Raw genomic sequence first — 72,089 nt, 5'->3', positions numbered from 1 at the left:
ACAAGTTAGGATGTCACTCCATAAGCAACCTTCCAGTGGCAACATAATTTGCAGCATCGTATGTTATGACTTAGACAACATGTTTTGGATCCACCTCCTAAATGAACACATCTAACAAATCACATAATAATTGTGCACCTTTGATATGTGTAGATGCATCAACAAATTTCATAAACATCATTCCCTTTGGACAATTAACCAAGAAGTTAATAAGAGTTCTACCTTTTTGATCAGTCCAACCATCTAACATCACAACGCATCCCATTTGTGCCCATGATGCCCTGAACTCCTCCAATATTCTTATAGTGCATTCGACCTTTTCATTTTGAAGAATATACCATCTCAAGTCATCATAAGAAGGGGCTTGTACCCATAGAAAACAATAGCAATAGCATCAACCACGAGCTAGTAAAATTGATTGTTCATGGCAATGTCGAAGGGAACATCACTTCATAAAAGACACCTACCTAGTAGTTTGTCAGCTTCTTCAATCTCCTTTCTTTTAAGTGTTGACCTGATAGATGGTTGTGCACCAAGTATGGTTCTAGGAACAAAAATGATGAGGTAGCTATGGGGTTGACTGTAGAAACTGATGTTGAAGAGAAATAACTCCCACAGTCACGTCTCACAACTCTACCCCTCTCCATTTGATTCTTCAGAGCTTCCTTGCTTAGTTTGGATGTATCTATATTCTCCAATGGTTTGAGGGCTCTACAAATGCTTTCTGGAGTTTTATTTGTGCAAAGTCCTACCTCATGTCCTGGAATTTGTGCAAGGTGGAATTTCAATTGGTTTGCTCTTCCTATCATATGTTGCCCACATAACTTGCAATTCAAAATTGATTTATCAAACCCCCCATTAGGTTCACCATATTCCCACAGAGGGCCCAATTTTCTTGGCATGTTTGTTGAACTATTAATGTAAGGTTGAACCTAGGGCACAAGAAGAATTTAAAGTTAAACAAATCAAATTAACAATCAATATTTTGAATTTTTGACAATAAAAAAACTCCATTCAAATGCAACAATAATGGGAAAAAATAGGGGTGGCAGGAGGGGGAGGTATTCTTTGCAATCTTGACGGAATAATTGTCGAAAAGTATGCTTGGGGACCAGGTAGGAAGTACACTGATCAGGCAGAGGTTTATGGACTCTAGTTGGGTATTTTATTAGCCTAGCAAATGAGAAAAAAAGACATATTCATCATGGGAGACTCTTTTCTTGTTATCCAACACTTAAGAACTAACACTTCTCCAAAGGACAATGTGTTAATCTTGATGCTTCAATGCGTCAAAGGTATTATCCATTCCTTCTCTAGTTCCCATTCCTTCCAAATCCTTAGGAATATCAACGTTGATGCAGATCTAATGGCCAATAAAGATTTCCTATTAGATGAAGGCAAAACTAACATAAATAGGGCCATAGAATATGTCACTATCCCTTGATGTTAATCATGAATAGCACCAATTATCCACCTCCTTATTATTATGCCTATCCTAAATTAGAACGAAAGAAAAATCACTCCTTACTATTGTTAATGTGCTCATGCCCCACCTCCCATCCATATTCCTCCCTCTTGCAAATCAAGCCTCATGCCCCACCTCCAATCCATATTCCTCCCTCTTGCAAATCAAGCCTCGTACCAAAGTTAATCATTACTCCATAATGGATCTTCTCCTTATGATGGCGTTGAAGCCAAATCGTCATCTCAACATGACATCTCATCTGCTCAATTTGCATGCAAGCATGTTAATTTCAATTCCTTTCTCTCAGGCGCTCAAGGTTCACCTTATGCGAAATCAGATGTATCTTTTGTGACGTCCCTTAACCAGTTTGTTGCATTTACTAGCTTCGGTAAGGATTAGACTATTATCCATATGATGTTTAGGCCAAGCGAAGAAGGAATCTTGTCATGTTGTCAAACGATGATGGTGTTGCCTTGGAACCTAGTAGACATGCGAGTGTAATTAAGCCTCACATGCATTATCTGAGGGGTGAACATAATAAATTGGCATGGGGCTACATAATTCTCTCCATTCCTTACGGATTGGGAAGAGCCTGGTCTCAGAAAGAAGGGAATATGGTTTCGAGCAACCATGCTATCAACTGTGGAGCTCATCAGGGGGTTTGATTTCAGAGCGACCCATGAGCTTGTTCTCATAGGTGCTTTTTCTCATGGTACGCTTGGAACAGGGTAGGCCCGAAGGTAATTCTCTCAACTCTCACTCTTTTTTTTACAAGAAGAATTTGGAACAGTGCCAACTCTTCTAGAGTGTCAAGAAGCACTCTCGGGAACGACAAAGAAATTGGACTATCCTTTTGTATTGATTGTCCTCCTCTCCAGCGTACTTCGTTTATCATGGCATCAAGACTCTGGGGTCGTCATCAATGCTTAGGCCGAATGACAAGACGAGAATTCCAATGTATATTCCTCTTGTCTCAATTTTGTCGCGTATACACTACTAGGGAAATAAGAGTATTGTTGGACTTTGTAGTTTTTGATGTTATTTGGGCATTGATAGATAACTTTTATATATCAGTCACGAAGCCCAAAGTTTCATTTGTAATGTAAATTTCCCGAGTATTTTGTCGCGATTGGGTACGGATTTTATAAAAAAGTACACATTTTTGTTAAAAAAACACACTCAAACCCAAACAAAAGTTATGGAAAACTCTTAGGGCACAAAAAAATTTAAACAATTAAAATTAACAATCAACATTTTGAATTTTTTAGAAAAAACAAACCCTCTCCACTAAATGCAACAACAATAATTAAAAAAACACACTCAAACCCAATCAAAAATTATGGAAAATATACAAGTAACTGAAACCCAAGAAAAAACAAAGAAGAAAACAAAACAGAACAAAAAAAAGTCAAATTTAATGTCCATACCTGAAAGCCACACCTTGCTGAAAAAACTCTATCTAAATTCAAAATTTCTTTACTTAGAATCCTAGATTCCCTTTGTTTTCTCCTCATTTGTCTAAATTCAAAATTTCTTTACTTGAAATCCTAAATTCCCTTTGTTTTCTCCTCATTGTCTATGTACATTAGTTCTCCTCCTTAGCTCTCACCCTTACTGCAAAATGAAACCAAAAAAACCTAATTAAATCCTATAAAAAATCGTTCTTCCACGAGCTCACGATTTTTCGCGTCAAATCATAATTTTATTGCAAATTTCACAAACACTCATGAATATACGTTTATTTAAAAAAAAACTTATATATAAAATACATTTTCACATGAATATATATATATATATATATATATATATTAAAAACCCTATAAAACACAAAATAAATATTTTACATTAAAATGATGACACCTAGATGGAAAATCATTGCCTTTACTTTAAAAAATATTATTTATAAAATTAGAGTTCTTATATATTTTTAAATAGTTTGATTGTTTTAATAAATAAAAGACATTTTACCACATTTATGAAGTTAAAGTCTTTGCATTGAAATGAGGGAAAGGACAAACATTAAAGCTGGTAGTCTTTTGTCTTTGGTACATGTTTTGATGGTTGGGAAAAATAAAAGTGTAGTTTTATTAAATATATATTTTCATATAAAATTAAATTATTTTTAATTTAATATTATTTTAATAAAAATAATAATTATTTTTAATTTATATTGAATTTATATTTTAAAAAAATTGATAATAATAAATAAAATAAATTTTTAATATTGTTTAAAATTAAAATGGGTGGTATGAAGGGAGGGGTGTTTTATGGTTTTGAGGAAATTAAAGTTGTACAATATTTATAGGGTTTAGCGGGCATGACAAACAATCAAGCTCAGGCTTATGCTCTTTAATGGGGAATTCAGCTAGCCAAAGAAAAGCAAGTGGTTTCTTTCACTATTTTGGGAGACTCCATCCTTAATTTGGTGAAGGGCTCCCCTTTGAGGGACAAAACATTAGAAACTGTTATGAAAAGAATTAAAGAAAGTAGCGGAAAGATTCTCTTCAATAGCACATTTCCATGTTCTCTGTGATCTCAACAAAGTTGCGGACGTATGTGCTAATGAAGGGTGTAAATTAAGGTTGGAAGATTTAAAAATCAATGGTTGAAACAAGCTCTATCTTATACCTTAGAGCTAAATGGATTGGAATTGCAAAATTATGAAGTATTGCATTATCAATTAGTAATAGTATGACATATAAAAAATATTTTTCGGTGGGTCGGTTTTGTAAGGTATATACTTACAAAACCTTGTTTTTTGTTCATCAACTTTGGAGTCTCTATGAAAACAATTGTTTTTTTGTTGGATAAAAGAGCTTATAATTATTATTAAAATATAACTATATACTACTTGATGTATTTGATGTGATTTATGGATAGACTATTATATAAATATAATAATTTTTTTAAAATTTATTGTTTATCCTTTTCTAATATTTATTTTGATGATGTTATTCATAATATATATATGAAATAGATAACATTGTATTAATTTGGCTAGAAATAGGCCAACGCCTTTACATTCAAGAGATGGTATTCTTTAGAGGTATTCCAAAACTGTTGAAATTGCATCTTACCTATATTATGTCTTTTCTTACAAAAATTCTAACAACATTTAGCGTGTAGACTCTCCAAAAGACTCCATAATATAGTACAAAATTGCAAAACATTTACAAAACAAAAATTTGACATAGATGTTACCCATTGGCTTCATCCTCATTTCGAGATGTTCCTTCTTACACGTCATTGTTGACTGTCATCTGGAGAGGGGACTATGTTGCGCCTTCGTATTTATCATTTCACATATATTTTGGATGGCTAATACAAATGATGAATACTGACCATAGCTACAAAAATTCAACATCCCCTCTTAGCTAGGGAGATATTCATAATGACTTGCACAAAGATTCTCTTGTTGAAAAATTATTTATTCCAAGAAAAGGTTGAATGTGCTCAGTTGTGTTGATGAATCCATCCACCTCATGTTCAACACCAAAACCATGAGGAAAGCATCCTCACATCAACATCAAAGGAGAAACTAGTCACCCACTAGTCCTAGGGTCACCAACTCAACAAGTCGTCACTTGGAGACATGTCAAGAACCCCACCTGACCCATGGTGAAACTTGGGGCCCATTTACCATTTCCACCTGTCATCACATGTCATTGAATGGTAAATACCTTCCTAATGGTATAAGGCATAAGCTCAACCCACTAGCCAAACCCCATGGAAATATGGTCAGAACCCCACTGACCAGGGGAGAAATCTAGGCCTCAATGCTAATAGGGCCAATCTCTCCAACCATAAAACATGATTTCCCTAGTCAAACCCCATGACCTAAGAGAGAAATTGTTAGGTCCCTGTAATACTAGCATATCCCCCTTATTGTTTTTGCTAGTGTAGCCTCCTATTGTTATTGTTATGCCCATGTATGTCCCATATTGTTATTTTTGAGCCCTATAGAAGCCCACTATTGTTATTGTTGTTCCCTTACATTATTATTGTTATGTAGGCTCTGATTATATTATGACCCCTTAGACTCCTATATATATCAAGGAGGTATTATCATTTGTATCATCCAAGAATATTTCATTTATGTAATGTAAAGGGGGTTTCCCCCTCAAAGAGGCTAATTTTTAAGTCGTTGATCCATCATTTCTTCTATTTTGTGAGTTGGTTGCATAACATTTGGTATCAAAACTTGGGATTCTAGGGTTTCTCTTCTTCAAACAAACCATCTTGGAATTTTCACTATAACTTTTTTTCTACATGGATTCAGAAGCTAAAGTTGCAAGCACGGGAGCTGAAATTTTGGTGAACTTCATATACGAATTTCAGATCATGGTTCACCATATTTTCGGAGATAAGATCAGAGGAAGTTAGGGTTTTTGTAGGCTCCATAATTCCATCTCAAACAGGTGACCTAGGGAAAATAGTAATAACTTTCTCTTTGGGCATTAGATTTGAATTTCGTAAAAAGTAGTTGAAAATGAATGGAATTTGGTTTTTCATGTATCATTTTTAGGGATGAAATTAAAAAATGTGGCATGTGGAACTCCGTACAATTTCGCTCTACTGAGCTAGTCTATAATTAGGTCATCGTGGAAGATTGGACATAATTATTTCTTGAAGAATCCAATCTCGATATGACTTGTGGGGTTAGAAAGAAGACTCATAGGGCTACCACGAGGCACAATTTAAAGCCTTGGAGATTCGAAACTATAGATATAAAACAATTTTAATATCGAGTTCCTAAAAAGCAAGAAAAATGTATGTATGTTTTTTTGTTTTTTTTGTTTTTTTTTTTTTGTTTTTGTTTTTTTTTTTTACATTTGCATAAGTTTTGTTTGAAATCAGTTTGAAGTTATTCAAAGGGCATAGTGAAGTATAAATATAGTTTTTTTTATTCCAAAATGCCTTGAAGCAAAAAAATGGACACACCTAGTAAGCAACCAGAAATCTCTACTATGATGCATGAAGAAGAGGAAGAAATGCAACACGATATATTAAAATTACAAGACCAAGTGCAACAAATTTCGCTCTCGCAAAGTGTAACAAAAAATGAAATGGAAGTTTTGAAGAATGGTCTAAAAGAAAATATGGAATATTTGAAGGATGGCATGAATGTTAAGATGGAAGGTTTCAAGGAAGGTTTGACAAAGTTGCTACAAGAAATGCTTCCTAATGGTGACAAGATATTCCATGAAACTCATGATGAGAATAAAAGGAATGCTAATAATGACTTTAAAGACTCTAACTTTGGGTTGAAGACCAATCACATTCCAGATATCGATATGAGGAATTTTGGTGGCAAGGATCTAGTAACATGGATACTACATATGGAGCAATATTTTGATCTCCATGATGTCGAACACACACAAAAGGTACATATTACATCTTTATATTTAGAGCTCAATTAATTTGTATGGTATCAATGGCTTTGTTCCCATAAACCACTTGTCACTTGGTCAATTTTTACATAGGAAATGATATTATGAGGATACAAAGAGCAACACCTTCTTTAGCCAATTGATAAATCTCAAACAAAAGGGTTCAATGGCAGAGCACAATGAGGACTTCCAAAAATTGAATATCAGGGTAACTGATAATTGAGAGGAGCATAGGATTGATGTCTTCATAGGGACTTTAAAGGATAACATCCAACATGAGGTTCACCTTTGGGAACCTGGTTCATTAAAGAAGGCATTCAGGGTGGCAAGAAAAGTTGAAAGCAAAATTATGGCAACAAAGAATTCTATTACTCATAACTATAAAGATGGAAGTATTGTTGTTCCTAGCCTTCTACAACCTAGAAGGTTGAAACCACAACAATTGGAAGAAAAAAGAGTAAAAGGGCTTTGTTACAATTGTTATATAAAATACACTAAAGGTCACAAGTGTGCTAAGAAGAAATTATTTTATATATATTGTGAAGAGGAGGAATAAAAGGAACAAGAAACATAAAAAGAGGAGGATATACACTAGGTACCGATCCCATAGAAAGAAGGAATGAATCCGACCATATATTATAATGCATTGGAAAAAATTACCACTCCTCAAACTCTCAAGATAGAAGGATATATCAAGAAGAAAAAGGTAATAGTGTTGATTGATTCAGGTAGTACCCATAATTCTATTCATTGTAAGATATCCAAGGAATTGAATTGCTTTCTATACCCAACACCAGAGTGTCAAGTGATGGTTGCAAATGGAGGAACTATAAATTTCTTTGGAAAGTGTCATAATATCAATATAACCATGGGGGAATAATATGTATTGAATATTCTAATGCTTTCCATTCCAATGGGTGGTGCTGATGTTGTAATAGGAGTCTAATGGTTACAATCTTTGGGGATGATAACTTTTAATTTTCAAGAATTTTTCTTTAAATTTTTTGAGAAGGAAAGGAAGTTGAATTAAAGGATATCACAGGAAAACTAGGAAAGATAATCAACTCTAATGACATGACAAAGTTTCTGAATAAAGAACAACATGACATAATTGCACAATTATGCTCACTAGAGGTTCAAACATCGAAATCATCTATTTCTCCATATCTTCAAAAATTCTTAGGCAATCATTCCAAGGTATTTGAGACTCCTAAAGGCCTCCCACCTATTCGTAATCATAATCATGTTATTCATTTGATTCCAGGAAGTGTTTCTCCAACCATCAAGCCTTACAGATATCCCTATGCCCAAAAGAGTGAAATTGAACGTATGGCTGCAGAAATCCTAGAGGTCGATATAATTGAACCTAGTCAAAGTTTTTTCTCTGCTCTAGTAGTATTGGTACACGAGAAGGATGGATCATGGCATATGTGTTCGGATTATAGGGAGCTCAATAAGCTCACTATTAAAGATAATTTTTCCATTCTTGTCATTGATGAATTGTTGGATGAATTACATGGAGAAATTTACTTCACCAAGTTGGGATCTTCGTTCAGGATATCATCAAATTAGAATGAATAATGAAGACATTCTGAAAACAACATTAAAAACTCATGACGGTCATTATGAAATAATGGTTATGCCATTTGTACTTACTAATTCACCTTCCACATTTCAAGGTTTGATGAATTCCATTTTCAAACCCTTCCTTAGAAACATTGTGTTAGTATTTTTTGATGATATGCTAATCTACAACAAATCTTGAAGGATCATGTTAACAGGGTGCTCAAACTATTGGAGGAGAAACAATAATATGCAAAAACCTCCAAATGTTTCTTTGGAGTACATGAGGTGGAATATTTGGTTCATATTGTATCTCATGAAGGTGTTAAGGTAGACCAGAAACAAAATTAAAGCCATTAAGGAATGGAAAATCCCCACAACCATAAAGCATATTCAAGCATTTCTCGGGTTAACGGGGTATTATCGCAAGTTTGTTAAAATGGGAGAGTAGCAACACCTATAACAACATTAATGAAGAAATATGCATTTTCTTAGACTCGAGAAGCATATAAGGCCTCTGAACATCTTAAATAGACAATGTGTCAAGCACTGGTCTTAGATACTCTAGACTTCACAAAACCTTTATTATGGCATGTGATGCCTTAGGAAATGGAATTGTTGTTGTCTTAATGCATGAAGGAAGACACATTGCTTTTGAAAGTCATCCAATCAAAGGAAAGTATTTACACAAACCTATTTATGAGAAGGAAATGTTGGCAATTCTACATGCACTAAAGCAATGACGACCTTACCTAATGGGAAGACACTTCAAGGTTAAAAAAAATCATGATAGTCTTAAATACTTTCTATAACAAATATTATCTTCAGAAGAGAAACAAAAATGCATCACAAAGATGTTGGGTTATGCCTTTGAAATCATCTACCAAAAAGGGAAGCATAATGTTGTTGCAGATGCACTCTCAAGAAAGGATGAGGATGAGGAAGCATTTCTTTGTGACATTTCTATTATCCAACCTGATTGGATAAATGAAGCAAGGGATGAATAGAAGAATGACGAAGAGGTGTGGACGCTCATTCAAAAGTTGCAGCAAGATCCCAACACATCTGATACATTTAGCTGGAAAAATGATTTATTATGGTACAATGATCGCTTATATATTTGTAATAATTCCCAACTCAAACAAAATATTATTTTGGAATTGCACACCTTCCCCTTAGGAAGGAACTCAGAATTTTTAAAAATTTACCACAGGGTCAAGAAGGAATTTTTTTTGGATGGCCTTAAATATGATATTCAGAAGTTTGTGGAAGAACGTTTGGTTTGCCAACAAAATAAATTTGAGACAATTAAGACCTCGAGTTTTTTACAACCTTTAGTCATTCCAATTCAGCATTAGGAAGAGGTTTTAATGGATTTTATCACAGGTTTACTCAAGTCTGAAGGAAAAAGTGTCATCATGTTGGTAGTTGATAGAATTACCGAGTATGCACACTTTTGTGCATTATCCCATCCTTTTGAAGCCAATAAAGTTGCTACTACATTTATGGAAACAATTCAAAAGCACATGGAGACCCAAAGATTATTATAAGTGACAGAGATCCCATTTTCACTAGAAATTTTTAAACATAATTATTTTCTTGTCTAGGTACTCAATTAGCTCATAGCTCATCTTATCATCCTCAATTTAACGGGTAAACTGAGATAGTGAAAAAATGTTTGGAAGGATATCTTTGTTGCTTTGTATTTGATAAAAAAACACAGTGGGTCAAGTGGTTACCTCTAGCTGAATGGCATTATAACATTTCCTTCCATATTGCAGCAAAAATGACCCCATTTATGGCGCTTTATGGATATCATCCACCATCCATCACATCATCTTTAAGAGAAAATTCTAAGGTTCAAGCAGTGGAAGATCACACCGAGCATCAACAGCAAGTTCTCCAACTCTTAAAGTTTAAGCTCACTCTGGCGTAGAATCGAATGAAACAACGGGAAGATCAGCATCACAGTGAAAGAATTTTTGATGTAGGAGACTGGGTAATATTACGACTACAACCATATAAACAAAATGTCCCTCAAGCAAGCTAAGAAGGATAATAAATTATCACCCAAGTGCTATGGTCCTTATAAAGTGTTGCAAAATATTGGTACTATGGCATACAAATTGGAGTTGTCTTGTTAAAATTGGAAACTAGGGCCAAACTCCATGTGGGTCAGCTTATTTATGGCAGCTAATAAAAATATTGGATCCCTCTTGTCAAGAGGTGTAGGATTGATACAAAGATCATCCGATTCCGATAAGTATTTATGGAGATATGAATTTATTTCAATTATGTAATTATTATCAAGCCGACCAGCTCTTACTTAGGCTCAAGAAGCCCAAACGTCATGTCTATTCAACCTATATGTTTTTGGTATAAATAGGAGAGGATTTGGAGTCATTTACATACACACTCTTCATGTGATCTCCTCCTCACCACGTCTTGGGTTTTTGGTCAAGGAGAGACACACAAGAAGATACATTGGATGATGCCCTAGCAACGCACAAACATTCATATGATACAAGGGAAGTAGCACAATGTGGATGGAAATTCTAGTATATACACAGCAATATATATACGTTGTCATGCACAGCATAGCCACGCATATATATATATATATATATATATATATATATATATATATATATATATATATATATACTGTCAGCCGCAATAAGGGAAGGAACAAAGCGTGTGGAACGCAGTCATACCCTGTCAGCCGCAATAACATATATACGTTGTCATACCTTACCACGCAGTCATATATGCTATATAATACGTTGTCCAGATGCCCTATACGGAGGTCCTATTACACTGTCATGACTATATACACACCGCACTGAGTCGCAGTCATAAGGAGGGAAGCCGCAGGAGCCATAGTCACGAGTTTAAGGTGCAGTCACAACCTCATGGTGCATTGGATGGTGTCACTGCAGTGTGCTAGAGTCTTGACATTCTCGCATAAAGAATGGCAACAAAGAATGGTTGTAGTCTGGGCATTCTCTCCTAGCATATGACAGTATCGGCATACCAGTCATGGAGAAGATCTAGATGGTATCATTATAGTAGTCTCAGTGATAAGTACGATGGCTCAAGCACTTGTGGTTAAGTAGAAGTACTGTAATATGAAACCTCAGTAAGAACTATAACTTGAGGTCTCTCGAAGGTTATCATGATCCTAGAGACAATCCCAACATAAGAAGGAACATTACCACGGTCTTAGTGGACTTATGTTAAGTTATGGTATGTTCTATGCTTATAACAGTTTACTTCTTTTTCTTATTATATTCCACCGATTAGCAATCACATGTACATAAAGTAAAGTGCAGATAGAACATTAAACGATCGACAGAAAACAAGCCAAGACAAGAGACACAAGATGTGGCGGCTAGCCAGGGACAAACCCCACAATGTGTGGGGAAACCCTTTGATCAAACCTTCTTTTATCTTCAATAATTCAATAGAGAGAAATAGTACAATAAATCTGATTCATATCAGCAGTAGCAAACCCTAGATCAGTAGCATTAGCATTAGTGGCTTCATTATCAAACTAGGGCAGACCATATCTCACAAACCGACAGTCGAATTGACTTCATTCCACCACCAAAAGTTTCGGCTTCCAGAGGAGGTTCAGATGAACCTATAGCGCAGTTCAGATGAGGAGATCTTCAAGGCCACGCAAGTCAATCTTTACTTCTGCATTTGCAGCTTCAGTTTCAGCAGTTTCCGGCTTCAAACTAGGGCAGTCGATATCTTGCAAACCATTCGTCAGATTGACTTCATTCCACCACCAAAAGTTGCGGCTTTCAAAGGAGGTTTAGATGAACCTACAACACAGTTCCAAAGAGGAGATCTTCTAGGCCACGCAAGTCAATCTTTACTTCTGCAGTTGTAGCTTCAAATTCAACAGCTTCCGGCTTCACATGTGTGAGAGAGAGAGACCCATTTCAGCGCAGTAGAGAAGAGATTCATATCTACGCAGTAGAGAGAGAGAGATGTGATGAGATGAGTGAGTCTAAAATGAGGAAAATTCCTCTTATATTTATACACAACGTTGGTGGGTGAGTAGATGCGACTGTTGGGCTTCTGAGCCTACATGAGTTGTAGGTCGGCTTGATAATAATTCCATAATCAAAATAAATTCATATCTCCATGAATACTTATCGGAATTAGATGATCTTTATATCAATCCTACACCTCTCGACGAGAGGAATCTAATAAAAATATTATTAGCCATGAATAAGATGACCCACATGAAGTTTTGCCCTGGTTGCCAATTTTAACACTCCCTCTCAACCATGGAGAACTTCATCTGCAATCTGTCTATCGATCGTTACTATTCATCCATCAAATGCACTGCCTTGTACAGCCTGACCCTTGCCCTGCTCTGCTCTATTTTGCCTGTTCTGCTTTGTCTTGTTCTGCCCTGCACTGATCTGTACTGTTTTGTTTTGTTCTATTCTGCTCTTGCATTGTTCTATTCTACTCTGCTTTTGTCCGAATTATGAAGAAGAAGAAATGATCGAGGATGTATCATACTGACACAGTCTCAGAGTATGTACCACTGGTCCCAGACCAGTCTCAACCAACCCAAAGTCAGCGTCATAGTGAGTACAACTCCAATGGTCCCAGACCAATATCATCCTCCACTGACTCAAAGTCAGTCTCAGAGTATGTACCACTGATCCTAGACCAGTCTCAACCGACCCGAAGTCAGTGTCATAGTATGGTACAACTCCTACCACTGGTCCCAGACCAGTATTATTGATCCCAAATCAATGGAGGTCATCCTAGCGTAGGGAGTACGGTAGTTACAACGATGCGTCCATCGGTACTACTATGGTCCCTAACTTCATTTCCCTGCTCATTGATCAGATGAGAGGTACTTCCCATGAGTCCCAGACTGCATGGGTAGGATGCCTCGACAGGAGAACTAATCAATCCTGTCCTCACAGGAGAACACTGCTACAATTTCCATGGAGAACACATCAATCCAGGCCTCACAGGAGAACACATCAATCCTGCTACAATTGCCATGGAGAACACATCAATCCAGGCCGCCATGGAGAACACATCAATCCAGGCCTCACAGGAGAACACATCAATCCTGCTACAATCGCCATGGAGAACACATCAATCCAGGCCTCACAGGAGAACTAATCATCCTGCTACACAGGAGAGCGAATCATCCTGTTCCACAAGAGAGGGAATCATCTTGTCCCACAAGAGAGCGAATCATCTTGTTCCAGTGTACACCACCAGGGGAGGGTGAGTCACCCTGTGGTCGTATGTTGCTCCAGTAATAACCGCAAGCCCTTAGAGCTCCTAGAGCTCAATGTATGCAACATGCAGGACCCTTGTACAAGGGTTTCTTACCGACTCCAAGTCGTTTGGGAAAATCACAGATTAGATCTTTCCTCGGGGCTTTGACAAGGTGTATCAACCTGTACATCATCTTAATGCGATGGAGCCTCCTTGCTTACCATATCCAAGATGATGTCTATCTGCTGGAGCAATCGACGAATACGGGATTCCTTAATAATCGAATCCCACCTCTGGTTGTTATAGAGAATCACAGTGGTATCCAATGTAAATCCAAATAGCTCACTGAAGAGCTTTCGCAACCAGACTGCCTCACACGAGGTTATGCTAGCAACAATATATCCTGCTTCAGCAGTGCTCAAAGCCACCGACTTCTGCTTCCTGCTCATCCAGGATATCGAAGCAGATCCCAAGATGAAACAGTACCCGGAAGTGCTCTTACGGTCCACCACACTGCTTGCCCAATCAACATCAGTCTATCCAAGTAGTCTCACATCTCCGGCAGTGTATCTTAATCCATGAGAGATTGTGTCCTGAAGACATCTCAGAAGATTCCTGGCATCAATCCAGTGAAGCTCAACCAAATATGAGCTCACAATGCTAACTGCAAAACATATGTTCGGACGGAGGTTCACCAAGAACATCAATGCGAATGAGTTTTTGAAACTCAGAGGCATTTCCCAAGTCTGGTCCGACATCACTACCATATAACTTCTAAAAGTTAAGATCCTCGAGGTAGTCACAAGCTTGCAGTCCATCATACCGAATCTTTCCAATATATTTACCACATATTTTCCTTGAGATAGGAAAATTTCCCTTGGCTTCTACCACACTTCAAGTCCTTGGTCCTTCATTTCAAATTCAGAGGCCAGCTCCCTCTTACATTTGTGAATGAGAGGGTCTGCACCTACTAGAAAGAGGTCATCCACATACAATACCAGTATGAGAGGCTTGTCATCTTCAACCTTAAAGTAAAGGTTAGGATCGGCTTCACTCCTAGTGAATCCCAACTTCATCAAGTAGCTATCGATCCTCTCATACCATGCTCGGGGTGCTTGCTTCAGCCCATAGCGAGCTTTCTTCAACCTGCATACATGAGATTTTCGATCATAAATCTCAAATCCTTCGGGTTGCTCCACGTAGACCTCTTCTTTGATCGAGTCATGCAAGAACGCAGTCTTGACATCCATCTGATGTAGGATCCATCCTTGTGAAGCGGCAAGGGCTATGATCGAACGGATGGTCGTATATCTGGCTACACGTGCAAATATCTCATCATAGTCTATACCTTCCATTTGGGAGAAACCTCGAGCAACAAAACGAGCCTTATAATTTTCCGTGCTTCCATCTGCTGCATGCTTTATCTTGTAAAGCCATTTTGAAGTAACAATTGTCTTGTCCAAGGTCTGGGAACTACTTCCCAGACATCATTCTCCATAATAGACTCGTATTCTATGGTCATATCATCCTTCCATAGTTAATGCTTGATGACATCTGAGAATGATGAAGGTTCATTTTGTATGATCGTGCTCATGATGGTCAGATATCCTTGATACCTATGGGTTTCTTACTTTCACGAAAGGTTCCTCAGGGTGCAGCATGTCCTTCAGCATCATCAAGTAACCCCTTAAGCCATGAAGGCCTCTTCCTAGAAGAGGAAGGCTCATATGGAGGAGGATCAATCGGATCCATGGGTTCTTCTACATCAGGCATTGATTCATCATCCTTTTCTTTCGGTTCCCTGGTGTCGGCTTCTTGAGAGCTCCTCAAAGTCGGAAGATTGATCACCTTGCTGAGAGCCATATCTTCGTCAAAGGTGACATCATGACTAATTATGACTTCCCTTTGACCGGCTACATAAATTCTATAGCCTTTAGTATTTTCACCATAGCCCACGAAAATTCCCTTCTTTCCAGATGCTCCCAATTTATTTCTTTTCTCTTTCGGCACATGAAAGTATACAGGGCTTCCAAAAATTACCGGTGAATTTTTCTTCAGGAGTCTTGGAACCCAATGCTTGATGAGGGCATCAATTTTGTACATATACGACGGTGATTGTAGTTTCAGCCCATAGAAACATCAGAAGTCTTTGATCATGTAGCATGGCCCAGACAGCTTCCATCATCGTGCGGTTCTTCCTTCCCACCACACCATTCTGCTCAGGAGTATGTGGTGTAGAAGTCTCCCTCTTAATGCCAACCTCAGGTATGCCTGAGTGAACCAATTATAATATATCAGAGGTCTTGCTTTGGCTTGAGGGGAATGGTCCCCTTTTGAGCTTTCCTTCAGCACATCCTGGACATACACCTTCATTCTCTATTCAGAATTCGGGCATCCCTATCACCATTTGTCTTACACCGAGTATAGCTTTATAATGAAGGGGCAAAACCTCTAATGCCAAAGTTCGGACTGAAGAGATGTGTCATAAGACATGACACCTAGCAGACTTCCATCGACCTGATATAATGAATCAACACTAAACCCAAGAGTAAAGGCATCTTTAACATTATTTTTCCATATACATACCTTGCCATCGCTGAAGGTTACCTTGTAGCCTTTGTCTTCCGTTCCCGAGATGGACACTAGGTTCTTTTTGAGGTCAGGTGCATTTAATACATCCTGGAATTTCTGGCCTTCTTGAATGCTTGTCCTCTTCCTTGATTCCCAGCTCTCCTCTTACCTTTGCTGTTGAATTTGTCATTCCTTTGATTTCCATCAGAGGGATTTTGATCATCGTCCTAGAGTGAGTCCTTTCTATCAGGGCACTCCCTTGCATAGTGACTTGCTTTATTGCAAATGTAACATCGTCATTTTCTTAGGTCCAGCCTTTCCTTTTGATTTAGTACCGGAATTATTTCTTTTATGAAAAGAAAAGGCAGTAGGAGGACCTTTAGGCATGTGCATTTCTTACACTTCTTCCCTTGTTTCTTCTTGAATGCATCTAGCCATTAATTCCTCGAAACCAGGAATTACATTATAGTTCAGAAGAGTAGTCCTGAACACATACCATTCAGATGGTAATCCTTCAAGAGTTGCGAGTGCCATTTCTCTGTCAGTAATAGTTTCCCCAATAGATAGGATATCGTTCTTGATCTCGGTGATTCTTAAGAAGTATGCTTGCATACTTTCATCTTTACCCTTCTTGATTTTCCTCAGCCTATTTCTAAGAAACAAAACTTGATTTGCATCATTAATTTTAAATAAACTCACCAGTCTGTCGTAGATTTCCTTGGAGGTGTCTAGATCAGAGATGTAGGCCACCAAGCGCTTGTTGATAGAGTCCCAGATGATCTTCTTTGTTTTGACTTCTCCATTTTTCCATTTGTTCCAGGCAGCAGCAGATGCATTTGATGAAGGCTCAACAATATTGCCTTTTACATGGTCCAGCACTCCTTGATCTTAAAGGGTTAGATCGATAGACATCTTTCATCCGTGATAGTCGGCTTTCTCACGGAGCTTGTCTTCGGTAGGAAAGAGTGGTGAGGACCCCATAGTTCTTTTAGGATAGCCTTGCCAATCTTCTCTTCAATGATTGCTCTTGCTCTTGCTCGGGCTTTGTCTTCACCTCAGCTCTGATACCATGTTAAGTTATGGTATGTTCTATGCTTATAACAGTTTACTTCTTTTTCTTATTATATTCCACCGATTAGCAATCACATGTACATAAAGTAAAGTGCAGATAGAACATTAAATGATCGACAGAAAACAAGCCAAGACAAGAGACACAAGATGTGGCGGCGAGCCAGGGACAAACCCCACAATGTGTGGGGAAACCCTTTGATCAAATCTTCTTTTATCTTTAATAATTCAGTAGAGAGAAATAGTACAATAAATCTGATTCATATCAGCAGTAGCAAACCCTAGATCAATAGCATCAGCATTAGCGGCTTCATTATCAAACTAGGGCAGACCATATCTCACAAACCGACAGTCGGATTGACTTCATTCTACCACCAAAAGTTTCGGCTTCTAGAGGAGGTTCAGATGAACCTATAGCGCAGTTCAGATGAGGAGATCTTCTAGGCCACGCAAGTCAATCTTTACTTCTGCAGTTGCAGCTTCAGTTTCAGCAGTTTCCGGCCTCAAACTAGGGCAGTCGATATCTTGCAAACCGTTCGTCAAATTTACTTCATTCCACCACCAAAAGTTGCGGCTTTCAAAGGAGGTTCAGATGAACTTACAACACAGTTCCAAAGAGGAGATCTTCTAGGCCACGCAAGTCAATCTTTACTTCTGCAGTTGCAACTTCAAATTCAACAGCTTCCGGCTTCACATGTGTGAGAGAGAGAGAGATGTGATGAGATGAGTGAGTCTAAAATGAGGAAAATCCCTCTTATATTTATACACAACGTTGGTGGGTGAATAGATGCGACTGTTGGGCTTCTGAGCCTACATGAGTTGTAGGTCGGCTTGATAATAATTCCATAATCAAAATAAATTCATATCTCCATGAATACTTATTGGAATTGGATGATCTTTATATCAATCCTACACCTCTCGATGAGAGGAATCTAATAAAAATATTATTAGCCATGAATAAGATGACCCACATGAAGTTTTTCCCTGGTTGCCAATTTTAACAACTTATCTCTCAATAGTCCCTGTACATATATGATGAAAAGAAGCCCAGAACCCTCACTGTATCGGAATAAGGTTCCATTGTTACAATCACAGTTGATGTGATGATAATGTTAGTTAAAGTACACTAATGGAGATCAAACTTTCATGTAGATCTCATGGATATGATAAAGAAGCAGCAGTGAGGATCTCAGTGATGATGCAGCATGATGCAAGGGCAACATGATAATCATGATGATGCACATTAGCGGGGACAACATAATGATGATGATGCAGCATGATAATCATGATGATGCACATTAGCAGGGGTAGCATAATGATGATGATGCAACATGATAATCATGATGATGCACATTAGCAGGGGAAACATAATGATGATGATGCACATTAGCAAGGAGCTACATGATACTTGGACAGCAGCATGATAATAATCATGATTAGGGCAGCATGCTGCCATATGCAGTGGTGCAGCAAGTAGACCAGATGCATCACTACGATAGGTGAAGCCATCACCTTGGAGAATCAGTTGAAGCAGAATGTCTTCAACTGATCTCATCGTTATACGAAATGATCTATGATAGATCTAGATAAGTCAAAGTGTTGACTTCTGTAGTAAATGTACTATCTCTCTCTCTCTTTCTTTGCTGAACTTTGAAGAACATAAAAGAAGAATTTATCAAGGGTTTCCCCACATTGTGGGGTTTGTCCCTAGCTAGCGCCACATCTTGTGTCCTCTTGTCTTGGCTTATCTTCTGTGATTTATATTTATGTTCTATCTATAGTTTATCTTAATGCTGATGTGATTGCTAACTGTGAAAATTTAAATAAATTGCTCTAGCAGTGAACATACCTAAAATTAACATGGTATCAAAGCTGAGGTGAAGACAATTCCCAAGCAAGAGTGAAAGAGAAATCACCAAAGACAGTTGGGACAAGACAAAAGGATCAATGGGTTCCTCATAATTCACCTAGGGTGAAATCAAAGCAGAGAATATTATCAGACTAGCACAACGGAAATTTCTGATGGCCTACCTTAAGATCACTTCATTGGGAAGTTCGGATCTAAGGAGTGAAGGAAAGGCAGATGCCTTGGTTACAATAAGTTCGGCCCTTATGCAAAGGAGTGTCTGAATGGCAGAGAAGCAAGTCATCAAGGACATGGCCGTCTCTTCAAAGAAAGCATGGAAACCCCAAAATCACTTTTATGTACCTGATCGCAAGAAGAACCTGGTGTCCATCTCGAAAATGGAAGTCAAAGGTTTCAGGGTGGCACTCATCGATGGAAAGTTACGTGTTTGAAATAGAACTTTCAAAGATTCTTTTGAGTTCAGGGTTGTATCAAATTGCAGGAAGTCCACTGGGGACCATGTCCATTATCACATAACACCGAATGTCTATGAGTCAGATGGTGACAAGGATGCTTGAATTCAAAAGGATCATGAAAGTACATGTCTGAGATGTACCGAAGGAAAATCTTACAAGGGGACCATTCCCCTCATGTAGCAGGTCCACAGGTGTGGAAAAACACTAGGAGTTTGAGATTGATAATCAGGAATCTCACATATGTGGGTGGAAGAAAGCCCTCTATGGCTTGAAGCTAAACACCTCGGGCATAGTATGAGAGGATTGATAGGTGTCTGATAAAGCTGAGATTCACTAGGAGTGAAATGAATCCAAACCATCTGAAGGTTGTGGATGATGGACCTCTCATACCAGCACCTTACGAGGACCCTCTCACTTGCAGAAGTAAGAGGGAGATGGATTCTGGATGTGAAATGATAAACTACAAGACTGTGACTACCTCGAGGAAGTTATATAGTAGTGATGTCGGACTAGACTTGGGAAAGTTCTTTGTGAACTTCCGTCCAGACATATGTTTTGCAGTTAGCACGGGAGCTCATATTTGGTTGAGCCTCACTAGATTGGTGCCAAGAATCTTCTGAGATGTCTTCAGGGCACAATCTCTCATGGATTGAGATACACTGCCAGAAATATGAAACTGCATGTTATTCGAATGGTGATTGGGCAGGCAGTGTGGAGTTCGGACCAGACTTGGGAAAGTTCTTGGTGAACTTCTGTCCGGACATATGTTTTGTAGTTAGCATGGGAGCTCATATTTGGTTGAGCCTCACTAGATTGATGCCAAGAATCTTTTGAGATGTCTTCAGGGCACAATCTCTCATGGATTGAGATACACTGCCGGAAATATGAAACTGCATGATTATTTGAATGGTGATTGGGCAGGTGGTGTGGAGTATCACTGGAGCACTTCTTAGTGCTATTTCTCTTTGGATTCTGCTTCGATATCATGGATGAGCAGGAAGCAGAAGTCTATTGTTATAAGCACCGTCGAGACCGGATACATATCTACGAGTATGATCTCGTATGAAGCTACCTGGTTGGGGAAGCTGTTCAGTGAGTTGTTTGTACACATAATGAATACCACTGTGATTCTCGGTAACAACCAAAGGTGGGATTCGATTATTGAGGAATCCCATATTCGACGATTGCCCCAACAGATAGACATCAGATACTACCTTATCTGGGATATGGTAAGTCTATGAGCAAGGAAGCTCCATCACTATGAGATGATGTACAGGTCGCTACACTTTGTCTAAAGCCCTGGGGGAAATATCAAATCTGTGATTTTCCCGAATGACTTGGAGTCGTCAAGAGACCCTTGTACAAGGGTCCTCCATGTTGCATACATGGAGCTCTGGGGGCTTGCGGTTCTTACTGGAGCAACATATGACCACAGGGTGACTCACCCTCCCCTGGTGGTGCGCACTGGGATAGGATGATTCGCTCTCCTACAGACAGGATGATTCACTCTCCTGTGGACAAGACAATTTGCTCTCTTGTGGGACAGGATGATTCGCTCTCCTATGTAGCAGGATGATTAGTTCTCCTGTGAGGTATGGATGATGTGTTCTCCATGACAATTGTAGCAGGATGATTAGTTCTCCTGTGGGGACGGGATTGATTAAGTTCTCCTGTCGAGGCATCCTACCCATGCAGTCAGGGACTCATGGGAAGTACCTCTAATCTGATCAATGAGCAGGGAAATGAAGATAGGGACCATAGTAGTACTGATGGACGGATCATTGTATCTACCGTACTCCCTACGCTAGGATGACCTTCATTGATCTGGGATCAATGAATTGGTCTGGGACCAGTGGTAGGAGTTGTACCCCCTATGACATAGCATAAAAACCCTATTTGAGATCAAAAGTGAGGTTACTTACTTGATTGGAAAAGAAATGGCGCAATGATGGTGATTAGAGGTGAATTTTGAGGGTTTTGAAGTGTTACTGGCCAATGTGCAGTGCCTGTCTGGGACCAGTGGTTTTGATCTCAAATAGGGATCAAGAGTGAATGTAACAGTCATAGAGTAGGTGAAGAGTCATGAGGGTAGTTGAATGGTCACAAAGGGGAATGTCAAGGGTCAACCCACCCTTTGCTATAAATAGTCCCTCATAACTCATTGTATAGGCTTTTGGTCAGCCAAGCTTCTATTAAGACTATCTTGAAGAAGGCTTGGGCAGTATTGTAACGCGCCTTGGCTTCCCCACTGCACGGAGCTAGTACATTACTTTGGAGGAGCAGGCAGATGTGGTTGTAACGTTCCACTGTTGGGGCTAGCAGGTTTACATGGTGTATTGTATGATTGTGACTTACACTTTTAATAATAAGAGCCAACACATTTTCATGCTTATGTTGTTATTGTAGTTGGAGTGTTCTGGTTGCCTTAATGATATATGTTTTTTAACTTATGTACTTATATATGAACTGATTTTTATGTAATTATATGTATCTTGTTGTTAATGTGTTGCTTATGTTGTTAATGTTGTCACCGTCTGTGTCGACTGCTCTGCCAAACATTAGACAAAACTTTCTCATGAACCTTGCTATATCAACCATCACACTCGTCTCAGACTGATCTGTGAGTTTTGTTCGTGTTATCTTACCTTGTATGTTGTGACTGCTGCATCCGAGTGGATTGCTCCATCGAAAGTTGTGCATGTCCTTTGTGTGGTGTATTCCTAGCCGAGTTGGGACTGATCCCTTTCAACCTGGAACTCACCTTCACATTCCTCTCCCTTTTAAGTGTTGGAACCTCTCGTACACATTCCTTGACTCTCTGCATCAGTCACACCCTTGCTACTGACAAAGTTATCTTACTTGCCTCTGTGCGACATCGCGATCAAGGCATTACCTTATGACCCACTGCTGGGACTCCTACACCAAATGGTTTGAGGTCTAATTGGGACTTCTTACCGGGGAGATCCCCTTGACATGTTGGTGGGTCTAGCACCATCAACATTTCTGGTGCTAGAAGGAGGGCCTGATGACAAGCAATGTCCTCTCATCCAGTTTTGAACCTTTGCATATCTTTCATGGAGTCTTGCATTCTTCTTCCCCGAGGTGTTTTTCGAATCATGAAGATGTCTCCATCTCAGAGAATCTTTTCCATCTTTTGTCCACTCACATGTATGATGGTGAAGGCGAAGTGGCCTGGCCTGAGCACTTACATAACTTTATTTCCATGATTTATGAGGAATATGAGTTTACTGACGAACAAGCGAGTTTTCTGCGTGCATACACACTTTGCGAATCTCCATTTCGTTGGGTGCTCAGCCTACCGGCTGACACTGTGCACTCATGTGAGCACTTCTGTGATCTTATTGAAGACATGTTCCATCATTTTGATCCAGAACATCTTGACCAGAAACTATTACACCAACGGAAGGCTCCGAATGAATCTATTATTGATTTTGGCAGCGCTTCCGTGACTTATAATTTCAAGCTCCGAATAGCCAGATGAAGTTCACTTATCTCTGGGACCGGTTCGAGTACTACCTTAAGAACTCTGCCCTTCCCAAGAGAAAGCTTGATGTCAAGCCTCGCTCAACCTTATTCGTTGATGGAACCACGCAATCCCATGTGGGAGCACACACTGTCCCAATGAACTATCTGCCTCCCTCTCATTCAATAGTTCCACCATCGCCCAGTGATGCTGAGGATCATGTTCGCACATCTGTTCATCCTTCACACCCTCCCAACATCACTCCACTCAATTTTCGTGCAAAGTTGGTTGTGGTTCCTTCGAGTTCCCATATGCATTCTTTTCCTCGACCTCCATCTTCGCACTTAGGTGTTCCTTCGAATGATGCTACCTTTTGTTCGTCCATTCTAGACTCTTCACTTGTTGTGAACGAGGAATGACCCATTGACGGAGTGGGCATTGCACAACCAATATGCACTGTCATTCATGAAGAGTATGAGTGGGAGCTTGAACATCAACACTTGGCGAAGGATGACTCCCTTCCATCCGAGCCCCCTCCATTCTTTCCTAGATTATTTGGTGAACCTGCCATCCATGATTTTGCATGTGTGTCTTCATCCACGGATGCACCCATTGTTGATCACTCGCAAGACTCACCGGATGCTAGTCCATCAATCGACAACGGAAAGGATAAGTTATTCATTGAAGATCCACTTGATCCTTCATCTGTCTTTTACGAAAACACAGAGGATGAATTCGTTCGCTTTTCATCTACCCCTATATTTGATTCATCTGATTATGAGGATGTCGAAGAATTCATTGATTTTTCTGATCATGGCAGTCGTGATCCATTTGCTTCCATTTTTTATCATGATCATGAATCTATTGCAGTTGATCTTTCAAAGCCACCGGTTTATGATGATCTATCTGATGATGAAGTTGAGACACCCAAGATTGTCAAGGCACTTTAGCTCGAGCTGATGGTTATGTCAGGCCCTCGCTCTCTTGGGGTCAATCTCACTTCCAATAATGAAACTGTTCAATCATCCAAGGCTCCTCATCACTCGTCTATATGCATTGAAGATCCATGTCACACACAGATCACACTTCCTCCACTTGAACTGCACAATCCCATTGCTCATGCATTAGAGGCGTCTTACATTGCAAGCACTCGTTCACAATGCAAGTTATCTTTATTTATTTCGTTTGCTTGCATGTCTGATTCAAGAGTGTGCTTTTGCTTAAAAGTTGCACGTAGTGTCACACAGCACCATGATAAGTCCACAGACTGTCCGTCATGCACATGCACTCACTTATGTCCCCTGTGCACTTTGAAACATGAAGTGTGGTTGTATTCACTGTTATATCTTTCTTGTATGTTGGTTTGCACAACTGGGTTACTCGCGGAAAGAGCCTTCACCCACATGGGTCTACCAATGAGTCGGTGGATACATTTGGAAGTATCACTTCACGTGATCAAGCCCATGCACCGTTAGTGTAAGAGTAGGAGTAGTGTTTGCTTTCAGTTGTTTGCTTGCATGCTTGTTTACTCTCATGCTTTGTTTTCTTGTTTGTTTCCTTGCTTTGCTCTCATTTTTGCTTAGCTTTGTTGTTAGTTTGTTCGATTGTTTCGTTCCTAGGTTAGTTCACATCAAACCATGTGTGACTCATGAAACGAGTTGGGTAAAGTACAAGAGGGTTTCTACATCTATCGCTACTTTGTTATTTTTCATCTTGCCTCTGTATGATGAACTTGTTACTCTCAGTCCATGATACATCAAAGGAAAATGCGTACTCTTCGAAGTGAACCTTTTTGTAAACACAACGCTCGCGTGCTAACCAGTGTCACCTTTTCTAGTCGATTTTTTTTGGGTTAACCCTTGTCAGCTCAGTTAAGTAGAGTAAGGTGAGGGGGAAAACCTTAACAGACACGTAAGAGATATAATAAACTACTTCTCTGTTGGAACAACCTCCTCTACTCTCAATAAGTCGGCATCCCTCTTCCGCCTTTGAAATGAATAAGTGCTATGCATGGTGAAAATGAAAAATGAATAAGACGAAAGAAGAGAAAGGCTTCCTGCGTAAGGAGGTGATGCAAGTAACTCCGCCTGGATACTGACTAGGCTCGCTGGTAGTGGAGCCATGATTGTGTTCCTATGTGACTCCATCAGGGTACTGTCCAGGCCTGCTTGCAGTGGAGCAACACCAGAGATGAAACTAAGACTCTGACAACTATACTGCTTGTGCACCTATATCCCCCTCAACCCCAATCGAAACAAATGTGTTGCCTTGGCTTGGAATGTGTGTCAATCGACCAAGAGTCTGGCATAGGCTACATCTTACATCAAGCTAGCGTGAAGCCAAGATGAGCTAAGAACTGAACAACACTTCTGAAGCTGTTAGACTCATTTTTCATGAACAAGGTCCATTCAGAGAGCTAGAGTTCTACCAGTGTGTCGCCAAGTGTTGTAGCGGCTACATCCACCCTCCAAAATGTTTCCTTAGCATGTTTTGGAGCCTCCCCTTCCAACCTTACACATCACTTTGTCTTACTTTGTCAAGTACTCAAGTTTCATTGTTTTCCTCGCATAAAGGCAGCTTGTCGATCTCAGTCGATCCATTCCCCTCACAGGCTGCTTACCCGGACTTGGTCTAGCTACAGGCTGAGAAGCTTCCCCTTGAAAATTGCGCATTTTTGGAGGGAAAACAGCCTTCCCTCCAGGAATTGTGCAATTCCCTCTGACATCCTACTGGGCTCCAGGATTACGCAATCTTGCCAGCCAACACTCCCAGCATGATTTGCACAATTTTTCACATCAGCAGGTTGTTTAGCCTAGGATTTGCATAAATCTGGGCAGCATTCAGTTTTTGTGCCCAGAAATTGTGCAATCCCCTTAGGTAGTCAACTAAGCTTACAGTTCGAATGCGCATTTTTTCCAAGCAGTTGAGCACTAGCATGCATGGATAGTGTGGTTGACTAGTTCCACCCGGGACCGAGGAAACTTGACTTACATGCCTACATGTCTTGATCTTCCTAGAATAGCAAGAGACAACATGAAAAAGGCATCCCATGATTCACAGAGCTATTTTTAGCAGTCAAGGGTTACATGCAAAGTTGTTTTAGAAGTTTCCCTCCAAGTGTCGCTTTTTCCTAGATTTGTGGAATGCATGTCATAAGACCAAAATTATTTATTTGATGCATTAGAGCTCATTCATCCACATCAAGGATCTATGACATCCCACAACACATCCAGGACTCTTTGACACATCTGGCTCAGCTATTCACGGGTAAGTGGCCTCAACTTGTCTTTTTCAGCATTTTGTCGCTTTTTGTGTATTCGCTTGTGTGAGTGTTGTTTGCTTGATTTATTTGAGCGCCTGCTATCATTTACATATATTCTAGCTTGTCCTAGCTCTGTTTCAATTTTCATTGCTATCTCACTATTGTCGCATGCATGAAACTGTTTTGCATGGACGTTCGCCCAATCAGCAAACGACCTCACCCGCATGCATGTTGATCTATTTGTTGAATCTTCCATTCATGTCTTGCATGTACTATTTATCACTTCTGCTATCACTTAGTGTCACCATGCATTTCATTAACTTACTTGCTTTCATTTGCCTGCCAACGAGTCGGGCCAACCTTGGCCCAGGCTCTTCCCCCCACCAAGACTACATTGCGTAGTCTGGGGAAGGAAGGCTCACCTTCCTCTACAAATTTACACATTATTTCCTAGCATTGGCCTCCTAGACTGAATTTCACATTTCTGGAGGTCAGTGGCTGGTTGACCCAAAAATTTGCGCAAATTTGTCCGTGGGCCAACAGTCTTTCCCAGCTGGAATTACGCATTGCGCAATCCTAGCAGCCAGCTGCCCAACTGGATTATGCATTTCACAGATCCAACAACTAGTCCGACCTCCCAGAAAACCCATACTTCCTTTTGTACAGTTCTGGCAGCCAGTCACTCAACTTCCCAGTGAAATTTGCGCAATCTTTCCCATCAGTTTCCCAGGTATGTGTTGTTTCCTTCCTCGGATTTGCTTTGTTTTCACTGACATATTTCTTGCCATGCATGCTGCTTATTTCCAGATATTTTAGGTGTTCAACTATCTCAATGGCTTCCAAGAGAGCGGGATCCCAGGACACTGATGGTGTTGTAGTTGGAACAACAGTTGAACAAGTGTCCTCTAGCATGTCGATCCATGAAGATACGAAGTTGTATCTAGATAAGGACATTGAACTGAAGTGGCAAGAGGTGAATGAAACATTCACAAGTACTTTTGGGGAAGACCTTGAAGACCTTCAAGTGTATGTGAACATTCATGATTCTGGTTTGTACTGGATTGCATGCAGATACCCCGCGTTCCCATGTGCGGATATGATTCACTGGATTGTCTCTCACACTGACCCTGAGACAATGACCTTGAGCAGTGTGAGTGGGACAAAGCTTGCAACCTTCTAGGATTGAGACTACGATGAGATGTATCAGATGAATGAGCCCATGACTGTCATGAATCCTCCATTTAACTTTCCCAATAGTAGAGGCCACTCCAGAGACATTTTGAAGGATTGGGTAAAGGAGACAGCTCGTTTCAAGATGACCCCTAATTGGATCTATGAGACAAAGATATTAAGGAAGGCATACCAATACTTGGTCATATTTTCATGTCGACTGAGTGGTCAAGAAATCATTGAGACCTTCCCTCAGAGTTGGGTGGTCGCACTGAACCAATTGGCTAGAGAAGGAAGACCATGCAACTGGTCTGGCATACTGGCTCATCAACTGAAGGAGCAAGTCATGAAGGCTCGACAGTCACCTGAAGGAATGCATGGAGAGATTTACATGTCTGCCTACATTCTAGATGCAGTCTATGCCTGACATAAGTTCCCAGGCTTAGAGTGGGCATGGTCATCAGCGGAGACTGTTGTGAGAACATATTTCAAGTTATTGTCTGAGTGTAGCTTCAGAGGAGTGATCATACGGTTGTCTGACCATCTTGTCACCCTAGTGTATAGGTTGATATTCAAACAAGATCCACCCTGCATGTCAAAAGAAGCAATGAGGGAATTGTTAGGAATTTAGGATTGATATGCCTCACCAGACGGCACGTTCATCAGTGTTCAGTGCAGAGAAGCCTCTGCATGTTCTGCCAAAGTTTTCTATGGACGTGCTTGTCATGCAGGAAGTAGTGTATCATATCTCAACAAGATTAACTGCTAGACTACAGCAGAATAAGAAGCCACCTTGGTCCACTCTTTCGTTGTGGATTGGGTTATAAGAGATCCGAAGCATCAAGCAAGCGGATGTCGAAGCTGAATAGATGAAGAAGTACCTGTTTGACCTCTGAAGCTTCAACCCATATGACCCACATTACATTTTGAAGGATCAATGCATGAGATTTTAGTTCAATTGGATCCATTAGGCATGTCATTGGGCCAAGGAGGACTCATGTAGGTATTGCTTCAATTCCTCCAGACCCAATGAACAGGTTGGTTTCGCTATAGAGTGGTTAGCACAACAACGTGAAGCAACATCACAGATAACACCGGTAGTAGCAGCAGCAGAAGAAATAGTGGAGCCAAGCATACCTACACACGACAAAGGGAAGAGAAAGATTGTCAACCGCATGGAGGAGGAACAAAGCTGCAAGTTTCAAGCAGATCCACTTGTAGAACAAGTAGCTATGGCTATTCAACAGAAGAGGTAGCAGCGTGACAAGTAAATTGCACAAAGGCAGAGGGATAAGAAGAGAATGGAAGAAGCAGAGAAGGAGTTGCATGAGCTGAGGGAGCAACTTCGGAAAGAACAAGAGCTGCGCCAACATGAGAAGGAAGTGCAACAACAACAGATTTAGTAGGGGGCACATCACGTGTAGACAGACGAAGCAGCGCCCGTACAAGTAGTTGATTCTTCTAAACAACTGGCATCAGGTGAATAGGGTGAGCCCTCGCAGGGGCAAGACTTTTCTCATGAGATAGAATAGGCTCTTGAACAGTTGGATGCAGACATGGAGTAGCAAGAGTTGGAATAGGATACCGACCTCATGCCTCACCATAGAGAGGTCGACTCACCCGCTTCAATGCATCTAGATGATGAGAAAGTCTCGAATGACCAAGGAGGCATTGAGATCCTTGGTGGTCAGCTAGAAGTAGAGATGTGTAACAACTATTTTGATGAATCTCAACATAGAGTTGTGTAGCCTGACAGGGTACCAACTTCGAAGGACTGAACATCCCCCACGCAAGTTGAAGAACAAATGATTGTGACTGATGTGCACAAGGACCCAGCTACTTTAGCCGATGCAACTAGAGTGTATGCTGAAGCCACTAGCTCTAGTGTTCATTTTCTCGTATCTGAGAATGAGCGAATGGCAAAGTAACTACAAGTGGCCAAGCAGGGAGGAGACTTAGTGACAATGTCCGCCCGAGTGGAACTGAAGAAGGCAATACTAGATGAAGTATTTTCCTTGGAAACAAGCATGTGAGCATTATACTCCAAGTTCGGTACCATGCATCAAGCAATCGTTCATCTTCACGGATGGTAGCATCAATGTGTGAGAAGAGCTCGCATCTTAAAGAACATACATGGTGTCATTGACAACGTGCAACCATGGACGATGAAGTACAAGGGAGCCCCACAACTCATCACTGACATACAGGCTTCCCATGCATGAGTATTCAAGAGCATGGAGGTTGTGGTGCACACACATGCGATTCCATCACTTGGGACTCTCACCCAAGTGAAGACCAAGAAGCAGGTCCAATAGGAGCTTGACTCGTACTTCGACGAGTTGATGCGCGTCGCCACCAATCCAGACTTGCCTATCAGTGCAGACATCATGTGCAAGTATGTTGCTGGTCTAGCCACATTGAGGACAATGATGCGCATGCTTTCAGATGAGTTGGACAGAGGAGCTCAAGTAGTGTACCCGAATGCCATGGAGGAAAGGTTCAGGTTCTAGATGGATGTCATAGCGGAACACACGGACACTATCAGAGACTACCAATCTTGGCATAAATATGTTACTGTTGATCAACATGAGGATGTCGAGCAGTTGGACTTCTATAGTTGTCTAAGTCAGAGTGGTGTCCAGTTTTTCTTGTTCAAGCCATTATTCACATGGGTACCTATGCATTGTAATGTTGACTCATGTCAAGTGTAAGTCAAGTGTCAAGAGTGAATGTAACAGTCATAGAGTAGGTGAAGAGTCATGAGGGTAGTTGAACGGTCACAAAGGGGAATGTCAAGGGTCACCCCACCCTTTGCTATAAATATTCCCTCATAACTCATTGTATAGGCTTTTGGTCAGCCAAGCTTCTACTAAGACTATCTTGAAGAAGGCTTGGACAGTATTGTAACGTGCCTTGGCTTCTCCACTGCATGGAGCTAGTACATCTATTTGGAGGAGCAGGTGGATGTGGCTGTAACGTTCCACTATTGGGGCTAGCAGGTTTACATGGTGTATTGTATGATTGTGACTTACACTTCTTTAATAATAATAGCCAACACATTTTCATGCATATGTTGTTATTGTAGTTGGATTGTTTCAGTTGACTTAATGATATATGTTGTTTAACTTACGTACTTGTATATGAACTAATTTGTATGCGATTATATGAATCTTGTTGTTAATGTGTTGCATATGTTGTTAATGCTGTCACTGTCTATGTCGACTGCTCTACCAAACATTAGATAGACCTTTCTCATGAACCTTGCTATATCAAATGTCACACTCGTTTCAGACTGATCCGTGAGTGTTGTTCGTGTTATCTTACCTTGTATGTTGTGACTACCACATCCGAGTGGACTGCTCCATCGAATGTTGTGCATGTGCTTTGTGTGGTGTGTTCCTAGCCGAGTTGGGACTGATCCCTTTCAACCTATAACTCACCTTTACCTTCCTCTCCCTTCGAAGTGTTGGAACCTCTCATACACATTCCTTGACTCTCTGCATCAGTCGCACCCTTACTACTCACAGAGTTATCGTACTTGCCTCTGTGTGACATCGCGTCAAGGCATTACCTTACGACCCACTGTTGGGACTCCTACACCAAACAGTCTGAGGTCTAATTGGGACTTCTTAACGAGGAGATCCCCTTGAAATGTTGGCGGGTCAACCACCATCAACAGGTTCCATGTTTGTGTCCTCTAAAATGTGGTCTTCCTCTGCTTAAAAATGCTTGAAATATCCTCTAGTTGTGTCTGAATTATTGAGTTTTGGATTCTCCTTTTATTTTCTTCCTCATTCTGGCCATTTGAGATTGGTTCTTCTCAGTATTATTGTAGGGATTCATACTTTTTTTGGCTACTTGATATTGACCTTGTTTCCCTTGAGTCTTCCTGTTGTGCCTATTTTTAGGTCCCACTTTGGTGAAACCTTGTTCATCTGATTTCTTTTGGGCTTGAGTGTTGCTTTGTTGAGCCTTGTTCTGGGGGCATTCTATGAATAGGTGCTCGTGTTCATGGCACTTTCTGCATCTAAATGGTATATGCTCATAGTCAATATTTTGGAGCTAGGCCTCATCTTTGAAGACTAACTTGATTGCCTCTGGTAGGGCACCTGAGACATCCATGTAAACACAAATTCTTGCGTAGGAGACATAGTAACCATTTTTGGTTCCCTCTGACATTTTTATGTATTCCCCTAGCTCATCCCTGATTCCCTTTAGCACCGATGGTGACCAATAGTCCATTGGAAACAAGTAGAGCCTAACCCAGACAGGAACTCTAGTGAAGTCTTCCTTTTCAGGGGTGAAATTTTCCTTCCAATATCGCATGTAGAGCCCGATTGAGTTGAAGAAGTATGGGCCTCCTTCAAATATGTGGTCTTTGTCTTCTAGGAGGTCAAAAATGACTGTGAAGAATCCCTTCAATCCCAATTGTAACCTGATCTCTCCTTTAGGTCGCCATTTTGTTTGAATCCACTAGTTCAAAGATTTTTTAGTGGGCCAGATTCCCATGAATTTATAGATGATTGCATGCTCCTACATGTAGTCTCTGTAGGTTGCCACATATGGGTCCTGGATTTCCAGCACCAGGATATTTTTTTCCTTGGGGTTGCAGTTATTACTAGTTTTTGACTTGGTTCTTTGGGGCTTGTCTGAATGGGAATTGTCAGGTTCTGCTTCCATTATTTCTTGCGAAATTGAAGCTTCTTTTGGGACGCTTCCATTTGTAGACTTGTATTCTGCAACGTTTCCATTTGTTTTATTTTCCTCTCTTGCATATTTAGGAGTTCTAGAAGAGTGAAAGGCGTTGTAGGTAGTAAGCCTAGTAAATAATGAGATTTCAGGCTCCTTATTCTTTCATGTGACAATATCCTAAAAGGAGGGGGCCTTAGAGCCCCCTCCAGCCTCTGCCATGATCTAAACTGTGCAAGAAGTCATAAACCCTAGTTGTAGAGTTCAGAGAGCAGTTCGTTGATCCAAAAGTGAAGATTTATTGTATGTTATTCAAATTGAAGTTTTCGCAGGAATATAAAGTGAAATCAAAGTGAAGTAGTTATTGAGAATGAAATTTATAATTGTTGAAATTAATTTTTTTAGACTTATAGTAGCAACATATGTTATGCTCTTAACCTGCAAAGCGATACCCAAACATAGAATTTGCGAAGAAAAGATACCGAGAACATAGAATATGAGAAAAATTATACCCAGAGCACAGAATAGCAATGATTTTATTATTCAGAGAGAAATGTTCACAGGCCTCTTCGAGGGGGCAACCTCCAATAGAGCAGAGCTCGATTACAAAACAAGACACAATGCTCCTCGCAGGGAGTCTCTATCCTTTATATATGACTCATACATGCAATACCACAAGCCAATATCGTGGGTTTTATTAATACCATCTATCTAATACTACCGCCCATTTGCAACTAACTGTGGTCCCGTAATTAATTGCGGGTTAACCACTTACAAATATTAATATGGGCTTTATTGATTCTTGACTATGACGTGATCCCATGACATAAATAAGGGGGTTAGGGTGGGACCCTAACAACATAATTGAAAGTGACATGAGAAATGAACATGTGCCTCGAGTGAAATAATTCAAAACATGTGCAATTCAATATACTAGCACACTGCAAAAAAATTCCTTCAGATGCCTGCAATACATTCAAATAATTAAAATCAAACATAATTGAATAAAATCACACATTACCCAAGAATTTGGTCTCACCATAATGAGTGCTGAGTGATAGGTTGTTGTGAGTTCCTTCACTTGCGGTAGAGGTAGTTCTCTAAGAGACTAGAACATAGAAAGGCGAGATCTCTGTTGCTACCAAAGAATCTAAGAAAAATTATCCAATACTTGTACCAGTGATCCAATATGCATATATGGAAGATGCATTTACTCTCTCATACCAGTTTATCCAATGGCTCAAAGCAAGGAAAAGTTGGAAAGGCCAAAATCCTTGTAAGTAAAGCCATCCTTTCATATTTTTCACTTTCAATTATTTTGGAAGAAACACAAAATATGATTTATTTTTTTCACTTCTTGAGTGGAAATGTCAAAAAATATTATTTTCACATCTCCTCATTGAATTGGAAAAATCTCATTTTTCCTCTAGCTTTACTCATGAAGACAATTAGTAAAAGTTCCCATTCTACCATTAAAACTATTTGACTCCATTTCCATGTGATTAATTAATTAAATAAAAATTAAATTATTTAATTATTTCACAACTTATGACTTTGAAATCATAAACCTTGAAAATTTACCTAGAGATATAATTTAGATCCACGACAAGTGTTGGCTCAAGGCAGAAGTTAGTGACAAAGATGCTAGTAAACTCCTAATGTTTCCATGCAAAGGAAGCTTAGAACACCCCTTGGTTGCTAGTTAGGAAACATGACCAACAACTAAACCTTCCGAAGGTATAACCTACTAATTATATACATGCTTGAAAAGGTATCCTTCCTCCAAAAAGAAAAAAAGCACAAAAGTAGAGGAAAAAGTGTCATTCGAGCGAAAATTGTCTCGTTGGACTCACTTTTTCACTAGTATCAAGAAGAAGTAGTTAAATATGATGTTTGGGCCTTTGAAAGTTTGACTATCAAAAAAAAAAACTTCCCAAAATAGCAGTTTCCTAGAAATTGACGAAAATGAATATATAAGTTCCTCTAATATACAATTATACTATGAAGCATGTGGAAATAAACTATTGTGACTATGTCACACTAGAATTTAACCCTTTAGTAACAAGAAGTGATACTAGGTTAACAATACTCTAACATGGCATTAAAAAAAATCAACCCAACTTCATTATATCAGTAAGACTAAATAATAAAATAGTTTAGGGCTACCATACCAAGGATAATGGCCCTCATTCATGCACTAGTACAAGGTACAATAACTAAGTCTTGTTGTCATTCCATCAACCACCAATCTACCGATATAATATACGCTGACAATTTGCTTGATGTAGTGCACTTCTCTCATCTCCTTTCAATCGTATCATGTACTTTCCCAATCCTTCATCTCTTGATCTGCAACACTGCCTTTATCAATGATCTAAGTCCATCTAGCCACTAAACCTCGACTATCCAATATGCTCACTAGTTGTGCCTCAGTCCATCAAGGGAATAACACATCGAGTCTCTTGTCAGGTTGTTCACAACTCCTTTGGTAAATAGCTCTAATCTGCCCACTCCTGCTCCTCAACTACTCAAGGACTTCGGCCCACTATAGTCTTCCTGTGTTGCTCCAATGAATACTAACATAGGACTAGAAGGGCTACCACCTATCACTACAAGATTCCCATCTCTCACAATAAACATGGGATAGGAAGAATACCCATCTTTTGTTGTATATGTCCTTCTCCACACACAAGTCTTGGGTTGCTCAAACTGCTCCTGGATGACCATAGCCTTGAGCTCAACACTTTCCACTCTAACAACTACTTTTGTCCATCAAAGTGCTGCACATAGGGCTAGGACACTATCACACTATCCTGTAACATAACATAAATTCCTAATCCACTATCCACACTTGGTTCACTCCCACGCTACCATCCAACAAACCACAATTTTCCAATACATGGCCCTCTCCTAAGACACCATCCACCTGCAAATCACATCAACTCAAGAAGATGACCAACTGTCCTGCAACCATCTACTACCCTTCTTGGCACATACATACAACTGGTGTTGTAACTTCTCATAGGATGATCCAACTTTGTCCTCTTCTAGGACTAATCCACTAGCAATCAACCATCACCAAGGAGTCATCTACAAAAATTGTTGTTGCCTCCTTTCCTAGGGTTTTGTGCACCTGCAAGTATGGTTAGGGCACATCAACAACCATTAACCCCTGCACCAATCTCTGTGTTTCCCTGTCTATCTTTGTTGCCATTCTTTACTATATTTCTACCCTTCTTCCTACACATTATAGACCCCAAGGTTCCTCCTCTAGACTCGTACAACCTCAAGGAAAGCTAAAGCGAGGTCTCAACCTCCTTTAGATAGGGAAATCACCCCATTTAGGTTGTTGCATACTCCAGGTGACTGTGACTAGGACTGGAGCTTCCTTCTAGGCCTTACGACCCTCCAAATACCCTTACTACTCATTGTTGTAGTAGCTCCTTTCCTGCGGCCTGAATAGAGACATAGATACCACATAAAAATAGAACATAAACACACTTCATTTACATCTATTCTGCTGCTAGGTTCTACACCTTTGGTATGCTCCAAAACATATCAAAAACAAGTCCAAACTACTTTTGTTGGATGCTCCTAACCTGCAGTGCTGTAGCTCAGGGAAGTCACACCCTAAGCAGACCCAAAACAGTGCTTCATGCCTCCTTTCGTCCTCCCTTAGGCTTGTTGTATAATCATAGAGGTATTCTATGATTAGATTACTCCTTTGGTGTGTAGAATAACCTCACACAGCACCTTTATTTATACACTTCTCAAGGGCTCCAATGAGCTGCTCTTTGAGGGCTTTACAACTTGTCATTAGACCTCTAACAACTAGGCCAACTTGACCTCTCCTTATGCAAGCCCACACTCGTACTTCAAAAATTAATAACTCCATTTATATAATTCCAATTTGAGTGATTTTCATTGCGTCTGGTTTCTCTCAGAGTCCTCTATCAACTCAAATAATCACATGTAGAGATATTGTCACAATTTTGGCCCAATAAATTTTGGTGAAAAACCCCTGACTCGGGTTTCAAGTCCACAAGTCACTTTTGTGGTGCTCCAACCTCCAATCCCATTACCGTAGGGATTTCCCAAGCTACCAAAAATCAACATTCCCTCTTTGCGAGGGAGGTAATTCCAAAACTAGGAAGTCTCCATCATCATCATCATCTCCGGTGACAGTAGCCCATATGGAATCCATCACTGAAAAATACTTTGTAGAATGAACCTTGAAATCTCGAAAGTGCCTCCGCCTCATCACATTTGAACCTGAAGCTCCCATACCTCCATAATATTGCTCCCTCTGAAGCTAGACTCCCTCTGAGTCTACACGATCTCCATTGGCTCAATTCTGTAAACACTCGTCCTCCTATATCAAATATCACTCATGGAAATACCTCCAAGATCATATATGCAACATCATGATCTGATGAAGACTCTAACCTGCCAATATGCAGTCAATCACATAAAGCACTCTCGATCATAATGATCTCATCCAAGCCAAAGAAACCCTTGAGTTGTCCCAACCATCCATGACAAGTCATAGGAAATCCATGATCAACAATCTGTACTACAAAAAATTGTTGTTCCACAGGCTCTCCACCAATCCCCCAGAAATCCCAACCAATCTCACTGCCAAGCCAGTCAAGACCACATCTCCATGTCTTCAGTTGAACCCTTTGCTCCATGATCTAGACACCCACAACTCCTTCTGAGTTGCTTCATTGTGCACACTCTGATTCATTAGACCTTCAAAGTAGCTCAGACATGCTCTGATACCATGTTTGTTTCCATGATATTGGTGTCTAGGATAGGATCTTAAATCACTGACACTACCAAAAAAAGTATCGCAACATATTACAGGGGAATATAAACAACAATAAATCACATGTGCACAAATATAGACAATGTTTTACAAATTTTCAACCTAACTTCGTTATATTAATCAAACTGAATAATACAATAGCCTAGGGCTCCCGTACCAATAATAATGGCCCTCATACATCCACTAGTACAAGATATAATAACTAGGGCTTCATGTCAGTCCATCGACAATCAATCTTCCCATACAAGATACACTGACCATCTGGTTGATGTAGAGCACTTCTCTTAGCTCATCCTACACCTTCCTAGTCCTTCATCTCCTGACCTACAACATTACCTCTATTAATGATCCAAGTCCATGTTACCACTAAACCTCAACTATCCAATTTTCTCACTACTTTTTCCTTATTCCATCATGGGCACAGCACATCGAGACTCTTGTCAATTTTTTCACAACTCTCATTTGTCCACTCCTACTCCTTAGCTACTCAAGGACTTCTACCCACTATAGTCTTCCTCTATTGCTCCAATGAAGACTAACATAGGGCTCGGAGGGCTTCCACCTATCACTGCAAGATGACTATATCTCACAATGAACATAGGCTAGGAGGACTACCCATCTTCTACTATAGATATCCTTCTCCATACACAAGTCTAGGGCTACTCAAAATGCTCCTAGATTATCAAACCCTCGAGATCAACAACAACCACTCTAGGAGCTAATTTTTTCCATCAAAGTGCTACACACCAGGATATAACTTGGGAAATATCACATTTTCCTCCAATAGACCATAAATTCCCAATCCATTGTCCACACTTGTTTCACTCTCATGCTGCCCTCCAATAGATCACAAGTGTCCAATACATGGTGCTCACATAGGACACCATCCACCTGCAAATCACATCAACTCAAGAAGATGTCTAAGTGTCCTGCAACCATATTCTAACCTTCTTGACACATACATGAAACTGTTGATTTGGTTTCTCATAGGATGATCCGACTCTGTCTTCCTCTAGGACCCATCCACTAGTAATCAACCATCACCAAAAATTCATCTACAACAATTGTTGTTTCCTCCTTTCCTAGGGTTATGTGCACCTTGAAGTTTAGTTAGGGCACATCAACAAGCCTTAACCCCTGCACCAATCTCTATGTTTCCTTTTTTATATTTTTTCCCCTTATTTACTACCTTTCTACCCTTCTTCATGCATGTTATAGGCCCCAAGGTTCCTCCTCAAGACTCCTGCAACCTCACATAAATCTATAACAAGGTCCCAACCTCCTTTATACAGGTAAATTACCTCTGTTTAGGCTGCGACATTCCCCAGGTGACTGCGGCTAGGAGTGGAGCTCCCTTTTATGCCTTACGACCCTCCAAATAGCCCTCCTACTCATTTTTGTAGTAGCTCCTTTCCTATGGCCTAAATAGAGACATATATACCACATAAAACTAGCACAAAAACACCCTTCAATTACCTTTGTTCTGCGGCTAGGATCTGCACTTTTTGTCTACTCCAAAAAAAGTCAAAAACAAATCAAAACTACTTATGTTGGATGCTTGTGGCCCTTTAGCTTAGGGAAGTCGCACCTTAAGCATACCCAAAACAGCGCGCCATGCCTCCTTTCGTCCTCCCTTAGGCTTGTTGTACAATTGCATAGGTATTCGATGATTAGATTTCTCCTTTGATGGGTGGGATATTAACCTCACATGACACATTTATCACTTCTGAAGGGCTCCAATGAACTTCCCTCTGATGGCTTGACAACTTGTCATTAGACCTCTAACAACTTGGCCGGCTTGACCTCTCTTATGCAATCCCACACTCGTACTTCAAAAATTAATAATTGCATTTCTACAATTCTAATTTGAGTGATTTTCTTTGCATTCGGTTTCTCTTGAGTCCTCTATCAACTCAAATCATCACATGTAGAAATATCGTCACGTTTTGGCCCAACAACTTTTGGTGAAAAACCCCGGGCTTGGGTTTTTGTAATAACCCTAGTGAAAATTCCATGTAATAAAAGTTAATAAATGAAAAATAATAACCATGGGTCATGGGACACTTATTCCAAGTTGAATGGTGGGTAAGACATCCTAGTGTGGGTGTTCATTTCAGTTATTATGGTTAAAGGAAAATGGAAAAGGAAATGAAAAAGGCTTTGGAAAATAAAAATGGCATTTTGGCACATTTATTTATGAGAATAATGGAAATTAGGAGAAAATGAAGGTGAAAGGTCACATATTTGCATGAGAGGGAAATTGAAGGATAAAAAAGGTTGGCTTCTGAGGATCAGTTGGCAAGCTTTTTTCTCAAGCTTAGTCAATGTAACCTTTTGTCAATTCAATTTTGCGGCTCTCTCATTACTCTCTCTCTCTCTCTCACTCTTGGACATAGATTTTTCTTGGAGCACTTTGGCATTGGATCAAGAAAGGCAAAGAAGGAAAGAGGAGGGAAGGAGCAAAAAAGGAAGAGCGGGATCAAGAAGCTACAACAGGATTCTTTGCAGGTATCGATTTGCATGTGTGATTTCCTTGCTAGATTTGGCATGCATGGTATTGCATGTGGTTATTTTCTATTATGGCATGGGTTTTGCCAGGTGTGATAGTGGTTCCAGCCTAGCCTTGCCATTTGTGGATAGCCATGGTGTGATGGCGTTCTCAGGTTTTGGTTGAGCTAGATTACCGGATGGATTCGAAGCTAAGTGAGGTGGATCTCTAAACAAAAGAGCAGATGGCCTAGTAACCCCTAAACCAATCAGTGGGTTGTGGTAAAGCCAGATTTTGTCTTGCCTTAGTGGGCCTAGGAATCCTTGACTGGTGAAAGGCAGGATATATGGTAAATCCTAGAGGTGGTTGCTCTCCATCGGGCCTAGTAATCCCGAGATGGGATATACGGTAAATCCTAGAGAGTGGAGTCTTGGTTAGGGCCTAATGATTTAGTGTGGAATGTAGTAAAGCCCAAAGACTAGTGTCTTGGTTATGGCCCAGTGATCTGGTGTGGATTGTGGTAAAGCCTAGAGATGAGGAGACAAGAAAATTCCTCACGGTGTAGGTGGAGAAATCCGGTGGCATCCATGCTTGTTTTGGCCTAGTAATCTGGTGGATATCATGGTAAAGCTTGTTATTACATGTTTATTGTTTTGGCCTAGTGATTCAGTGTGGATTGCAGTAAAGCATGGTTTCTATTGATGAGGGTGAGATGGTTTAGCCTCGGCATGCACTGGTTGGTTCTTTTGGTTTGAATCCCACATTCATACTTTGAATATGGCATGGGGATGATTGGTTGAAGAGATATTTGGCTTAGCCAATCTATGGTCGGGTGGAACGTGGTAGTCCCATAATGGGTTGGCTTTTGCATTCATTAATAAGAGGTTCTCTCCTTGGTATCTTATGTGTAAATGTACTCGTTTATATGTGGATTCTATGGCTGATGTATCCTTGATATTTCTGTTGTTATTATGTTGGTATAAGAATGTATTATTACAGTGATGATGTATGGATCTCCTCATGTTTTGATTTTCAAATGAATGAACAATGTATCTATGACCTAATAGGTGATAATGCAACTAATGATATAAGAGAACAATGCTTCTTAGCGATTCTCATATAAGTACAATACCCCTATGCTCAGATATGTTATTTAAACTTGTAGATTACATATTTGTGACATGTTTGACGAAATGCATGTCGTGGATAGTAGGGGTCTAGTCTAGTCCTTGTCAATGTTTTTACAAATGTATCATTGTTTTGTTGTGTAAATTCATTTCTGAAGGTGTCATTGAGTTCTGGTTAGTGACCTGGGCTCTAGTCTTGAAAAAGTGGCACAAATCCTAGAGTCGCAGGCACATCACTAGGGGGAAAGTCCCTATACACTTGCTTTCCCTTATTGTGGGAGCATTTGGAGCCTCCTAGATGCACCCTTTCCCATATCAAGGGAGCATTCAGGCATTTGATGCACTAAAAATTCAGTTGGTCTCAAGGGCTAGTTACCTGAGTGGTTGGGATGGCTCTTGGGATTTGGGTTGCTGATGTGGAAGGTCTGTGTGGTGTGTTTCCATCGATTCCACTTTCTTAAGGTGACTTGGGAGGTTGAATCCCATTATAGTGGTCTCTCATCGCATATTTACCCCGGTTGGCCAGTTACTTGGTAGATGTGGGGTGAGGGTATTACAGTTTCAATCTCATATTTCACTTTTGTGGCGCTCCAACCTCCAATCCCTGAACCCTAGGGCTTGGAGTACCTGCCAAGCTACAAGAAATAAGCACTCCCTCTTAGCGAGGGGTGTACTTCCAAGACTAGGAAATCTGCATCATCATCATCTCCGGTGACACTAACCCATATGGAATCCATCACTACAGCATACTCTGTAGAATGAACCCTACAATCTCGTTAGTGGCTATGCCTCATCACATTTGAACCTGAAGATCCCAAGCCTCAATAGGGATACTCCCTCTGAAGCTAGACTCCATCTGAGTTTACACAATCTCCACTAGCTTAGTCCTATAGGAACTCATCCTCCTAGATCAAATAGCACTCGTGTAAATCCCTCCAATATCGTATATGCAACATCACAATCCAATAAAGACTCTATCCTGGTAATCTATAGTCCATCACATGAAGCACTCTCGATCATATTGATCTTGTCCAAGCCAAAGAAACCCTCGAGCTATCCTAACCATCCATGACAAGTCACAGGAATACCATGATCAACAACCTCTACTAAAACAAATTGTTGTTGCCCAGGCTCTCCACCAATCCACCAGAACTCCTAGCCAATCTCGTTGCCAAGCTAGTCAAGACCACATCTCCATGTCTTCAGCTGAACCCTCTGCTCCATGATATAGAAATGCACAACTCATTTTGAGTTGCTTCACTGTGCACACTCTTATTCACTAGCCCTTCAAAGTATATTAGACACACTCTAATACCATGTTTTTCCACGATACTAGTGTCTATGATAGAATCTTAAATCACTGACACTACCAAACCAAGTATCATAACCTATTATAGTGGAATATAAATAATAGTAAATCATAGGTGCACAAATATAAAATACTTTTTTACAAATTTTCAACCCAACTTTGTTATATTAATTAAAATTAATAATACAATAGTCTAGGGCTCCCGTACTAGGGATAATGGCCCTCATACATCCACTAGTACATGATATAATAACTAGGGCTTGTTGTCAGTACATCAACAACCAATATTCCCATACAAGATACACTAACCATTTGGATGATGTAGTTCCCTTTTCTCAACTCCTCTTGATTGTATACTATACCTACTCGTTCCTTTAGCTCCTGATCTACAACATTGCCTCTATCAACAATCCAAGTCCACCTCGCCATTGAACCTTGACTATCCAATATGTTCACTAGTTATGCCTTATTCCACCATGGGCACAACACATCAATACTCATGTCGATTTGTTCACAACTTCGTTTATGAACAAATCTCATTCTCCCACTGCTATTCCTCATCTACTTAGGGACTTCTTCCCATTATAGTCTTCCTTTGTTGCTTAAATGAAGACTAACATAGGGCTTGGGGGGTTGCCACCTATCACTATAAGATGCCCATCTCTCACAATGAGCACATGCTAGGAGGGACACCCATCTTCTGTTGTATATCCCCTTCTCCACACACAAGTTTAGGGCTGCTCAAACTTCTCTTGGTTGATCAAACCCTTGGGCTCAACAACTTCCACTCTAGCAACTACTTTTTTCGATCAAAGTGTTGCACATCAGGCTACAACTTGGGCATTATCACGCTATCCTCCAATAGACCATAAATTCCCAATCCATTGTCCACACTTGGTTCACTCTCACGCTACCCTCCAACAGACCACAAGTGTCTAATACACGGTCCTCTACTAGGACATGCCCCACTTGCAAATCACATCAACTCAAGATGATGACCAACTTTCCTATGACCATCTGTTGCCCTTCTTAACACATACATGCAGCTGTTGATGTAATTTCTCATAGGATGATCCAACTATGTCCTCTTCTAGGACCCATCCACTAGCAATCAACCATCACCAAGGAGTCATCTACAACAATTTTTGTGTCCTCCTTTCCTAGGGTTATGTACACCTGCAAGTCTGGTTACGATACATCAACAACCCTTATCCCCTGCACCAATCTTCACATTTCCTTGTCTATCTATGTTTCCCTTATGTACTTTCTTTCTGCCCTTCTTCCTACACATTGTAGGCCCTAAGGTTCCTCCTCAAGACTCCTCCAACCTCACATAAATCTAGAGTAAGGTCTTGACCTCCTTTAGACAGGGAAATCACCACTATTTAGGCTGCAACATACTCTAATTAATTGCGGCTAGGGCTGCAGCTTCCTTTTATGCATTACATTCCTCCAAATACCTGCCCTAGTTGCTTTTGTAGTAGCTCCTTTCATGTGGCCCAAAAAGATACATTTATACCACATAAAACTAGCACAAAACACCCTTCACTTACCTCTGTTTTGCATCTAGGATCTACACCTTTGGTCTACTCCAAAACAAGTCAAAAAAATATCCAAACTACTTCTATTGGTTGCTCCTGACCTACAACCCTATAGCTAAGGGAAATCGCGCCCTGAGAAGACCCAAAACAGTGTTCCATGCCTCCTTTCGTTCTCCCTTAGGCTTGTTGTCCAATCACAGATGTATTCTATGATTAGATTGATCCTTTTATGTGTAGAATAACCTCACACGTCACCTTTATTTATACACTTCTCAAGGGATCCAACGAACTGCCCTTTGAGGGCTCCACAACTTTTCATTCGACCTCTAACAACTAGGCCAACTTGACCTCTCCTTATGTAAGAACACTCGTAATTCAAAAATTAATAACTCCATTTCTACTACTCTGATTCAAGTGATTTTTGTTCCGTCTGGTTGCTCTCGGATTCCTCTATCAACTCAAATCATCACGTAGAAATCATGTCACAGTTTTGGCCCAACAACTTTGGGTGAAAAACCCCAAGCTTGGGTTTCAATCCCATAAGTCACTTTTGTGGTGCTCCAACCTCCAATCCCCGAACCGTAGGGCTTGGAGTACCTCCCAAGCTACCAAAATTCAACATCTAGCCCTATAAAGTTAGTCATTCTTGTTAAGATATCTTATTCTTGAAGAAATTAAGCTTCCTTAAGAAGCATTTTAATTTTTGAGATAATATTCTAACAAAGAAATTGCACCTTTAAATTTACTACCATTAATAGTTCTCAAGGTTTTCTATTAAAAACTTGAGTAGGGCTCACTTAAGAAGGATCAAGGGACCTTTGTAGTTATTATTTCATTTCCTTTACTTTCAAATTTGTTTAGTTAATTTTCCCATAGGTATGTTATGAATGATTTTATTAGTTCATTTCCTTTAGTTTGCACATTTTATAGTTCATTTTAATTGCATTATTTATTGAGCATGAATTTCTACATTTCTAGTAGCAACATTACAATCATTTGTAGTATCAATCCATTTCTTGTGGCATAGTTTATAACACATTGTTTTAGGTAGTTTTATGGTCTTTCTCCAAATTCATCCAAAGAGTTATGCTAACCATGGATTACTTCACCCTTATTTTAGAATGGATTAGTTTGTTTTCATATGCTTTATTTCATTTCTTGTAATATAATAGTGTACTATAAAATTAGTTATATTTTCTAGTAGAACAAATTAGGTAAAAAGTTAACTATTGTTTCAATAGGTTACTTCTCTATTTCATATTAGTAGCCTAAATTATATCGCCTATATTTGGTATTTCAATTGTTGCAATATTTCACCCTGTCTTTATTTGTCATCGAGATAAACAGGGATGGTTTAACAGGTTACATGATTCATTTAATTCTATTTTGTAGCCTTCCTTTCAAGGTATTTGTAGCTTTATCTCTAGTGTAATTTCATGTTTCCTTTCAATAGCATAGAATTGATTAATAGTCATTTTTCCCTTATGAAGTAACCCCTGTAGTCCTAGGTATAAAAATATCTCCTTTTCTCAAATAAGTGAATCTATATGGAGTTTTCACATATGGTGCACAATACCTCTAAACTTTATATGAATCCCAAATGACATTTAAAGTTGTAGGTTAAGGAGTACAACATTATTGTTGCTATGCTTTCACCCATCACCATGCTCTCTAGGCAACGGTAGGCTATTTATGTAATCATGGCACCTTGGCTTCAAACCTCATGTTGAAACTTTATCGATGTTTTATTGGGAGTTTGATTGTCAAATATGTCACTGGAACCTTGGATCCTTAACTCCCTTGAAGCTATTTATAATGATTTGGGGTAATTTATCAGTATTATTGAGGAGACCCATATCAAGGTGACCACTACCTTTTCTCAACTATGTATCTATGTAGAGTTTGGTACAAGTTGACAAAAAATGTTTTCTAGTGTTGTGGTGACAACAACTAGACTCATTGGTTTACTATGAACCTATATAATTTTGTTATGGGTTTTTTTTTTAGTATTGGAATTTAGTGGCCTCGTGCCTAAAGGAAAAAGGATCTAAGAAGGATAACCATCAACCTTCTTCGTGATTGAAGAAGTTAAAAAGGTGCCCAATAAAATAGAGCCCTCTATGCCTCCTATTGATAGCCATGATCAATTAGTTTTTGCCTCCTCTAATCCCCCTACTATAACTCCTTGAACATATCTCACCCTAGTTAATAAAGATGGCATTATTCTAGTCATTCTCAACATGCTTCTTTGACCATGGTGATGAAGGGTTCTTGTACTAGAGCCAAGAAGAGAAGGCATGATTCTAACTCCTTTATAAAGATGATGCTACTAATTCCTAGGGTCTTAAAGAAGATAGTTGATATTTGATGGTAATTAATTTCCATGATACAAGTAAGATAAATAGAGGTTGGAGATACATCTATAAGAGGATTGGGACCAAAGATAAGAAATCTAGTACATAATCTTTAGATGTCACAATTTTTTTGATATTTGTTTTTATATATAATGTATTAAATATATTGTTATTATGTTTTTTCATTGATTATTGTAGCTTGCATCACAATCAAGATTTTGGTACTCCCCACTCTACATAGCAAGTATTTTGGATATGCTCGTAGAAGTTAGTATAATGAACCTTGTGTTTGTATTAAAACATTTTACATTTTAATTATTAAAAAAAGTGTAAAAAAAGAAGAAGTTTTAATCAAATTCATTATTAAAACGGGGAAACAAAGAGTTTATTAAGAAGAAATAATCATAAAAATTGTTTGATTGAATAAATGTTGGTTACAAATTCCTAAGTTGTTTGTGCATTGTCTCACCATGAATGTGAGTTATTGTCATCTACTACAAGTGATTCAATAAAAATTTGGAAAAGTTTTTTTTTTTTTTTTTGTAAATTCCTCCAAGTGATTTCTATTAAAAAATAAGTATTAAATTGATGGCATACCAACGAGACCAATCCCTCATATCAATTTCACTCAAAAACTCAAAATTACATGTGGGCAGTAGGATATTCATATATCTTGATCAGAGACACATTTACATTGTTTTTCAGTTGTAGTCACCATAACATTCGGGAATTACACAACCAGGGACTATGAGAAAGAAACCCGTAGAACAAACTTCAAAACAAGTAGTGAAACCTAGGTAGGATTAGTGCCAAAAAGTGGCTACAATAGCTAAAAACAAAACTAGAGGCCTTTGAAGGCCTCAAGTAAGATCCAAGGGTGTGAGAGAAACCAAGGAAACCATACCATCGTGATTGCATCGCTGCAGGAGTAGACCATTCACTGGAGAGTATTCAGAGATGATAATCGGTGATAGTGGCAATGAATTTCCTTGTGGAGAGGTAGCTACTAGTGGTGCAACAATCAAAGGTGGGACATTAATAACAATAACGGCATCCTAGTCCTCAGCAGATTTAGTGTTTGATACGGGGACTACAAATTTCTCCACTCTTGCGAGTCTGGTCCCAATGTCATCAAGGCTGAATCAAAGGTTGCGAAGAATCATTTTGATGTCTTCCTGACCTACAAACAATTTTGGTGTGTTCCTGACTTACAAACAAGGTCTCCAGTTGTTGATGCAAAGTTATAAAGTATAGGAAATGTACACGACATTTCCTAAATCAACCGAGATCAGGGATCCTATTTAACCAATTTTCATTGACCTCTGAGTCAGAAAAATAGGAAATTTCACCAAATTATTTTGACTCTAGGAGGAAATCTTTCTCCTTACTTCCAGAGGGATAAAGTAAAAATAATTCACCACATATTCCCATTTGAAGAGATGGCATCGAGAGGATGGGAAACTTGAAATTCCTCCTCTGCGACTTGGAATATGTTGCCGAGGAGCCATGAGAGCCGAGGTGCAAATGAAAAATAGACTAGAGGAGAGACTCAAGATCAGATACAAGCCAAGACAAGGGTTACTACCAATAAGAGAAACAAAGACTAGAACCCGAAGTAAAAATATATCATTCAGTAAAATAAATGTAGTTGGGGGGGGGGGGGGGGTTAATTAATGACAGAGATATAAAAAAATACTAAGAGCAGAGGGGACCCCCTAAACTCAACACCTCCACAAACTGTACGAGTAACATGACTAGAATTTGAGAACTAAACTCTAAATACACGGTGGGAAAGGTTACTGTAATTTGGAAAAGCTTACTATAATTTGGAATTTAGCATTTTAATAATAGTCGTGGGAATTAATGCAACTTATATTTCTTGAGGTCGTTTAAATAAAACTATTTCTCATCCATTGTTGCAAGTTGTATTTTCTAGACAAATGCATTTTGATCATAATACACTAAATGATATATTGTGACCTATTTATCCTCTATTTTTAAGTAAGATCTCTGCAAATTTTCTTTCGAGATTAGATATTCTATATAGAAAGTTTGCAATGATTAATACATTGAAATATATAAATTTGATTTAATTGTTTTTAAATATATTACAAAATTAAGAGTGAAGTTATTTTTGAAAGATGTAAGGAATAAAATTATAAAATAGTAAAATTAAAACGAATGTAAAAAAATTGTATAATGAAATAATACAAAAGGAGATCAATATATGTGGTTCATCTAATTTGGACTACATCTATATAAATAAATAATCAATTCTTCCTTTTATTGCATCTAGAAAAACAAACTCCAACACATATGTTACAACCTCCTCTTATCCCTCTCAATTACAATGTTTTCTCAATAATACATAGCCTTAATACAATTCCCTCGTAAAATAAGGCTGCCTTCTAGGGAAAGAAACCTTAACATAACATCTACGGTCATATCTATGACCTAATGATGAACAATCCAAATTGAATATGAAGTCACAATATTTTTTAAGGCATAATTTCCAAAATTTTCTCTCCCTCACTAGAGGAGGCTCCAAATAATTATCGCCGCCACCCTCGAGTGACAATAGTAGGGGGGGAGACCTTCCTACACTCCACGTTAGGAATTAGGGTCCATGAACAACTAAAAAACAAGAATTTTAAATGAGGAAGACAATCAAGCTCCATAACCAATAAGTTGCCACTTGGACATTGATTACAACTAGTAGAGATCCATCTTAAACACATATCTAGCATGTGCTGAGAGGGATCAAATTTATTTAGTTGTAGATCTATTTTAGAGTGCAAAATTTGAAGGAAAATTTATATCCCTCTCATCCATTGATAAATTCTAATGAATTTAGAATGATTCTCTCTCTATACATATATAAAAAGTGTACTTTTTCATTATTTACATTGTATTTTTGAATGTTATATAGAGTACATAACTTAATCTTGTAAGTCCAAAAAATCTGTGTTGGATTTCAAGAAAATTGATTATATACATATAAGGACTAAAGTGTAAAATAGTGAGACTACTACAAATGTTTTAACCATAAAAACATATTTTTTTATATACATAAATATTTTTAAACAAAATATAACATATAGATATTTGACATTAAAACATTTTACATAACATGTGCATTAAGACATTTTATATATGGACAACAAGCCCCAAAAGTTAGCTCAATTGGTCGAGTTCCTGTTCCTAAAGAACTTCGCTAATAGCAGGTCACGAAGTCATTTCTCCTTGATGCCCTCGGGGTTAGGCTCTATAAATAAGCCGGCGAGATGTGATCCCTTCGAGTGGATCTGCCGAGAGATTTCCTCGAAATATATATATATATATATATATATATATATATATATATATATATATATATATATATATATATATATATATATGATGATGATGATGATGATGGTTAACGTCCACTGACACCAAAATTTGGTCTATCGGACCTAAAGAAAACGAAATTATTTAGTTTGATTTAAGATTTTATTCCTATTCTCAAAAATCTTGGAGAGAAGCCTCTCGAGCTCACTATAATTTTGACATTGAAGAAGGCTAGGAAGGTCAGTATTGCAACAAAGATTATAAAACTGAGATCTAATGTGGTTGTACGTGGGGCACTCTAAGAGGAAGTGATTTACATCCTCGATGTTCATATTCTCACAGAGATGGCAAATCTTTTCCATCCATGGTGTTTTAGGAACTACCCAACGACCCGTTTCACTATGGAGCTCATGAGAGTTCATTCTAATCTTGGCTATATTAATTTTCTTCTTTGCGCTAGTTAAAATCGAGAGATAATTTTGATCTTCCAGGGTGGGGTTGATGACTTCCTTAATATATATATATATATATATATATATATATATATATATATATATATATATATATATATATATATATATATATATATATATATATATATATATATATATAGATATATATCGACTACATTTTCAACATTAAAATAGTTTTTTTTGTTATTTACTTATTTTTAAGTATATGTCAATATTAATTAATCTTGAGCGAAAATATTTGATTGATTATTCACATCAATTTTTTTATTATTACGAATATTTCTATATGTCACATATTAATTTTATATTAAGAATTTAGTGTATTAGAGATCCCCTCTTAGTATCCTTATTAAGAAGTACTTGATATTTTATATTTTAATTTTTTTATCTTCAATTACTCTTTTCCTTTGGATATTGAATATTTTATTACGTGCAATATTAAAATATTTTCTCTTTATATATAGATAAATATGAAGTTGATATCCACATAAATTATTTAACATGGATCTTCAAATAGTTTATTTAAATCTAGTGTTGAAATATTTTTGAAAAATATAAGGTTTAGACATTTTACTCACTTTTTTTTACTTCTAATTATTTTATCTCTTGTTAAAGTTGATATGAAATTATATTATGTCATGTGGATGTCGAAATGGTTTTTTTTTACTAATATTGAGATTGAAATTATTGATATTTTATAATGTTTTTAATTAAAACTAACCAAACATGCATATCCATCTTTGTTTTTATTATAGCCGACATTGCTTTTCTATTATAGAGTTCAGGCTTCTGTGATCCATATCAAGTTTATGAGAGATTTTTCGGCGAAAATCACATGGAATACCATTTTTCGACGCGTTTCGAACCAACTAGTGTGGTTCATCGTCAGGGCAAGTTGAAGAAACAGATCCAGCTTAGCATGATAAATAGTCTGAGCAGAGTCTCCAACTGCTAAATTGACTAACGGCTAAATTGACTAACGGTCAAAATTAGTTGTTAGTCAATTTAGCCGTTGGAGACTCTGCTCAAACTATTTATCATGCTAAGCTAGATCTGTTTCTTCAACTTGTCCTGACGATGAACCACACTAGTTGGTTCGAAACGCGTCGACAAATGGTATTCCATGTGATTTTCGCCGAAAAATCTCTCATAAAATTGCTTTTCTATTTAGAGAATATTTTATTTTTATTTTGAGAGTGACACATGTCAACTCCACATTGAACATAGACATAATTACAGATCTCCCTCATACTGGGTTGGAGAAGGCGCCTCTCGGAACAACAACTCCATTGCTACTGCACTTTTTGGACTATGCTTCAAATTTGGACTTGGCTAATTTCTTGTTTTCATCATCATGCTTGAAGACCAACTGAAACTAAGCAAAAACTCAGTTTCTACTTAGTTACTTCTTTCAGTAACATGTTTGCAGGATTCTGGCTAGTATGTATTTTTTCCAACTTCAACTGTCCATCTTCCAAAATTGATTGTATGAATTGGTACATGAGTTTTATATGCCTAGTTTTAGAATGAAAGTATTTTCAATATGAATGGTACTTGTGATATCACTATGTTGGAAATAACACTGAGAGGCGGGGTGGGGGGTGTGAATCAGTATTATCAAATCAATATAACTTTTTCACTTCCATATTCAGATTCATATACGCTACTTAAGTTAAGGCAAACTGCGTGTATATGCAACTGTGTTTAAAGCAACAAGCGTATATCCAGTAAACTTATGATTCAGTTAGTTGATCCTTAAAGAGTGCATCAAAACATTATTTACCATATGAATAGTAAACAGGAGCAGTAAAACAGAATAGATCATCACACACAAGAAGCACACATGAACACCATGATATAAGGTGGAAACCCAATGTGGGTGAAAACCACCTGCTACAAGTTGTCTCTATCTTCTTTTAATAAGAAACTTCTTTTTACAATATTTCTGTACTGGTGCAGTCTTATACCAGTACACAGGCTTCTACCTGCAGAAGGCTACAACCTTCTCTCGTTTTCCAGCTGCTACTGGAAGGGAGCTACAACCCCCTTACCTCTTGTACTAGCCGATCCTTTTACTAGTACCTAGGTGCCGGCCTACTGAATGCTCCAACCTTCACTCGTTTTCCAACTGCTACTGGAAGGGAGCTACCACCCCCTTAGCTCTTGTACTAGCTGATGTACTAGTACGTAGGTGCCAACCTATAGAAGGCTACAACCTTCTCTTTCTTCCTCCAGGTACCACGTTTCATAAATTTTCAGACTGGATACTCCTGAAGCATAACACCATAATCTAAAAGGCCACGTTTCATCCAATTTTCATACTAGACCCATCAATATCATTGAAGCACGCAATCAATCAACACTAGCATCATCAATCTCTGAATCACCCAATACTGAACAATCAAACCTTGTCAACAAACTGCAATCACCCGAACACAGAGAAAAACACAGAACTCTGCAACAATGTTCAGATCTAACTGTATCATCAAAAATCATGCATCAGATTGCATACGCTACTTGGAAGAGCGGAACCAGCGTGTATATCCAACTTCACCAAAGTGTACCAGCGTATATGTCATTAATTACTTATTTATGTCTTCACTGCACTTCCTAACTTCACACATAACCCGATCATTACATATACAAGGATAATACGCATGCTAGCAACCAGATCTAGTCCATCAAATCAAATAAAGATAAATCATTGTGATCCTAATCCATTATAGATCTCATCCATCAATCATTGAAGCTAAACATAGTCAACCAATCTGAATACTGACACCAGTAAACAGTCACCAGAACTCACACTTTGCATCAACTACCAGAACCACCTGTAACTTCAAATATCATAGTGTATATGGTATACGCTACTTAGATGTATATAGCCTGTGTATGTATGCGATTTTATCAAAGTCAACCAGCGTATACATCTGTAAATATTTATTCATGAGTTGCAGCTATTTCAAACTTAAGTTATACCCAGATTAGAACATTACATAGATCTAGAATAAGCATAATCAAGCCATAGAGATGATTCATTTCAAACCATTTGATCCTGATCTATCCTTAGATCTTGTTCTCCATCAACTAGTGCGATTCCTCCTTAGCTCAGATCAAGCAAAGCATCATGAACCCATAACCTGCATACTAGATCTCATACTTCATCAGATATTCAAGACTTTCTTAATTGCCTTTTCCTAATGATCTTCTTCTCCTTTGATAGTCTTAGGCCTTACTCAATACCATGGTCCAAAACCATTTAGAACCAATACTAGGGACCCAATACCTAGGTTCAACACTTCGGACGCAATACCAAGGTCCAAAACCATAGGTCTAAATACCATGGACCCAAAAATAAGCTTTCTTACATGTACGCGCTTTTCCGTGCATGAAAGTGCGTGAATACGCATACGCGACTTTTGATCAGTAATCCCGCGTGTATACGTGCCTTTGGAAATAGTGAACCTGCGTGTATAACCTCCGTGTATACACTACTTGGTATCTAGCGAACCTGCGTATATATGCGACTTGGTATATAGTGAACCTGCATGTCTACACGACTTGGTATATAGTGAACCTGCGTATGTACTTTTCTTTCTTCATTCTTTGTAGTCTGATCATCAATTCTTTGCTACTGACCTGCTGCACTATGATCTGTCATCTGTGTGAGTTGCCATCAAGGACAACACTTGTATCATAATGCCAACAATCACCCCCTTTGAACTTGATGGCAAAGCTAACTTTTCATACTGAGAACTATCATCTTAATGAGTTGTCATTGTTCATTACATCTGAACTGATTCCTTTGAGCTATCCTGCATCCCATGTATTCTGTCACATCTGATATCTCTTTTGTAGATTCATCTAGTTATATATAAGTGAGTTGTTCTTCTACAAGTGGGTTTCCATCAAGTACAACACATGCATCATAATGCCAACAATCTCCCCCCATACCAAGTCACTCTCCCACTTTTACATCAAGGGCAAAGGGCAAACCAATATATTCTCTTCCTTGATATACATTCTGCTGTCCATACTCCCCCTGAGTACCTGCTGAAATCTTTGATTGAGCTCCCCCTTTGTATATGCCAAGGTGTACCAATCTGTCCATGCTCCCTCTGAGTACATGCTGAAATCTCTTCTCTACTGAAGTGTGTTGTTCATGCTCCCCCTGACTGTAAGCAAGGTCTGCAAAAAGATGTTCTACAAAAAGAACATGACTCTATACATCATAAATGACCTTCCTATCACCTAAGAATCATACATACATCCATCTCCCAACCAAGTGGGGATACACCAAAATTTTACACAAGATAAAACAAGAACATTACATCAACCATCCCAGGCATAGTGGGGATATCAAAGAAGGCCGTTACATGACCTTGATAAGAAAAGAAATACATGACATAGAGAAAAAATATCTTCAACAAGATTATGATAGTTATCAACAACTATCATCAGCAGCATCTGTCAATCATCATTCAGACCAGCAACCATGATCTCCCTCTGCATCTGTTCCACCTGAAACCAAAAACAACTGTGAAATTGAACCAAGATCTTCTAAGATAATGCCAACAATGCATTATTAGAAGAATATATGCTCCCCCTGAACCTGTGCCATCTTGCTTACTGTCATATCTAATCATGCATATATCAGCAAGAAGTATCAAGGCATCATCAACATTAATTTAGGATCAGAAGACTTTTAAACATCTTACAAGTGTCAAGACATTTCCACACATCATCAGCAGATTGTAACCATTATCAAACAGAGCAAATAATGGAGTGAATCATATCAGACCCTTTTCCTTGAGCCTGTCCCTACTGCTTTTCCTCAAACTAACATATACGCGAATGTGCAGTAACTAACTCGTGTATATACGTGACTTCCTTTTATGAAACTTGTGTATGAGATTTAGGACACTGAAGTTTTACACTTTCAGCTCCCTCTGAGTCTGTTATGTCTGTATATTGTGTTGTGCCACATCTTTCTAGTTGTACTTCCTTATTCTTCCATATCTTCAAGTGTGATGATGTTTTCTCCTTTGGGTATGGTGCTCGTACTTTGTTCCTGCATTCCTTTGTTGTATGTCCAAGCTTGTTACATGCATAACATCTTACATGTTTCATATTCCTTTTGTAGCAATCAACATCTTTGTGACCAAACATATTGCAATAAAACAATATCCCTTAAAGTACCTGGAATGTGATGATCTTTCTGTGTGATGGTCTTGAACCATTCTACTTCTGCATTTGGCTACAACATGTCCAAGATTATGACATACATAACATTCAACATTATTCATCGGAGGAGTAAAATATTTTCTTTGAAGAATTTCTTTCCTTGGTTGTTGATGGGATTGAATTCTCATCTCCTTGTTGAGTATTCCAGATTGTGCATTAGAGTTCCTTGTCATATTTTGTGAACTAGATTCACCTTCAACAGATTCATGAAAACCAAGACCAGTTTTGATAGTAGGAGACCTTTGATTACTAAGAATATCATCCAAGATCTTAGTACTATCTTGAAATCGTAAGAGCTTATCCTTTTCTTCTAAGTTGTATTTTAGAATATTTACCTCAACCTGATGTTGCTCTTCCTTTTCACGATACTGCTTCTTCATGTTTTCTTCAGCTTTTCTTCCTTCTTCCAATTTATGTCTTAATTCAAGAACTTCGTTTTCTTGTTTTTCAAGAGCTTGGAGTAGCTCTTTATTCTGCTTATTTGTTTCTTCAAGATCTTCTTTTAGCGAGAGGATCGTAGCTTCAAGACTTTCATAGTAATTGGATCTTTCTCTGAGTTTCTTGATTGTTGTGCTCCTTTCATTTACTTCATTTCTTAATGAAGTCACTTCATCCTACAAATTTTGACATTTTTCCTTGAATAACTTCCTTACCTTGTTTCCTTCCTCTAGTTGAGCTTTTAGTTTGGTAGCTTCTTCTTTGAAGGCACATTCCCTTTTGTTCAACAGATCTTCTTGATCTCTAATTTTGTCTGTAAGCCTTTTAAATTCTGCCTCTATTTGATATCTTTCTTGCTCACGCATAAGAGCAAATTGAGTTGTTTCGCTATCACTTTCATCATCTTCAAATGGATGGATAAATGTATCAGCAGAGGATAACAAATTCATACCTGATAGTTCTTTTGCTTGTTCATCTTCATTCCGAAGTGCTTCTTCCACATATTCCCCAATCGATTCTCCCACTGTCATAGTTTTTCTGAGATGTTTTCTTCTTATTAGGCGCTTTCTTCTTAAGCTTCTTTCCCATTGTTCTACAGATCTCCTTCAAGCGATCAAGCTTCTACCAAAGGACCTGCTCTCAATATAACTTTTTCATTTCCATATTCAGATTCATATACGCTACTTAAGTTAAGGCAAACCACATGTATACGAAACTGTGTTTAAAGCAACAAGTGTATATCCAGTAAACTTATGATTCAGTTAGTTGATCCTTAAAGAGTGCATCAGAACGTTATTAACCATATGAACAGTAAACAGGAGCAGTAAAATAGAACAGATCATCACACACAAGAAGCACACATGAACACCATGATATAAGGTGGAAACCCAATGTGGGTGAAAACCACCTGCTGCAAGTCATCTCTATCTTCTTTTAACAAGAAACTTCTTTTTACAATATTTATGTACTGGTGCAGTCTTATACCACTACACAGGCTTCTACCTGCAGAAGGCTACAACCTTCTCTAGTTTTCCAGCTGCTACTGGAAGGGAGCTACAACCCCCTTAGCTCTTGTACTAGCCGATCCTTTTACTAGTACGTAGGTGCCGGCCTAATGAATGCTCCAACCTTCACTCGTTTTCCAGCTGCTACTGGAAGGGAGCTACCACCCCCTTAGCTCTTGTACTAGCCAATGTACTAGTACATAGGTGCCGACCTACAAAATGCTACAGCCTTCTCTTTCTTCCTCTAGGTACCACATTTCATAAATTTTCAGACTGGATACTCCTGAAGCACAACACCATAATCTAAAAGGCCACGTTTCATCCAATTTTCATACTGGACCCATAAATATCATTGAAGCACGCAATCAATCAGCACTAGCATCATCAATCTCTGAATCATCGAATACTGAAACCTTGTCAACAAACTGCAATCACCCGAACACAGAGCAGAACACAAAAGTCTGCAACAATGTTCAGATCTAACTGTATCATCAAAAATCATGCATCAGATTGCATACGCTACTTGGAAGAGTGGAACCAGCGTGTATACACAACTTCACCAAAGTGAACCAGCGTATATGTCATTAATTACTTATTTATGTCTTCAATGCACTTCCTGACTTCACACATAACCAGATCATTACATATACAAGGATAATACGCATGTTAGCAACCAGATCTAGCCCATCAGATCACATAAAGATAAATCATTATGATCCTAATCCATTATATATCTCATCCATCAATAACTGAAGCTAAACATAGTCAACCAATCTGAATACTGACACCAGTGAATAGTCACCAGAACTCAGACTTTGCACCAACTACCAGAACCACCTGTAACTTCAAATATCATAATGTATATGGTATATGCTACTTAGATGTATATAGCCTGTGTATGTACGTGCTTTTATCAAAGTCAACCAGCGTATACATCTGTAAATATTTATTCATGAGTTGCAGCTATTTCAAACTTAAGTTATACCCAGATCAGAACATTACATAGATCTAGAATAAGCATAATCAAGCCATAGAGTTGATTCATTTCAAACCATTTGATGTTGATCTATCCTTAGAGCTTGTTCTCCATCAACCGGTGAGGTTCCTCCTTAGCTCAGATCAAGCAAAGCATCATGAACCCATAACCTGCATACTGGATCTCATACTTCATCAGATATTCAAGACTTTCTTAATTGCCTTTGCCTAATGATCTTCTTCTCCTTTTATAGTCTTAGGCCTTACTCAATACCATGGTCCAAAACCATTTAGAACCAATACTAGGGACCCAATACCTGGGTTCAACACTTCGAACGCAATACCAAGGTCCAAAACCATAGGTCTAAATACCATGGACCCAAAAATAAGCTTTCCCACATGTACGCACTTTTCCGTGCATGAAAGTGTGTGCATACGCATACGCGAATTTTGATCAGTAATCCCGCGTGTATACATGCCTTTGTATATAGTGAACCTACGTGTATAACCTGCATGTATACACTACTTGGTATATAGCGAACTTGCGTATATACACGACCTGGTATATAGTGAACCTGCATGTGTACACGACTTGGTATATAGTGAACCTGCGTATATACTTTTCTTTCTTCATTCTTTGTAGTCTGATCATCAATTCTTTGCTACAGACCTGTTGCACTATGATCTGTCATCTGTGTGAGTTGCCATCAAGGACAACACTTGTATCATAATGCCAACAATCTCCCCCTTTGAACTTGATGGAAAAGCTAACTTGTCATACTGAGAACTTTCATCTTATTGAGTTGTCGTTGTTCATTACATCTGAGTTGATTCCTTTGAGCTGTCCTGCATTCCATGTATTCTGTCACATCTAATATCTCTTCTGTAGATTCATCTAGTTATATATAAGTGAGTTGTTCTTCTACAAGTGGGTTTCCATCAAGTACAATACATGCATCATAATGCCAACAATCTCCCCCTTTGGACTTGATGGCAACAACCATACCAAGTCACTCTCCCCCTTTGACATCAAGGGCAAAGGGCGAACTAAGATATTATGTTCCTTGATATATATTCTGATGTCCATACTCCCCCTGAGTACCTGCTGAAATCTCTGATTGAGCTCCCCCTTTGTATATGCCAAGGTGTACCAATCTGTCCATGATCCCTCTGAGTACATGCTGAAATCTCTGCTCTGTTGAAGTGTGTTGTTCATGCTCCCCCTGACTGTAAGCAAGGTCTGCAAAAAGATGTTCTACAAAAATAACATGACTCTATACATCATAAATGACCTTCCTATCACCTAAGACTCATACATACATCCATCTCCCAACCAAGTGGGGATATACCAGTATTGACTCATCCACCCAACTAGGTGGGGATACACCAAAAGTTTACACAAGATAAAACTAGAACATTACATCAATCATCCTAGGCATAGTGGGGATATCAAAGAAGGTCGTTACATGACCTTTATAAGAAAAGAAATACATGACATAGAGATGACATATCTTCAACAAGACTATGATAGTTATCAACAACTATCATCAGTGGCATCTGTCAATCATCATTCAGACCAGCAACCATGATCTCCCTCTGCATCTGTTCCACCTGAAACCAAAAAAAACTGTGAAATTGAACCAGGATCTTCTAAGATAATGCCAAAAATGCATTATTAGAAGAATAATTTCTCCCCCTAAACCTGTTCCATCTTGCTTACTGTTAGATCTGATCATGCATATATCAGCAAGAAGTATCAAGGCATAATCAACATTAATTTAGGATCAAAAGACTTTTAAACATCTTACGAGTGTCAAGACATTTCCACACATCATCAGCAGATTGTAACCATTATCAAACATAGCAAATAATGGAGTGAATCATATCAGACCCTTTTCCCTGAGCCTGTCCCTACTGCTTTTCCTCAAACTAACATATACGCGACTGTGCAGTAACTAACTCGTGTATATACGCGACTTCCTTTTATGAAAATTGTGTATGAGATTTAGGACACTGAAGTTTTACACTTTCAACTCCCTCTGAGTCTGTTATGTCTGTATATTGTGTTATGCCACATCTTTCTAGTTGTACTTCCTTCTTCTTCCATATCTTCAAGTGTGATGATGTTTTCTCCTTTTGGTATGGTGCTCGTACTTTGTTCTTGCATTCCTTTGTTGTATGTCCAAGCTTGTTACATGCATAACATATTACATGTTTCATATTCCTTTTGTAGCAATCAACAGCTTTGTGACCAAACATATTGCAATAAAAACAATATCCCTTAAAGTACCTGGAACGTGATGATCTTTCTGTGTGATGGTCTTGAACCATTCTACTTCTCCATCTGGCTGCAACATGTCCAAGATTATGACATACATAACATTCAACATTATTCATCGGAGGAGTAAAAGATTTTCTTTGAAGAATTACTTTCCTTGGTTGTTGATGGGATTGACTTCTCATCTCCTTGTTGAGTATTACAGATTGTGCATTAGAGTTCCTGTCATATTTTGTGAACTAGATTCACCTTCAACAGATTCATGAAAACCAAGACCAGTTTTGATAGTAGGATACCTTTGACTACTAAGAATATCATCCAAGATCTCAGTACTATCTTGAAATCGTAAGATCTTATCCTTTTCTTCTAAGTTGTCTTTTAGAATATTTACCTCAAACTGATGTTGCTCTTTGTATATAGTGAACCTACGTGTATACACTACTTGGTATATAGCGAACCTGCGTATATACATGACTTGGTATATAGTGAACCTGCATGTGTACACAACTTGGTATATAGTGAATCTGCGTATATACTTTTCTTTCTTCATTCTTTGTAGTCTGATCATCAATTCTTTGCTACTAACCTGTTGCACTATGATCTGTCATCTGTGTGAGTTGCCATCAAGGACAACACTTGTATAATAATGCCAACAATCTCCCCATTTGAACTTGATGGAAAAGCTAACTTGTCATACTGAGAACTGTCATCTTAATGAGTTGCCATTGTTCATTACATCTGAACTGATTCCTTTGAGATGTCCTGCATCCCATGTATTCTGTCACATCTGATATCTCTTCTTTAGATTCATCTAGTTATATATAAGTGAGTTGTTCTTCTACAAGTAGGTTGCCATCAAGTACAACACATGCATCATAATGCCAATAATCTCCCCCTTTGGACTTGATGGCAACAACCATACCAAGTCACTCTCCCCCTTTGACATCAAGGGCAAAGGTCGAACCAAGATATTCTCTTCCTTGATATACATTCTGTTGTCCATACTCCCCCTGAGTACCTGTTACATTCTCTGATTGAGCTCCCCCTTTTTATATGCCAAGGTGTACCAATCTGTCCATGCTCCCTCTGAGTACATGCTGAAAACTCTGCTCTGCTGAAGTGTGTTGTTCATGCTCCCCCTGACTGTAAGCAAGGTCTACAAAAAGATGTTATACAAAAAGAGCATGACTCTATACATCATAAATGACCTTCCTATCACCTAAGACTCATACATACATCCATCTCCCAACCAAGTGGGGATATACCAGTATTGACTCATCCACCCAACTAGGTGGGGATACACCAAAAGTTTACACAAGATAAAACAAGAACATTACATCAATCATCCTAGGCATAGTGGGGATATCAAAGAAGGCCGTTACATGACCTTTATAAGAAAAGAAATACATGACATAGAGACGACATATCTTCAACAAGACTATGATAGTTATCAACAACTATCATCAGTGGCATCTGTCAATCATCATTCAGACCAGCAACCATGATCTCCCTCTGCATCTGTTCCACCTGAAACCAAAAAAAACTGTGAAATTGAACCAGGATCTTCTAAGATAATGCCAAAAATGCATTATTAGAAGAATACTTTCTCCCCCTAAACCTGTTCCATCTTGCTTACTGTCAGATCTGATCATGCATATATCAGCAAGAAGTATCAAGGCATAATCAACATTAATTTAGGATCAAAAGACTTTTAAACATCTTACGAGTGTCAAGACATTTCCACACATCATCAGCAGATTGTAACCATTATCAAACAGAGGAAATAATGGATTGAATCATATCAGACCCTTTTCCCTGAGCCTTTCCCTACTGCTTTTCCTCAAACTAACATATACGCGACTGTGCAGTAACTAACTCGTGTATATACGTGACTTCCTTTTATGAAACTTGTGTATGAGATTTAGGACACTGAAGTTTTACACTTTCAGTTCCCTCTGAGTCTGTTATGTCTGTATATTGTGCTATGCCACATCTTTCTAGTTGTACTTCCTTCTTCTTCCATGTCTTCAAATGTGATGATGTTTTCTCCTTTTGGTATGGTGCTCGTACTTTGTTCCTACATTCCTTTGTTGTATGTCCAAGCTTGTTACATGCATAACATCTTACATGTTTCATATTCCTTTTGTAGCAATCAACAGCTTTGTGACCAAACATATTGCAATAAAAACAATATCCCTTAAAGTACCTGGAACATGATGATATTTATGTCTGATGGTCTTGAACCATTCTACTTCTGCATCTCGCTGCAACATGTCCAAGATTATGACATACATAACATTCAACATTATTCATCGGAGTAAAAGATTTTCTTTGAAGAATTTCTTTCCTTGGTTGTTGATGGGATTGAATTCTCATCTCCTTGTTGATTATTCCAGATTGTGCATTAGTGTTCCTTGTCATATTTTGTGAACTAGATTCACCTTCAATAGATTCATGAAAACCAAGACCAGTTTTGATAATAGGAGACCTTTGACTACTAAGAATATCATCCAAGATCTTAGTACTATCTTGAAATCGTGAGAGCTTATCCTTTTCTTCTAAGTTGTCTTTTAGAATATTTACCTCAACCTGATGTTGCTCTTCCTTTTCACGATACTGCTTCTTCATGTTTTCTTCAGCTTTTCTTCCTTCTTCCAATTTATGTCTTAATTCAAGAACTTCGTTTTCTTGTTTTTCAAGAGCTTGGAGTAGTTCTTTATTCTGCTTATTTGATACTTCAAGATCTTCTTTTAGCGAGAGGATCATAGCTTCAAGACTTTCATAGTAACTGGATCTTTCTCTGAGTTTCTTGATTCTTGTGCTCCTTTCATTTACTTCATTTCTTAATGAAGTCACTTCATCCTGCAACTTTTGACATTTTTCCTTGAATAAATTCCTTACCTTGTTTCCTTCCTCTAGTTGAGCTTTTAGTTTGGTAGCTTCTTCTTTGAAGGCACATTCCCTTTTGTTCAACAGATCTTCTTGATCTCTAATTTTGTCTGTAAGCCTTTTAAATTCTACCTCTATTTGATATCTTTCTTGCTCACCCATAAGAGAAAATTCAGTTGTTTTGCTATCACTTTCATCATCTTCAAATGGATGGATAAATGTATCACCAGAGGATAACAAATTCATACTTGATAGTTCTTTTGCTTGTTCATCTTCATTCTGAAGTGATTCTGAATATGAAGTGCTTCTTCCACATATTCCCAAATCAATTCTCCCACTGTCATAGTTTTTCTGAGATGTTTTCTTCTTCTTAAGCTTCTTTCCCATTGTTCTACAGATCTACTTCAAGCAATCAAGCTTCTACCAAAGGACTTGCTCTGATGCCAATTGTTGGAAATAACACTGAGAGGGGGGGGTGAATCAGTATTATCAAATCAATATAAATTTTTCATTTCCATATTCAGATTCATATACGCTACTTAAGTTAGGGCAAACCGCGTGTATACGCAACTGTGTTTAAAGCAACAAGCGTATATCCAGTAAACTTATGATTCAGTTAGTTGATCCTTAAAGAGTGCATCAGAACATTATTAACCATATGAACAGTAAACAGGAGCAGTAAAACAGAACAGATCATCACACACAAGAAGCACACATGAACACCGTGATATAAGGTGGAAACCTAATGTGTATTGGTGCAGTTTTATACCACTACACAGGCTTCTACCTGCAGAAGGCTACAACCTTCTCTCATTTTCCCGCTGCTACTAGAAGGGAGCTACAACCCCCTTACCTCTTGTACTAGCTGATCCTTTTACTAGTACGTAGGTGTAGGCCTACTGAATGCTCCAACCTTCACTCGTTTTCCAGTTGCTACTGGAAGGGAGCTACCACCCCCTTAGCTCTTGTACTAGCAGATGTACTAGTACGTAGGTGCCGACCTACAGAAGGCTACAACCTTCTCTTTCTTCCTCCAGGTACCACATTTCATAAATTTTCAGACTGGATACTCCTGAAGCACAACACGATAATCTAAAAGGCCACTTTTCATCCAATTTTCATACTGGACCCATCAATATCATTGAAGCACGCAATCAATCAACACTAGCATCATCAATCTCTGAATCACCCAATACTAAAACATTGAAACCTTGTCAACAAACTGCAATCACCCGAACATAGAGCAGAACACAGAACTCTAAAACAATGTTCAGATCTAACTGTATCATCAAAAATCATGCATCAGATTGCATATGCTACTTGGAAGAGCGGAACCAGCGTGTATACGCAACTTCACCAAAGCGAACCAGCGTATATGTCATTAATTACTTATTTATGTCTTCACTGCACTTCTTGACTTCACACATAACCAGATCATTACATATACAAGGATAATACGCATGTTAGCAACCAGATCTGACAACAGTAAACAGTCACCAGAACTCAGACTTTGCATCAACTACCAGAACCACCTGTAACTTCAAATATCATAGTGTATATGGTATACGCTACTTAGATGTATATAGCCTGTGTATGTATGTGCTTTTATCAAAGTCAACCAGCGTATACATCTGTAAATATTTATTCATGAGTTGTAGCTATTTCAAACTTAAGTTATACCCAGATCAGAACATTACATAGATCTAGAATAAGCATAATCAAGCCATAGAGATGATTCATTTCAAACCATTTGATCCTGATCTATCCTTAGATCTTGTTCTCCATCAACTGATGAGATTCCTCCTTAGCTCAGATCAAGCAAAGCATCATGAACCCATAACCTGCATACTGGATCTCATACTTCATCAGATATTCAAGACTTTCTTAATTGCCTTTGCCTAATGATCTTCTTCTCCTTTTATAGTCTTAGGCCTTACTCAATACCATGGTCCGTAACCATTTAGAACCAATACTAGGGACCCAATACCTGGGTTCAACACTTCAAACGCAATACCAAGGTCCAAAACCATAGGTCTAAATACCACGGACCCAAAAATAAGCTTTCCCACATGTACGCACTTTTTCGTGCATGAAAGTGCGTGCATACGCATACGCAACTTTTGATCAATAATCCCTCGTGTATACGTGCCTTTATATATAGTGAACCAACGTGTATAAACTGCATGTATACACTACTTGGTATATAGCGAACCTGTGTATATACGCGACTTGGTATATAGTGAACCTGCATGTGTACACGACTTGGTATATAGTGAACCTGTGTATATACTTTTCTTTCTTCATTCTTTGTAGTCTGATCATCAATTCTTTGCTATTGACCTGCTGCACTATGATCTGTCATCTGTGGGAGTTGCCATCAAGGACAACACTTGTATCATAATGCCAACGATCTCCCCCTTTGAACTTGATGGAAAAGCTAACTTGTCATACTGAGAACTTTCATCTTATTGAGTTTTCGTTGTTCATTACATCTGAGCTGATTCCTTTGAGCTGTCCTGCATTCCATGTATTCGGTCACATCTAATATCTCTTCTGTAGATTCATCTAGTTATATATAAGTGAGTTGTTCTTCTACAAGTGGGTTGCCATCAAGTACAACACATGCGTCATAATGCCAACAATCTCCCGCTTTGGACTTGATGGCAACAACCATACCAAGTCACTCTCCCCCTTTGACATCAAGGGCAAAGGGCGAACTAAGATATTATGTTCCTTGATATATATTCTGCTGTCCATACTCCCCTTGAGTACCTGCTGAAATCTCTGATTGAGCTCCCCCTTTGTATATGCCAAGGTGTACCAATCTGTCCATGATCCCTCTGAGTACATGCTGAAATCTCTGCTCTGTTGAAGTGTGTTGTTCATGCTCCCCCTGACTGTAAGCAAGGTCTGCAAAAAGATGTTCTACAAAAATAACATGACTCTATACATCATAAATGACCTTCCTATCACCTAAGACTCATCAACATTAATTTAGGATCAAAAGACTTTTAAACATCTTACAAGTGTCAAGACATTTCCACACATCATCAGAAGATTGTAACCATTATCAAACAGAGCAAATAATGGAGTGAATCATATCAGACCCTTTTCCCTGAGCCTGTCCCTACTGCTTTTCCTCAAACTAACATATACGCGACTGTGCAGTAACTAACTCATGTATATACGCGACTTCCTTTTATGAAACTTGTGTATGAGATTTAGGACACTGAAGTTTTACACTTTCAACTCCCTCTGAGTCTGTTATGTTTGTATATTTTGTTGTGCCACATCTTTCTAGTTGTACTTCCTTCTTCTTCCATATCTTCAAGTGTGATGATGTTTTCTCCTTTTGGTATGGTGCTCGTACTTTGTTCTTGCATTCCTTTGTTGTATGTCCAAGCTTGTTACATGCATAACATCTTACATGTTTCATATTCCTTTTGTAGCAATCAACAGCTTTGTGACCAAACATATTTCAATAAAAACAATATCCCTTAAAGTACCTGGAACGTGATGATCTTTCTGTGTGATGGTCTTGAACCATTCTACTTCTCCATCTGGCTGCAACATGTCCAAGATTATGACATACATAACATTCAACATTATTCATCGGAGGAGTAAAAGATTTTCTTTGAATAATTTCTTTCCTTGGTTGTTGATGGGATTGACTTCTCATCTCCTTGTTGAGTATTCTAGCTTCACCTTCAACAGATTCATGAAAACCAAGACCAGTTTTGATAGTAGGAGACCTTTGACTACTAAGAATATCATCCAAGATCTTAGTACTATCTTGAAATCGTAAGAGCTTATCCTTTTCTTCTAAGTTGTCTTTTAGGATATTTACCTCATCCTGATGTTGCTCTTCCTTTTCACGATACTGCTTCTTCATGTTTTCTTCAGCTTTTCTTCCTTCTTCCAATTTATGTCTTAATTCAAGAACTTCATTTTCTTGTTTTTCAAGAGCTTGGAGTAGTTCTTTATTCTGCTTATTTGATTCTTCAAGATCTTCTTTTAGCGAGAGGATCGTAGCTTCAAGACTTTCATAGTAATTGGATCTTTCTCTGAGTTTCTTGATTGTTGTGCTCCTTTCATTTACTTCATTTCTTAATTAAGTCACTTCATCTTGCAACTTTTGACATTTTTCCTTGAATAACTTCCTTACCTTGTTTCCTTCCTCTAATTGAGCTTTTAGTTTGGTAGCTTCTTCTTTGAAGACACATTCCCTTTTGTTCAATAGATTTTCTTGATCTTTAATTTTGTCTATAAGCCTTTTAAATTCTACCTCTATTTGATATCTTTCTTGCTCACCCATAAGAGAAAATTCAATTGTTTCGCTATCACTTTATCATCTTCAAATGGATGGATAAATGTATCACCAGAGAATAACAAATTCATACCTGATAGTTCTTTTGCTTGTTCATCTTCATTCTGAAGTGATTCTAAATCTGAAGTGCTTCTTCCACATATTCCTAAATCGATTCTCCCACTATCATAGTTTTTCTGAGATGTTTTCTTCTTCTTAGGCACTTTCTTCTTAAGCTTATTTCCCATTGTTCTACGGATCTCCTTCAAGCGATCAAGCTTCTACCAAAGGACCTGCTCTGATACCAATTGTTGGAAATAATACTTGGGGGGGGGGGGGGGGGAATCAGTATTATCAAATCAATATAACTTTTTCATTTCCATATTCAGATTCATATAAGCTACTTAAGTTAAGACAAATTGCGTGTATACGCAACTATGTTTAAAGTAACAAGCATATATCCAGTAAACTTATGATTCAATTAGTTGATCCTTAAAGAGTGCATCATAACATTATTAACCATATGAACAGTAAACAGGAGCAGTAAAACAGAACAGATCATCACACACAAGAAGCACACATGAACACCATGATATAAGGTGGAAACCCAATGTGGGTGAAAACCACTTGCTGCAAGTCGTCTCTATATTCTTTTAATAAGAAAATTCTTTTTACAATATTGTTGTACTGGTGCAGTCTTATACCACTACACATGCTTCTACTTGCAGAAGGCTACAACCTTCTCTCATTTTCCAGCTGCTACTGGAAGGGAGCTACAACCCCCTTACCTCTTGTACTAGCCGATCATTTTACTAGTACGTAGGTGCCAGCCTACTGAATGCTCCAACCTTCACTCGTTTTCCAGCTGCTACTGGAAGGGAGCTACCACCCCCTTAGCTCTTGTACTAGCTGATGTACTAGTACGTAGGTGCCTACCTACAGAAGGCTACAACCTTCTCTTTCTTCCTCCAGGTACCATGTTTCATAAATTTTCAGACTGGATACTCCTGAAGCACAACACCATAATCTAAAAGGCCACGTTTCATCCAATTTTCATACTAGACCCATCAATATCATTGAAGCACGCAATCAATAAACACTAGCATCATCAATCTCTGAATCACCCAATGTTGAAACACTGAAACCTTGTCAACAAACTACAATCACCCGAACATAGAGCAGAACACAGAAGTCTGCAACAATGTTCAGATCTAACTGTATCATAAAAAATCATGCATCAGATTGCATACGCTACTTGGAAGAGTGGAACCAGCGTGTATACCCAACTTCACCAAAGTGTACCAGCGTATATGTCATTAATTACTTATTTATGTCTTCACTGCACTTCTTGACTTCACACATAACCCGATCATTACATATACAAGGATAATACGCATGTTAGCAACCAGATCTAGTCCATCAAATCACATAAAGATAAATCATTATGATCCTAATCCATTATAGATCTCATCCATCAATCATTGAAGCTAAACATAGTCAACCAATCTGAATACTGACACTAGTAAACAGTCACTAGAACTCAGACTTTGCATCAACTACTAGAACCACCTGTAACTTCAAATATCATAGTGTATATGGTATACGCTACTTAGATGTATATATCCTGTGTATGTACACACTTTTATCAAAATCAACCAGCATATACATCTGTAAGTATTTATTCATGAGTTGCAACTATTTCAAACTTAAGTTATACCCAGATCAGAACATTACATAGATCTAGAATAAGCATAATCAAGCCATAGAGATGCTTCATTTCAAACCATTTGATCTTGATCTATCCTTAGATCTTGTTCTCCATCAACCGGTGAGATTCCTCCTTAGCTCAGATCAAGCAAAGCATCATGAACCCATAACTTGCATACTGGATCTCATACTTCATCAGATATTCAAGACTTTCTTATTTTCCTTTGCCTAATGATCTTCTTCTCCTTTTATAGTCTTAGGCCTTACTCAATACCATGGTCCAAAACCATTTAGAACCAATACTAGGGACCCAATACCTGGGTTAAACACTTCAGACGCAATAACAAGGTCCAAAACCATAGGTCTAAATACCACGGACCCAAAAATAAGCTTTCCCACATGTACGTGCTTTTCCGTGCATGAAAGTGCGTGCATACGCATACGTGACTTTTGATTAGTAATCCCGCGTGTATACGCACCTTTGTATATATTGAACCTGCGTGTATACACTACTTGGTATATAGAAAACTTGTGTATATATGCGACTTGGTATATAGTGAACCTGCGTGTGTACACGACTTGGTATATATTAAACCTGCGTATATACTTTTCTTTCTTCATTCTTTATAGTTTGATCATCTATTCTTTGCTACTGACCTGCTGCACTATGATATGTCATCTGTGTGAGTTGCCATCAGGGACAACACTTGTATCATAATTCCAACAATCTCCCCCTTTGAACTTGATGGCAAAGCTAACTTGTCATACTGAGAACTGTCATCTTAATGAGTTGTCATTGTTCATTACATCTGAACTGATTCCTTTGAGCTGTCCTGCATCCCATGTATTTTGTCACATCTGATATCTCTTTTGTAGATGCATCTAGTTATATATAAGTGAGTTGTTCTTCTACAAGTGGGTTGCCATCAAGTACAACACATGCATCATAATGCCAACACACTATCCAACTTACTATTCTCCCACATCTTTCCCAATTACTCCATGAACCTATGTAACCTAATCATTTCTTTACTCGTCTTTATATCTACAACATACTCTTCTATTGTTGTTGAAAGTGCAACAACCATTCACAATTTCAAAATTTAACTTATTGTTGTTCCACCTACAATAAAAAAAATACCCCATCGTGCCATGTGAGGAAACATACCCATGGAGGACAATGTCTAAACCTCCAAAGCATAATTCATGAGTAGTAGGACCTCTCAAATACCTAACCTAAAATTCATCATGGTTTTTATTATTATATTGATAGGTGTGTCTATTTTGGAATAGGGATTTCAAAATTTTAGTTTAATTATCAATAATTATTAGGTATATTGTAGGATTTAACCTCCACAAAATATTTTGAGTAGTATTTTGCTTTTCAATTTAATTAAAAAAATGTCATGTCCAGATATTATGTTTTTCTTGTTACATGTTTTTTAAATATATATATGTTTTGCTCATGTATTATTATTATTATAAATAATAATGATAAGAATAATAATTTAAAATAAAGTTATTATTATTGTTTTAAAATCTTGGTAATGTGCGATGTGTTTATTATGAATTAATTTGTATCAACTACCAACCATTTTATTTAAATAATTGTATTAATATAATTGTCTCAAAATATTCTATATATATTCATGATAACATATTTTCTATTTTCTTATCAATTTACTTATTTTTTAACTTATTATCCCTTAAGCCACGTGTATAACGACCCCTCATTTTCCACTATTTGTTTGTTGCCTTTGATTGCCACTTATATAAATTCATTAAATAGTTACTATGTATAGTTCTAAATACATACAAAATTGTGAATTTCATAGTGAATTGTTTCGCTAATCATTCTTGTTGATGACTTTTTCACACATTCATTTTGATTTTCAAATCTTTGATAAAAAAATTAATACAATTAAATACATTATTAGTAAAGTTATTTATAATCCTAAATTATTAATTAATTTGCTAATAACTATATTGATGTTAATAAATGTAAACATTTATTAGAATATAAAATAGATTGGTGCAAGAGTGGGCGATGGTGGTTGTAGGGCGGGAGCTAGGGTTTGTTAACAAAGGGTGACCATCGACGAGGTTACGAGTTTGCAGGTAGTTTGACTGAGGAGAAGGGAGACTTGGCTGAATGGTAGAGACATATCTAACTGATTTTTTAGTAAGCCTTGGTCACAAGGGTATTTTTGTCTATGACCGCAAATTTAGACAACAAAGGTAAAATGTAAATCAATTGACTGAGATTTTGGAAAGAGGTTTTTTCATGCAAGGAGGATGTCTTTTGGTGGAGTCTCGATTTTGTGGCTTGGATTTCGACGGTCAAGGGTTGCATGCTAGCAGTTTTCGTTTGTGTTCTCAATTTCTAACCCCTTCTTTGGCATGTAGTGATGGTTTAGAGTTGGTGGGGTCCAGGAATGAAAATATATGGGTCCCCCCTTCTTGTGGGGGGTTTCTTTTTACAAATTCTGGGTCAAATCTTGAGCGATTTTAAGGGTTTGGTCTTGATAACCTCTTGGTTTATTCTTAGGGAAAGGGTTTCTTACATCTTTTAGAAGTGGGAGGTGGATTCAACCCTTGGTTTTAGGGTTGGTTTCAAAGGCTAAGCGGGTGTCAGAGGGCTTGCAACCAACTATGAGTAGTCTTCTAAAGAATTTTCTAGTGGAGGGGGACGGTGGCGATAATCATTGTTGAGATAGAAGTATATGAAAACCTTGTAAAGGGAGTTGTGGGTGAAGAAGTATTGCATTCACCTGTTAATGACTTATCTGGTTATGGGCCCAAAATAAATAAGGACAAGGTATTGAAGCATGCTAAAAAGGCATCTGCTTATCGGTTCAGGTTTGGGGTCAGCATTGAGATGGAACATATTGAGTCATTGGCAAAAAACTCATTGGTCAGTCGAGCAAGGGGTCAAAAGTTTAATATTAATACCCTGTAAGAGTGGCTCAGATTCAAGATTTGTCCCATGGTACAATCCACTCTTGAGTTATTCTTGCTATAAAAAGGGTGGATTCAAATAAATTTTGAATCTCATGTGGAGGTTGAAATAATTGCAAATTTAGTATTTTGAATCTCATGGGGTAGCTTGGTTAGAACAAGGGGATGAGAACACAATTTTTTTTCATGCTTATGCAAAGGGAAGGAAGATGTGTTGTGCAATTTGGAATCTTCAGGATGAGGAAGGATGGGGTCTAAAATGTTGAAGGCCTTGCATCTTTAAGTCGTGCACACTTTCAAAATATGTTTAAGGAGCCTAAAAGGGTTAGTATTGTTGAAGTTATTAGGGTTTCCCAATTATTCCCAAGGCATGTGGATGATGAAGATAATACAACTTTGATGGAGGAGGTATCTGAAGAATAATTAAAAGTTGTTATTGCAAGCTTTCAGAAAGACAAAAGTCTTGGTCCAAATAGGTGGGGGATAGAGTTTTTTGAAGGATTTTATGAGATTCTTGGTATGGACTTGTTGGGTGTCATAAATGAATAAAGGATGGAAGGAAAAGTATTGGCGGCATCCAACTCTACCTAC

This window comes from Pinus tabuliformis, chromosome 2_2, assembly GCF_031772625.1.
Source record: "Pinus tabuliformis cultivar Carrire ecotype Pingquan chromosome 2_2, CPIR1, whole genome shotgun sequence".
Lineage (NCBI taxonomy): Eukaryota > Viridiplantae > Streptophyta > Pinopsida > Pinales > Pinaceae > Pinus > Pinus tabuliformis.
The sequence above is the reverse complement of the archived record's forward strand: the minus strand, read 5'-3'. Positions refer to the sequence as shown.